We start from the raw sequence: 72,089 nt of genomic DNA, 5'->3' as shown, positions 1-72,089 counted from the left end.
TCAACACTCATATTGGATATACCCTTCCCCTCTTTTATTTAGCTGTTTCTCAACACTAGGCCCAGACCTGTCAGTCACCTGTCACTAAATTAACAATCATTACTTATTTGCTGAGATAGTATGGCTGGACCACAGAATTAGCACAAAAGATTTATATGGTTGAAATTTGGACAGGTGGCGGGACCACACAATTAGCATAAAATATTGATATGCTGAATTGTTGACTGGTGGCTGGACTACAGAATCAGCATCACTATGGATTTACAGTTAGGGCCATATATATTTGGACAGAGACAACATTTTTCTAATTTTGGTTCTAGACATTACCGCAATGAATTTTAAACAAAACAATTCAGATGCAGTTGAAGTTCAGACTTTCATCTTTTATTTGAGGGTATCCACATTAAAATTGGATGAAAGGTTTAGTAGTTTCAGCTCCTTAACATGTGCCACCCTGTTTTTAAAGGGACCAAAAGTAATTGGACAATTGACTCCAAGGCTATTTCATGGAGAGGTGTGGGCAATCCCTTCGTTATGTCATTCTCAATTAAGCAGATAAAAGGCCTGGAGTTGATTTGAGGTGTGGTGCTTGCATTTGGAAGGTTTTGCTGTGAAGGAAACATGCGGTGAAAGGAGCTCTCCATGCAGGTGAAACAAGCCATCCTTAAGCTGCAAAAACAGAAAAAACCCATCCGAGAAATTGCTACAACATTAGGAGTGGCAAAATCTACAATTTGGTACATCCTGAGAAAGAAAGAAAGAAAGAAAGAAAGCACTGGTGAACTCATCAATGCAAAAAGACCTGGGCGCCCACGGAAGACAACAGTGGTGGATGATCACAGAATAATCTCCATGGTGAAGCCTACCAAGTGAACAACACTCTCCAGGAGGTAGGCGTATCAATATTCAAATCTACCATAAATAGAAGACTGCATGAAAGTAAATACAGAGGGTTCACTGAACGGTGCAAGCCACTCATAAGACTAGACTGGACTTTGCTAAAAAAAAATCTAAAAAAGCAAGCACAGTTCTGGAAGTACATTCTTTGGACAGATGAAACCAAGATCAACCTCTACCAGAATGATGGAAAGAGAAAAGTATGGCGAAGGCGTGGTACAGCTCATGATCCAAAGCATACCACATCATCTGTAAAACACGGCGGAGGCAGTGTGATGGCTTGGGCATGCATGGCTGCCAGTGGCACTGGGTCACTAGTGTTTATTGATGATGTGACACAGGACAGAAGCAGCAGAATGAATTCTGAGGTATTCAGAGCCATACTGTGTGCTCAGATCCAGCCAAATGCAGCCAAACTGATTGGTCGCTTCATACTACAGATGGACAATGACCCAAAACATAAAGCCAAAGCAACCCAGGAGTTTATTAAAGCAAAGAAGTGGAATTTTCTTGAATGGCCAAGTCAGTCACCTGATCTCAACCCAATTGAGCATGCATTTCACTTGTTAAAGACTAAACTTCAGACAGACAGGTCCACAAGCAAACAGCAACTGAAAACCACCGCAGTGAAGTCCTGGCAGAGCATCAAAAAGGAGGAAAAAGCGTCTGGTGATGTTCATGAGTTCAAGACTTCAGGCAGTCATTGCCAAAAAAGGGTTTTCAACCAAGTACTAGAAATCAACATTTTAATTACAATTATTTAATCTGTCCAATTACTTTTGGTCCCTTTAAAAACAAGGTGGCACATGTTAAGGAGCTGAAACTCCTAAACCCTTCATCCAGTTTTAATGTGGATACCCTCAAATGAAAGCTGAAAGTCTGAACTTCAACTGCATCTGAATTGTTTTGTTTAAAATTCATTGTGGTAATGTCTAGAACCAAAATTAGAAAAATGTTGTCTCTGTCCAAATATATATGGACCTAACTGTATATGCGGAAGTGGCGACTTGTGGCTGCACCACAGAAATGGCATCCCAGATTTATTTGCTGCAAGTTCGATTTCACACAGAATCCTATCTATCTGAACTAGCTGAGAATAAACCGCCTAGCTAACTATCTGACTACTTGCAGCAGCAGCCTCACTACGCTGTTACACTCACAAAATGACGCCGAAGCCACATGTCAGCTTTTTATATGAAGAGAGACATGTGACTTCAGGAGACAATAGTACAAGCCCTTGAGTCTGGACGTTGTGTATGGTATCTGCACACTGATTGGATGCTGGAATCTCCACACATTAAGATAATAAAAAAACTTTTATTTTATTCCTTATTTTCTGCATGGATTTGTTGTGGAAAATGTGCTACATTTTATAGTATAAGCAAAGTGAATGGGATTTTATAATTCTCATGCACACATTGCTTATTTTTTCCTTGCAGATTTGAAACACATTAAAATCTTCACAATATCAGTTCTTGCAGCATTTTTGCAGACTATTTCACCTATTCCAATGAGTATGCAAAAATACACAACAAAAATGCATGTCAAAACACAGAAAAAAACACATATTTTACTCAGCATTTTTCCTGCCATCACATCAGGATTTGCAACAAAATTTTCTGCTGTAAATCCTGACAATGTGCACATAGCTTAAAGCTGGAGTCACACATAGCGACTCACCAGTGATCCCGACAACTATATCAACGTGTCAGGATCACTGGTGAGTTGCTATGTGATCGCTGCTGAGCTGTCAAACAGGCAGCTTTACCAGCGATTAGCACAGTAACGCCGAGTGTGCGGCGTCGCTGTGTTTGTTAGTTACCAGCGCTCTGATGCAGGGAGCTGGTAACTAACGTACACATGGGGTATCCAAGGGACGTGCGTCCCTTAGATACCCGATGTGTACATTAGTTACCAGCTCCCTGCATCAGCACGCTGGTAACTAACGTACACATTGGGTATCCAAGGGATGCACGTCCCTTGGATACCCGATGTGTACGGTAGTTACCAGCAGATAGCTGGTCTCCCGCCTGTCACACGCAGCGATGCATGCTGGCCAGCGGGAGACCAGCGACAAAAGAAATGTCCAGTGGTTTCCTACAGCGATCAGTTATACCGGCAGGGGGGCCGGTTGCTGATTACTGTCACACACAGCGATCTGACTGGTGAGATCGTTGTTGTGTCACAAATAGTGTTGAGCGATACGGTCCGATACTTAAAAGTATCGGATCGGATGGTATCGGCCGATCTAAAAAAAATATCGGGTATCGCCGATTCCAATACCGGAAGTCCCATTCAAGTCTATGGGACTTCCGGTATCGGAATAAGAAAAACCCTATTTTTGCCTTGTACAGCCTCTCTGGGGTCTGTACGGGCCTTTCGGGGGGCTGTGCCGGCCTGCCGGGGGGTCTGTGCCGGCCTTCCGGGGGGCTGTGCCGGCCTGCCGGGGGGCTGTGCCGGCCTGCCGGGGGGTCTGTGCAGGCTCCGGTGGTCTGTGCCGGCCTGCCGGTGGTCTGTGCAGGCTCCGGTGGTCTGTGCCGGCCTGCCGGGGGGCTGTGCCGGCCTGCCGGTGGCCTGTGCAGGCTCCGGTAGTCTGTGCAGGCATCGTCCGATGGGACTACAAGTCCCATCGGGCGATGCCTGCTACCATGACAGTGATTGACACATTAGCCAATGATGGGACAGTAGTAGTCCCATCATCCGGCTAATGTGTTGAATGTAAAAAATTTTTTTACATGCTACATACATGCTACATACATGCTACATACATACAACATGCATACTACATATATACTACATGTAACATACATACTACCTACATGCTACATACTACATGCATGCTACATACATGCTATATACATACTACATACATAATACATATATACTACATGCATGCAACATACATACAACATATATACTACATGCATGCAACATGCATACTACATATATACTATATATACTACATGTAACATACATACTACATATATACTACATGCAACATGCATACTACATACATACTACATATATACCACATGCATGCAACATACATAATACATATATACTACATGCATGCAACATACATACTACATATATACCACATGCATGCAACATGCATACTACATATATACTGCATATATGCTACATGCATGCAACATACATATATACTACATACAATACATACATATAGACATACAGTACATATAACATAGAGTACATACTCACCGTCACTTGTCACTTTGATCCCCGAAGCCATTGTCGCCTGAGGAATAAATATCAAAATAAAAAAACACCAATATACTTACCCCGATCCGCAGAAGTCCACGAGGGTCCCACGTCCATCTTGCGTGGAGAACAGCAGCATCAGCTGATGCTACCGTTCTCTACCAGCTCCAGGAATACAATGACGGAAGGTAGGTATCCTTCCGCACTGTATTCCTCCACCACTGTAAAAAAAAGTCCCTAGTCTCACTTTATGTGGAAATTCCCACGCAGCAATGGCATAAAGTGAGACTAGGGACTTTTTTTTTTTAAGTGGCGGAGGAATACAGTGCGGAAGGATACCTACCTTCCGTCATTGGATTCCTGCAGCCCATAGAGAACGGCAGCAACAGCTGATGCTGCAGTTCTCTACCCAAGATCGTCGTGGGACACACTCGTGGACTGCTTCGGATCGTGGGTGAGTATTTTTGTGGTTTGTTATGTTAATATTTATTCCGTAAAAGACAATGGCTTCGGGGAACAATGTGACAAGTATTGGTAAGTATGTTACTCTATGTTATATGTACTGTATGTCTATGTATGTATTGTATGAATGTATTGTATGTAGTATGTATGTAGTATATATGTGGTATGTATGTAGCATGTAGTATGTATGTAGTATGTATGTAGCATGCATGTAGCATGCAGTATGTATGTAGCATGCATGTAGTATATATGTAGTATGTATGTAGCATGTAGTATGTATGTAGCATGCATGTAGTATATATGTAGTATGTATGTAGCATGTAGTATGTATGTAGTATGTATGTAGTATATATGTAGTATGTAGTATGTATGTAGCATGCATGTAGTATATATGTAGTATGTATGTAGCATGTAGTATGTATGTAGCATGCATGTAGTATGTATGTAGTATGTATGTAGTATATATGTAGTATGTATGTAGCATGTAGTATGTATGTAGCATGCATGTAGTATATATGTAGTATGTATGTAGCATGTAGTATGTATGTAGCATGCATGTAGTATGTATGTAGTATGTATGTAGTATATATGTATTATGTATGTAGCATGTAGTATGTATGTAGCATGCATGTAGTATATATGTAGTATGTATGTAGCATGTAGTATGTATGTAGCATGCATGTAGTATATATGTAGTATGTATGTAGCATGTAGTATGTATGTAGCATGCATGTAGTATGTATGTAGTATGTATGTAGTATATATGTAGTATGTATGTAGCATGTAGTATGTATGTAGCATGCATGTAGTATATATGTAGTATGTATGTAGCATGTAGTATGTATGTAGCATGCATGTAGTATGTATGTAGTATGTATGTAGTATATATGTATTATGTATGTAGCATGTAGTATGTATGTAGCATGCATGTAGTATATATGTAGTATGTATGTAGCATGTAGTATGTATGTAGCATGCATGTAGCATGCATGTAGTATGTATGTAGTATGTATGTAGTATGTATGTAGCATGTAGTATGTATGTAGCATGCATGTAGTATATATGTAGTATGTATGTAGCATGTAGTATGTATGTAGCATGCATGTAGTATGTATGTGGTATGTATGTAGTATATATGTAGTATGTATGTAGCATGTAGTATGTATGTAGCATGCATGTAGTATATATGTAGTATGTATGTAGCATGTAGTATGTATGTAGCATGCATGTAGTATGTATGTAGTATGTATGTAGTATATATGTAGTATGTATGTAGCATGTAGTATGTATGTAGCATGCATGTAGTATATATGTAGTATGTATGTAGCATGTAGTATGTATGTAGCATGCATGTAGTATGTATGTAGTATGTATGTAGCATGTAGTATGTATGTAGCATGCATGTAGTATATATGTAGTATGTATGTAGTATGTATGTAGTATGTATGTAGTATATATGTGTTATGTATGTAGTATGTATGTAGTATATATGTGGTATGTATGTAGTATGTATGTAGTATGTATGTAGCATGTAGTATGTATGTAGCATGCATATAGTATGTATGTAGTATTTTTTTTTTTTTTTTTTTTTTTTTAACATTTAACACATTAGCCGGATGATGGGACTACTACTGTCCCATCATTGGCTAATGTGTCAATCACTGTCATGGTAGCAGGCATCGCCAGATGGGACTTGTAGTCCCATCGGACGATGCTTGCACAGACCCCCGGACATCAGCACAGCCCCCCGGCAGGCCGGTACAGACCCCCACAGGGTGCACAGACCACCGGCAGGCCGGCACAGCCCCCCGGCAGGCCGGTACAGACCCCCACAGGGTGCACAGACCACCGGCAGGCCGGCACAGCCCCCCGGCAGGCCGGTACAGACCCCGGGCAGTCCACACAGCCCCCCGGCAGGCCGGCACAGCCCCCCGGCAGGCCGGCAGAGACCCCCGGAAGGCCCGAAATGACGGCGCATCATGATGCGCACACACCGCGCATCATGATGACGTCAGGCTGTCAATCAACTTTGAACTTCCGATTCCGATGCCGACTTCCGATATTGAAAAAATATCGGAAGTCGGTATCGGAATTCCGATACAGCAAGTATCGGCCGATACCCGATACTTGCGGTATCGGAATGCTCAACACTATTCAACACATTAGCCGGATGATGGAACTACTACTGTCCCATCATTGGCTAATGTGTCAATCACTGTCATTGTAGCAGCCATCGCCCGATGGGACTTGTAGTCCCATCGGACGATGCCTGCACAGACCCCCGGAGCCTGCACAGACCACCGGCAGGCCGGCACAGCCCCCTGGCAGGCCGGCACAGACCACCGGAGCCTGCACAGACCACCGGCAGGCCGGCACAGACCCCTGGACAGTCGGCACAGCCCCCCCGAAGGCCCGAACTGACGGCGCATCATGATGCGCACAGACAGCGCATCATGATGACTTCATTTCGGCAGCCAATCAGAGCCACAAAAGTGGCTCATTGCATTTTGGACTTCCGATTCTGGTATCCGATACAAAAAAAGTATCGGTACTCGGTATCGGAATTCCGATACGGCAAAAAAAGGCCGATAACCGATACTTGTGGTATCGGAAAGCTCAAAACTAGTCACAAATCTTGTGACTCAGCAGCGATCTCGCTAGCGAGATCGCTATGTGTGACGGGGCCCTAAGTCTCTGTCCTGTCATTATAATCAATTTGGAGGCATGAGAAGATGTTATCAGGGTTTCATAATTAAATAGGGGGTGGGAGACGATGCTATCAAGTAATTATCAAAATGTGGACCTTGGCCTTACCTGCATGCTAGCAAGATGTATGGGTCGTTGAGGCATTCTAAAGGCCCTTTTACATTTAGCGATGCTCCAGCGATACGACCTGGTCAGGATCGCTGGTGCATCGCTAAATGATCGCTAGTGAGCTTTCACACAGAAAGATCTCACAGCGATGCAGCAGCGACGCAGCGCACGATACTTATCTTTCACACACAGCGATCCTGACTTCCTCCCGCCCGCGTCCAGTGTCACTCGTCTCACACAGCAGGAAGCCCAGTAGGAAGCGCCCGACAAGAAATGGAGCCGCCCGATCTCGCGCGATCAGTGATGGGCAGCGGGGGAGCCGGTCGGAGGTAAGTATCACACATAGCGATATCGCTTGCAATATCGCTATAACGTCACAAAATCAGTGACGTTTTAGCGATATTGCTAGCGATATCGCTATGTGTAAAACCCCCTTTAGTCTTATAAAAAAAAGTATTCACCCACCATATAATGATGTCTTTCATCCTGGTCCAATTACTGGGGATAATGAGACCCATCCTTGTCCCTTTCTTGGGGTTAATCTTCCCCATCCTGGTCACCTTCCTGGGGTTAATGTGCCTCAACCTTGTCTCCTTCTTGGGGATAATATGTTCCATCCTTGTCCCTCTTCATTGGTTTAATGGGCCCCGTCCTGGTCTATGTTCATGGGGTTAATGTGCCCCATCCTAGTACCCTTCTTGGGGATAATATTCCCCATTTTGGTTCCCTTCGTGGAGATAATTTGCCCCATTCTGGTCCCCTTCCTGGAGTTAATGTGCTCCGTCCTTGTCCCCTTCCTGGGGATAATGTATTCCATCCTGGTCCCCTTCCTGGGTTTATGTGCGCCTTCCTTGTCCCCTTCTTGGAGCTGATATGCCCCATCCTGGTCCCCTCCTGGGATCAATGTGCCCCTTTGTTGATCCTTTTTCTTGAGTTAATGTTCTCCATCCTTGTCCACTTCCTGGAGATGATGTGCCACATCCTGGCCTCCTTCCTGGGGTGAATAGTCCCATCCTGGTACTCTTCTCGGAGTTGATACGCCCCATTCTTTGCCCCTTATTGGGGTTAATGTGCCCTATCCTGGTTCCCTTCATGGGATTAATGTGCCCTTTCCTGGAGTTAATATGCCTCATCCTGGTTCCCTTCCTGGGATTGATGTGCCCCCCTTCCCCCCTTCCTGGGGATAATATTTACCATCCTGGTTCTTTTCCTGGGGTTAATGTGCCCATGCCCATGATGCATGATGTCACTGCTATGATCCACCAGTCGTGGGCACACCTACATCAGCTGTGTCCTGGTAGTTCTCAGCCTGGACAGTTGCATCTTGGCACTGTCCAGGTTGAAATCTATTAATCCCCAGACAAGGATTACGTTGTGGGACAGAATACCAGACATGTGAGGGATATTGCTGCTTTTTTTTATTTCTGCTTTATTACAGGAGACGAGGGCTTCAATGGAGTGGGCATTAGGTGAATATAACTGTTTGTTAATTTTAAATGAAAATCAAAAAATGTGTTTTGTTTCAATTTCAAATGAAGGACTTTAACCTTACTGTGTAACAGATAGGTGTCTTATAGACGCCTCTCATTACTAATCCGTGGGCTTGATGTCACCGGACAATACAAACGTGACATCAACCCCACAAATATTACCTCACTTGCCAGGGCAAGTAGGAAGAGCTGTGCATAGCACCAGAATAGGTGCATCTAATAGATGTGCCTTTTCTGGGCTGCTGCGGGTTAGTATTTCTAGGCTGGAGGGGGGTCAGTATCCATGGCCCCTTACCAGCCTGAGAATACAAGTCCCTAGCTGTTTACTTTAGCAAGGCTGGTTGTCAAAAATGGAAGGACCCACACTGTTAATGTATTTATTTATTTATAGCGCAGACAGCGGCTGCTGAATGCTCTCATCATCTGCCGCCTGCTCTCACTGTTATTAGCAGCAGCAGGTGCAGGCTAACGGGAGTAATAGTCCCATCACCTGTCACCTGCTCTTGCTATTCTCACTTGAATATAACTCTCATCATTCTCCCCTGCTCGCGCTGATCGCCGGCAGAGCAAAGGAGCATGATGCGAGCGGTCTTTGGAATCCAGCACTGAGGAAAAGCACTAACTGCACCGCTGCTTCCCTGGCACTGGTACATGTGATGCTGTTGCGGCACACGGGCAGCACGCAGTTGCCACATGTGTGCCGCAAGTATTACACACACACGGATACATATATCTCCGGTACCGGAAATTTCGGGACTTGTGAAACCAGCCTAATGTGTATGGGTACCTATACTATAAATCAGCGCTCTATGTGACTATATCATTATTATTAGAGGTGGAGGTTTGGCAATAAGAGTTGTATAATTGCACATGAAGCCCCTACACCTCCATGTGCTGCTATATAAATGTATATAAATGTCAGAACAATCCTCAGTATGCTTCTGTATGCAACTAAAGAAATACAGAAATTTGTACAGTATTGTGCTATACTCATACATTTGCAATACTAATGCTCAAAATAGCAGTAAGTTTCAATAAGTAGTTGTAAAGATTAAATTTGCAATGGAAAATACATTTTCATCATTTTTATTTCCTTCTCGACCTTGGTTAAATTGGATTAAAAAAACGTGTACAGTATAATTCTATGTTAAAGTAGATACTACAGTGGGGCAAAAAAGTATTTAGTCAGTCAGCAATAGTGCAAGTTCCACCACTTAAAAAGATGAGAGGTGTCTGTAATTTACATCATAGGTAGACCTCAACTATGGGAGACAAACTGATAAAAAAAAATCCAGAAAATCACATTGTCTGTTTTTTTTTCATTTTATTTGCATATTATGGTGGAAAATAAGTATTTGGTCAGAAACAAAATTTCATCTCAATACTTTGTGATATATCCTTTGTTGGCAATGACAGAGGTCAAACGTTTTCGGTAAGTCTTCACAAGGTTGCCACACACTGTTGTTGGTATGTTGGCCCATTCCTCCATGCAGATCTCCTCTAGAGCACTGATGTTTTTGGCTTTTCGCTTGGCAACACGGACTTTCAACTCCCTCCAAAGGTTTTCTATAGGGTTGAGATCTGGAGACTGGCTAAGCCACTCCAGGACCTTGAAATGCTTCTTACGAAGCCACTCCTTTGTTGCCCTGGCGGTGTGCTTTGGATCATTGTCATGTTGAAAGACCCAGCCACGTTTCATCATCAATGCCCTTGCTGATGGAATCATAGAATCATAGAATCATAGAATCGTAGAGTTGGAAGGGACCTCCTGGGCCATCTGGTCCAACCCCCTGCTCAAAGCAGGATTCGCTAAATCATCCCAGTCAGATGTCTGTCCAGCCTCTGTTTGAAGACTTCCATTGAAGGAGAACTCACCACTTCTCGTGGCAGCCTGTTCCACTCATTGATCACTCTAACTGTCAAAAAGTTTTTTCTAATATCTAATCTGTGTCTCCTCCCATTCAGTTTCATCCCATTGCTTCTAGTCTTTCCTTGTGCAAATGAGAATAAAGTTGATCCTTCTACAATGTGACAGCCCTTTAGATATTTGTAGACAGCTATTAAGTCTCCTCTCAGTCTTCTCTTTTGCAAACTAAACATTCCCAAATCCTGCAACCTTTCCTCATAAGACAGGGTTTGCAGACCGGTCACCATTCTGGTCGCTCTTTTCTGAACTTGCTCCAGTTTGTTGATGTCTTTTTTAAAATGTGGTGCCCAAAACTGGACACAATATTCCAGATGAGGTCTGACCAAAGAGGAGTAGAGGGAAATAATCACTTCACGTGATCTAGACTGTATGCTTCTGTTAATACATCCTAGAATTGCATTTGCCTTTTTTGCTGCTGCATCACACTGTTGACTCATATTCAGTCTGTGATCTATTAGTATACCCAAGTCTTTTTCACATGTGCTGTCACTTAGCCCTATTCCTCCCATTCTATATATGCTTTTTCCATTTTTATTGCCCAGATGTAGTACTTTGCATTTCTCCCTGTTAAAAACCATTCTGTTTGTTGCTGCCCACTTCTCCAGTTTATTTAAATCTTTTTGAATCCTCTCTCTCTCTTCTCTAGTATTAGCTATCCCTCCTAGCTTTGTGTCATCAGCAAATTTAATCAGTTTACCCTCAATGCCTTCATCTAAATCGTTGATAAAGATGTTGAACAATACAGGGCCCAGGACAGAGCCCTGTGGTACCCCACTTGAGACATTCTTCCAACTGGATGTGCAGCCATTTACGACCACTCTTTGGGTCCGATCACTAAGCCAGTTATGAATCCACCTAACAGTTACCTTGTCCATTCCATACTTAATCATTTTTTCAATAAGGATTGTATGAGAGACTTTGTCAAATGCTTTGCTGAAGTCAAGATATACTATATCTACAGCATTTCCTTGATCCACCCAATCAGTGATACCGTCATAGAAGGAAATTAAGTTAGTCTGACATGACTTATTAGTTACAAACCCATGCTGACTCTGTTTAATCACTTCATTCTTATCCAGGTATTGACATACATGTTGTTTAATAATTTGTTCAAAGATCTTTCCTGGTATAGAAGTCAGACTCACCGGCCTATAGTTACCTGGGTCCACCTTCTTCCCCTTTTTGAAGATAGGAACAACATTTGCTCTTCTCCAGTCTTCTGGCACTTCTCCTGTTCTCCAAGAATTTTCAAAGATTATAGAGAGGGGTTCAAAAATTTCTTCTGCTATCTCCTTCAGTACTCTGGGGTGTAATTCATCTGGACCTGGAGACTTGAATTCATTTAGGCTAGCTAAGTGTTTCCTCACTATCTTTCTGTTTATAGATATCCTGGATTCTTCTATTCCCTTAATAGGACAGTGAATAACAGTTGATGTTACATTTCCTTTCTGAGAGAAAACAGATGCAAAATAGGAATTTAAAAGTTCAGCCTTCTCAACATCCTGTCTTACCATTGCATCATTTTCATCCTGTAAAAATCCTATAGCATCTTTGACTTTTCTTTTACTTTTGACATATCCCCAAAATCCTTTATTATTGCTTTTGACGTCTCTTGCAAGCCTCAATTCATTTTCAGCTTTAGCTAATCTGATTTGTGCCCTGCAGGTTCTGCAGACAGCATTATATTCTTCTTTAGATATGCCTCCCTCTTTCCATTTTATAAACATTTTTTTCTTCCTTTTTAGCATGTGCTTAAGTTCTGTGTTCATCCATCCTGGTTTCCTTAACTGCTTCCTATTCTTCCCTCTTTTCGGAATTGTTAACAACTGTGCTTTGAGAATTTCATTTTTCAAGATTTCCCATCCTTCCTGGACATTTTTGTCTTTAAGGATATCCAGCCATTGGATCCCTCCAATTCTCTTTCTGAATCCCTTAAAATCTGCCTTTCTGAAATCTAACCTTGACGTCTGAGTCTTCACAGGTCTTCCGCCTCTAGTTATCCAAAATTCTAAAATAGCATGGTCGCTACCTCCTAGGGTCCCAGCCACTTTTACCTCCTCAACCATTTCCTCCCTGTTTATAAGGATTAGATCCAAGGTAGCAGTTCCCCTTGTTTTCTCCCTTACCTTTTGGAAGATAAAGTTGTCAGCAAGAGAGGATAAGAATTTCCTTGACCTGTTAGTTTTGCCTGAGAGAGATTCCCAACAAATGTCTGGATAGTTGAAATCTCCCATGACAACTATGTCATATTTTTTGGAGAACTTGGCCATTTGATGCATAAAGAGTTCATCCATAGCTTCAGCTTGCACAGGCGGCCTGTAGTAAATGCCTACAATGGTGTCCTTTCCATTGTTCTGTCCTTGTATTCTTACCCAAACAGTTTCCACAGAACTCCCAGTCTCTGAAGCTTCAATCTCTGTGCAGATATACGCGTTTCTAACATACAATGCGACACCTCCTCCTCGTTTATCAAGTCTGTTTCTTGCAAATAAGTTGTATCCTTCTAGTCTTGTATTCCAATCATGTGTATTGTCCCACCAAGTTTCAGTGATTCCAATGACATCATACTTCTTTTCCTGTGTTAGTAGTTCCAATTCTCCTTGTTTGTTGCCCATGCTTTGTGCATTAGTATAGAAACATTTTAGTTTGTGATCGGTTTCTCTTTCTCCAATATTTTTATTAATTAGATTCTTTCGTCTTTGTTCTTCCTTTCCACTTCTAATAGCAGAGTTCTCAATAGCATTTGTCAGGTGTATGGCTTTTTCTGGTCTTTTGCTTCCCTTCCCATGTTGTTCTAGTTTAAAGCTCTCCTTACAAGTGTAGCAAGGCGACTTCCAAATACATGCTTACCAGTCTTCGTAAGGTGCACCCCATCTCTAGCAAGTAGTCCATCGTATAAGTAGTTCACTCCGTGATCCAGAAATCCAAATCGTTGCTGACGGCACCATCGACGTAGCCAGTTGTTCACCTGCAGAATCTTATTCCACCTCCTTGTTCCATGGCCATCCACTGGGAGGATGGAAGAGAAGACCACCTGCGCTCCCAGTTCTTTCACTTTCTTACCTAAGTCTTCAAAGTCTCTGCAGATGGTTTCCAGGTCGTTTCTTGCAGTGTCATTTGTCCCCACATGTAGTAGCAGGAATGGGTAGTCATCTGTAGGTCTGAAGAGTCCTGATATCCTGTCAGACACATCTTTAATTTTTGCACCTGGAAGACAACACATTTCTCTTGAAGTTATATCCGGTCTGCAGATAGCAAGGAGGTTTGCACTCAAAATCTCACGATACATGGCCCCATTCATTCTTTCATGTACCCAGATCAGTCATCCTGGCCCCTTTGCAGAGAAACAGCCCCAAGGCATGATGTTTCCACCACCATGCTTTACAGTAGGTATGGTGTTTGATGGATGCAACTCAGTATTCTTTTTCCTCCAAACACGACAAGTTGTGTTTCTACCAAACAGTTCCAGTTTGGTTTCATCAGACCATAGGACATTCTCCCAAAACTCCTCTGGATCATCCAAATGCTCTCTAGCAAACTTCAGACGGGCCCGGACATGTACAGGCTTAAGCAGTGGGACACGTTTGGCACTGCAGGATCTGAGTCCATGGTGGCGCAGTGTGTTACTTATGGTAGGCCTTGTTACATTGGTCCCAGCTCTCTGCAGTTCATTCACTAGGTCCCCCCGCGTGGTTCTGGGATTTTTTCTCACCGTTCTTGTGATCATTCTGACCCCATGGGGTGGGATTTTGCGTGGAGCACCAGATCGAGGGAGATTATCAGTGGTCTTGTATGTCTTGCATTTTCTAATTATTGCTCCCACAGTTGATTTCCTCACTCCAAGCTGGTTGGCTATTGCAGATTCAGTCTTCCCAGCCTGGTGCAGGGCTACAATTTTGTTTCTGGTGTCCTTTGACAGCTCTTTGGTCTTCACCATAGTGGAGTTTGGAGTCAGACTGTTTGAGGGTGTGCACAGGTGTCTTTTTATACTGATAACAAGTTTAAACAGGTGCCATTACTACAGGTAATGAGTGGAGGAAAGAGGAGACTCTTAAAGAAGAAGTTACAGGTCTGTGAGACCTACAGATGACTACCCATTCCTGCTACTACATGTGGGGACAAATGACACCGCAAGAAACAACCTGGAAACCATCTGCAGAGACTTTGAAGACTTAGGCAAGAAAGTGAAAGAACTGGGAGCGCAGGTGGTCTTCTCTTCCATCCTCCCAGTGGATGGCCATGGAACAAGGAGGTGGAATAAGATTCTGCAGGTGAATAACTGGCTACGTCGATGGTGCCGTCAGCAACGATTTGGATTTCTGGATCACGGAGTGAACTACTTATACGATGGACTACTTGCTAGAGATGGGGTGCACCTTACGAAGACTGGAAAACATGTATTTGGAAGTCGCCTTGCTACACTTGTAAGGAGAGCTTTAAACTAGAACAACATGGGAAGGGAAGCAAAAGAGCAGAAAAAGCCATACACCTGACAAATGCTATTGAGAACTCTGCTATTAGAAGTGGAAAGGAAGAACAAAGACAAAAGAATCTAATTAATAAAAATATTGGAGAAAGAGAAACCAATCACAAACTAAAATGTTTCTATACTAATGCACAAAGCATGGGCAACAAACAAGGAGAATTGGAACTACTAACACAGGAAAAGAAATATGATGTCATTGGAATCACTGAAACTTGGTGGGACAATACACATGATTGGAATACAAGACTAGAAGGATACAACTTATTTGCAAGAAACAGACTTGATAAACGAGGAGGGGGTGTCGCATTGTATGTTCGAAACGCGTATATCTGCACAGAGATTGAAGCTTCAGAGACTGGGAGTTCTGTGGAAACTGTTTGGGTAAGAATACAAGGACAGAACAATGGAAAGGACACCATTGTAGGCATTTACTACAGGCCGCCTGTGCAAGCTGAGATATGGATGAACTCTTTATGCATCAAATGGCCAAGTTCTCCAAAAAATATGACATAGTTGTCATGGGAGATTTCAACTATCCAGACATTTGTTGGGAATCTCTCTCAGGCAAAACTAACAGGTCAAGGAAATTCTTATCCTCTCTTGCTGACAACTTTATCTTCCAAAAGGTAAGGGAGAAAACAAGGGGAACTGCTACCTTGGATCTAATCCTTATAAACAGGGAGGAAATGGTTGAGGAGGTAAAAGTGGCTGGGACCCTAGGAGGTAGCCGACCATGCTATTTTAGAATTTTGGATAACTAGAGGCGGAAGACCTGTGAAGACTCAGACATCAAGGTTAGATTTCAGAAAGGCAGATTTTAAGGGATTCAGAAAGAGAATTGGAGGGATCCAATGGCTGGATATCCTTAAAGACAAAAATGTCCAGGAAGGATGGGAAATCTTGAAAAATGAAATTCTCAAAGCACAGTTGTTAACAATTCCGAAAAGAGGGAAGAATAGGAAGCAGTTAAGGAAACCAGGATGGATGAACACAGAACTTAAGCACATGCTAAAAAGGAAGAAAAAAATGTTTATAAAATGGAAAGAGGGAGGCATATCTAAAGAAGAATATAATGCTGTCTGCAGAACCTGCAGGGCACAAATCAGATTATCTAAAGCTGAAAATGAATTGAGGCTTGCAAGAGATGTCAAAAGCAATAATAAAGGATTTTGGGGATATGTCAAAAGTAAAAGAAAAGTCAAAGATGCTATAGGATTTTTACAGGATGAAAATGATGAAATGGTAAGACAGGATGTTGAGAAGGCTGAACTTTTAAATTCCTATTTTGCATCTGTTTTCTCTCAGAAAGGAAATGTAACATCAACTGTTATTCACTGTCCTATTAAGGGAATAGAAGAATCCAGGATATCTATAAACAGAAAGATAGTGAGGAAACACTTAGCTAGCCTAAATGAATTCAAGTCTCCAGGTCCAGATGAATTACACCCCAGAGTACTGAAGGAGATAGCAGAAGAAATTTTTGAACCCCTCTCTATAATCTTTGAAAATTCTTGGAGAACAGGAGAAGTGCCAGAAGACTGGAGAAGAGCAAATGTTGTTCCTATCTTCAAAAAGGGGAAGAAGGTGGACCCAGGTAACTATAGGCCGGTGAGTCTGACTTCTATACCAGGAAAGATCTTTGAACAAATTATTAAACAACATGTATGTCAATACCTGGATAAGAATGAAGTGATTAAACAGAGTCAGCATGGGTTTGTAACTAATAAGTCATGTCAGACTAACTTAATTTCCTTCTATGACGGTATCACTGATTGGGTGGATCAAGGAAATGCTGTAGATATAGTATATCTTGACTTCAGCAAAGCATTTGACAAAGTCTCTCATACAATCCTTATTGAAAAAATGATTAAGTATGGAATGGACAAGGCAACTGTTAGGTGGATTCATAACTGGCTTAGTGATCGGACCCAAAGAGTGGTCGTAAATGGCTGCACATCCAGTTGGAAGAATGTCTCAAGTGGGGTACCACAGGGCTCTGTCCTGGGCCCTGTATTGTTCAACATCTTTATCAACGATTTAGATGAAGGAATTGAGGGTAAACTGATTAAATTTGCTGATGACACAAAGCTAGGAGGGATAGCTAATACTAGAGAAGAGAGAGAGAGGATTCAAAAAGATTTAAATAAACTGGAGAAGTGGGCAGCAACTAACAGAATGGTTTTTAACAGGGAGAAATGCAAAGTACTACATCTGGGCAATAAAAATGGAAAAAACATATATAGAATGGGAGGAATAGGGCTAAGTGACAGCACATGTGAAAAAGACTTGGGTATACTAATAGATCACAGACTGAATATGAGTCAACAGTGTGATGCAGCAGCAAAAAAGGCAAATGCAATTCTAGGATGTATTAACAGAAGCATACAGTCTAGATCACGTGAAGTCATTATTTCCCTCTACTCCTCTTTGGTCAGACCTCATCTGGAATATTGTGTCCAGTTTTGGGCACCACATTTTAAAAAAGACATCAACAAACTGGAGCAAGTTCAGAAAAGAGCGACCAGAATGGTGACCGGTCTGCAAACCCTGTCTTATGAGGAAAGGTTGCAGGATTTGGGAATGTTTAGTTTGCAAAAGAGAAGACTGAGAGGAGACTTAATAGCTGTCTACAAATATCTAAAGGGCTGTCACATTGTAGAAGGATCAACTTTATTCTCATTTGCACAAGGAAAGACTAGAAGCAATGGGATGAAACTGAATGGGAGGAGACACAGATTAGCCCTCTGTCAGGCGCAATAGATCTGACAGGCACACAGTAATTAGTTTCACTTCTCTCTCCTTGCCCACTTATCAGAAAACCCCACCCCTCCTAGTTATCTCCTGACTCTACAGGCTCTGTGAAACCTGATATCACAGTGACTCAGCAGACCTTCTAGTGAGCAGATATCAACACTTTGGCTTCTCAGGCACATTGCGCCTGATTTCAACACAAATTGAAAGGTTAGTATTTTCTTTTTTTATTCATCACGATTGTGTATTTAGCTTGTTTTATGAAGGATTAATGCTAAGTTAGTGTACATAAGTACTGTTTTCTTAGACAAAAGGAGGGTGGCTTCTAAGGCACATTGCGCCCTAACACATACTCTTTCTCTCTTGCTTCAGATTTTCTGCTGCAATGGCCAGAAAACAGTATGATTCATCTAAACCCCTTCATTTAGAAGAAATGAAGATTTTTTTGTTAGAAGATGATGAGGAAGAACCAGCAGTAACTGAGGATTTAGAGGAATCTAGTGACATTTCATCTGAAGATGAGGTAGCAGAATGTAACACTGATTCTGGAACAGAGCAGGATGGTGATGACACTGATACAGAGGAAACAGACACAGATCTAGCTTATTATTTGGGCAAAGATAAAAATACAAAGGACGTCCCAAGGACGTTCCAGAACAAACACCGACTCTACCACCTTCTAAAAGACGCAGTTGTACTACCTGCTCATTTGTATCTGGTTTCAGAAGGCTTTCTAAATATGACTGCAAAATATGTAAAGAATCAATCTACCTTTCCCATGCAACTTTCGTCTGCCAGCCTTGCTTTTCAAAGTGTACCTGTGCTGCTTCTGCTGCAATTGAAACCACTGAAGATGAGTAGAAAATAATTAAGTAACATCTAAGTGCAAAATCTTTTAAGTTTTTTTCCATAATTTTATATTTAAGCAATAGTTAAGTAAAGATAACTGGAGCCTATTTGGCGGTACTACCGAAAAGTGGTACTTTTAGTTTTAATAAGTTTATGGTTAATAAATGTTTTTTTTTGCATCTGATTTGGTGTAATCTCTTTTAATACATTCCTATGAAGGTCACTGACTACTTCTATAGTCCTGAAATTGAAATATGTAGCTACTATAGGTGGTTTTCTGACCTGTGCTTGTCAGGCACATTGCGCATGAACTGAGGAGAATCTATATTGCGCCTGACGGAGGGTTAAATATTAGAAAAAACTTTTTGACAGTTAGAGTGATCAATGAGTGGAACAGGCTGCCACGAGAAGTGGTGAGTTCTCCTTCAATGGAAGTCTTCAAACAGAGGCTGGACAGACATCTGACTGGGATGATTTAGCGAATCCTGCTTTGAGCAGGGGGTTGGACCAGATGGCCCAGGAGGTCCCTTCCAACTCTACGATTCTATGATTCTATGATTCTATGAAATCTTGATTGCTTGTTTCTGACCAAATACTTATTTTCCACCATAATATGCAAATAAAATGAAAAAAAAAACAGACAATGTGATTTTCTGGATTTTTTTTTCTCAGTTTGTCTCCCATAGTTGAGGTCTACCTATGATGTAAATTACAGACGCCTCTCATCTTTTTAAGTGGTGGAACTTGCACTATTGCTGACTGACTAAATACTTTTTTGCCCCACTGTATATACCTGAAACATTTACTGTAAATATTTGCAAAACAATGCTGACAACCTGCCAAAGACTCCACATTGATAATAGATGCAATAGGGATAATATAAGCATATAGTCAGTTGTCTGTACATTCTCAGCCTGATAATGAAGCATGAGGAAAACCAATTAATACTATTCACAAATCGTTCATTCCAGACTGGCATTAACCGACAGGAAGGTGCTTTACTTACTGTGAATTAAACCCATTCCTGGGGGAGTTTGTCAAGAGACAATGCAGCCAAGTATTTAATTTCTTGTTGTGTTAGTTCAGATTGGATGGGGTATTGATAAAGCGCTGTCAATAGCCTCGTTGAGAAGCTGTATTTGCACATAAATAGATTGACTGTTGTTTAATAGACATATAATTGTTGACAGATACTATTCAGAGCAGCATGCACAGATCCACAGGAGACATAAAGAGAGAATGCAGAAGTCACACAAGTTTCTCGGACAAAATATAAGTCTTCTGAATGAAGTTACTACCTTCCCTATATTAGCAAATGAGAACAGATACCCCATTATTTAATCTAGTCTCTGTCATCTTTCCAATATCTTCTCAAAGCTGATTAGCACCTGCTCCCCATGAGCATAAAATAGTTGTTCACCTCAAGGCCACCAATGGTAAGTAGAAATTCTACAGCAGGGGTACAGTTAACAGCTATAGACTCTATGTGCCACTTCTACCAAAGATTAAAACAAAGGAATAAGACAATAATAATAATGATATGAATAAATGATAAGATTCCTATCTCCAAAATGAACATAGAAGAGGGACTTGTAGCCTATATACCGGTATATGTATGACTATGGGTATTGGACCAATGGACTATGACCACCATTCTGCATACAAATACACTCACAAACGTAAATGTATTTTATTGGGATTTTATGTGATCAATACAAAGTAGCAAATATTTCTGAAGTGTAAGGGTAAGTGCACATGTTGCGGATTGTGCTGCGGATTTTTCCACACGGATTTGGCAAAACCCACAGGTAAATCCGCAGGTCAAAAGACCTGCGGTTTATCTGCGGATTAGCCTGTGGTTTTGCCCTGCAGTTTGATACCTGTACAATGGAGCAGGTGTAAAACCGCTGCGGATTCCGCACAAAGAATTGACATGCTGTGGATTTGAAACCGCAGCAAATCTGCGCGGAAAAATCCGCAGCATGTGCACTGCGTTTTTTGTTTTTCATTGATTTTAATGGTACTGTACAACGCAGCAGAACTGCTGCAGATCCGCAGGACCAAAACCGCTGCGAATCCGCAGCAGAATCCGTAGCGTGTGCACATACCCTAAAGGAAATGTTACATACTAAATCTTGTCAAAATATAAATCTGAAAATTGAGATGAGCATTTGTATTCAACACCCTCTAGTATGATACACCTAAAAATCCCAAGTAACTATTTGCTCTCATAAGTCACATTATTAGAAAATTGAGTCCACCTGTGTGTAATTTATTCTCAGTATAACTACAGATGTTTTGTGAAGGCCTCAGAGGTTTGTTTGTGAACTTTAGGTATTAAACAGCAGTGTGAAAACCAAGGAACACAGTAGTAGATCAATCTGTCCCCATACAGTATCATGTTATCAGCAGCACATCTGCAGTTTTCCACCAGGTGATGTGAGAACAATTATTTTCTGTCCAGGCATAAACAATTCACTCTCCCGATGAATAAGCAGCATTTTACTCGTTCGTTCGCGATTTTTGACATTTTTACACCTTTAAACTCTCGTCTGCACTAATGGTATTTATAAATATGGATGATACATACTGTACATTCAGTATGTTACACAAACATTGTATGTTACATACACACATGTATATACTGTACACATAGCACACACACATGTGCACACACAAAAAGTGCACTATTTTTACGGGTTGCAACCTTGGCTACTAAAAAACCTCATTATACACCTCAGCTTCTGTAGAACCTCATAGTACACCTCAGCTGCTGCAAAACCTTATAATACACCATAGCTGCTGCAGAATCTCATAATATACCTCAGCTGCTGCAGAATCTCATAATATACCTCAGCTGCTGCTGAACATCACAATACACCTCAGCTGCTATCGTAGCTTTAAATTGATAAAATGGCTTTTATTCCCACATTGAATCATAACATGGTGCAGAAAGCAGTGACACCATGAAACGTATGAGGCTTCCAGTGTTTTTTGGACAAAATTAGGAACCTGACAGTTGGTTTCTACTGCACGGCCCCAAGCCATAAATCAGACATGAAATACTCAGAGTGAGACAGATATATGGAGCGCCAGGCTGACAGGTCTCAGGGGGCTGGTAATAGTAATCTGATGCTGCTTCTGTCAGGTGCCTCTAGAGAGGATATAAACATGGGAAGCTGGGTAACCAGATCGCAGGGGAGCGCAAAGGAAAGGGAGAAGCTTGAATGGTTTTCTTCTTTATTAAGTTCCACTACGCGTTTCAACGGATAACCTCCGTCTTCATCAGGTGGCAGCCCCCTGAGGAAGGAATAACGAAATGTGCATTGGGGTGAGAGAAAAGCTACCAGCACTGCAGCACTTTATTGGACCCCTTTGTACCACTGAGAATCTGATCTTAATATAGGTTATGTGCAGCACACTTTATTTTCATAATTTATATATATCTAATAGATAGTCATAGGGGATTTATGATTAAGGCACTGATATCTCCTTCCCTGTGTATATGTCATATTAGAATAGAAGTTTTTTCCTATATATATATGCCAAAATGATTGTTGCAGCAGGCACATTGCAATCCTATCAGTGGTCTAAATTGGGATATTTCCTTTAATGTTTATTTCTGTGCTTTGGTGGCCATTTTCTTTTTTGTGAGGCACCTTATATATAATTGTGTATGAAATTGGTTCATTAATTTTAAAATATATTAATAAATATGATTTTTTAACAAACTTAATTGTAGTTTTGGTTCTTATGTTGTGCACTGGACAATGTCTACATGTCCATTTTCACACTTGTTGATTTGACTCATCAGGAACATGCCCAGGCGTTGTAGGGAGGTCATACAGGCACGTGGAGGCCACACACAATACTGAGCATCATTTTGACTTGCTCCCACTTTAATTTTGTCTTGTTTTCATTTTCATTTTGACTTGTTTCCACTTTCATTTTGGGGGTCTCTCCAAATTCAGGCCTCCATTGTTTCAAAAATTTGATTTCCATTGATGATTTTTGTGTGATTATGTTGACAGCAAATTCAACTTTGTACAGAACAAAGTATTCAATGAGAATATTTCCTTCATTTAGAGCTAGGATGTGTTATTTGAGTGTTCCCTTTATTTTTTGAGCGGTGTAAAATATATATATGCACAGTATATATACTGTATATGGAACGCCCCTCATGGCCGGAGGTTACTTGCTACCGGGCCTTTCAGGCTCTTTTAAGGGGGGAAATGTCACGGTGGTGATGGTGACCCGGTCCGTGGCCCTGAGTGTCCAATAAATAAGATGGACGTTCAAATGAGGGGGAAGATGCTGGGATAAATAATTGGGAAAAGGGGAATCGTGACGCCACCCATGTTATTCGGCTAGGGTAGCCGACGCTGCTATACAGATCTTCTGGAATGGTGGTGCGGCAGCAGCCAAGATGGTGAAGCTCTCCACAGGCAAAGCTGTGTCCCAGGGCAGTTAAGATGGTACTTGTGAGCCGGTGACGGTGATGGTGAATGCAGTGTATGGCAGGCGAGTTGTAAATGACACCAAGGACACAGTTGGGTGCAGTTTCTGGGTTTTTACTCACAAGTCTTGTGCACAAGATAACCCGCTTGGTACTATGTCCTCCGAGGGAGGGGTCCGGCAAACACCCAGGTTGATCAGGAACACCTGTTCAAGACTCCTCCTTGTGTCTCCTCTCTAGGCCATGTCTCTGCGCTGATCTCTCCCTTCCTTCCTGCTCTGCGCCTTCACAAGCAGTGTCCCAAGCCGGCAGCCACGGATCACACCGGGCGACGTGGGTCAGACCCCGGGGCCCTTTATCCCTACTGCTGCCTTTTTGCGGAATGTTTGTGGTTGTGGCTGAGGCACTTAAAGTTACCTCAGCCTCTGGTTTTCTAGTTGAGCCTTGCAGTTCTCCACTAGCTTCAGGGGCCGGCTCCCTCACTCTGGCCTGGTCCTTCCTTTCCAGGATACGGGCCCCACGGTTGGCTTTCGCACTATCCATGCCCCTAGAATCCCTTCCTTCTATTAGGAGATTGGTCAAGATGTTTCTCTCTTTTCTGACCCTCAGTCCCCTCACGGCAATCCTGCTCTTACGCTGTCCCATCACAGACTGACTACTCTCTGGAAAGATCTATTTACCTCAGACCAGCTCCACCCACCAACTGTCACCTTTCTCTCTGTGATTGGATGCCCACAATCACTCCACTACATATGCTCCTCTCACTCTACCTACCTTCCATACTAACTCACCAACACCCTTTCCTAGCCAGTCTGGGATGAGGCCATCCTCCCGAAGGGTACACCCAGCTGCCCTGACTAAACTAGTGTGTGTTGGGTGCGAGTGTTAGGAGTCCTGGGTGTTGATCCCTCCTTACCTGAAGGTGGGATACCACACCTCTGGATGAGGTGCAGTACCTCTCTGGCGACCAGACCCTCAGGAGCGCCACATTTATTGTAATGTTCCACACTGTCTGTGGACGGGGATTACTAACGTTGCCGTACTTGGAGGTAAACACTGGCACACTCAGGGTTAAAACCAGTCCATTCGGTTTATTTTCTCCATAAACCATGGAAGCATGAACAAAAGGCAAACAGTCTTACAGCAACACAAAAACAGTCGGTAGCTGGGCTTTGTTCCCTCAGGCCCTGTGCACACACAGGCCAGGGCAATGTCCAGCCCAGAGGCTCCGTCTTGAGCCGTACACACAGGAGGGCTTCTCCTTCTCTGCACAGAGACCACTCTGTAATGTCCCACCTGGACACATGGAAGTCTGTGCACACTGCTAGACACCAAAACACTCACACATATGTGCTAAATGCCACAATTACATAATAATAATAATAATCTTTATTTATATAGCGCCAACATATTCCGCAGCGCTTTACAGTTTAACAGTTTCAAAACACAAGTCATAATAAGTAACAACATTAACAATACAATAAAGCAAAATAAGATGACCCTGCTCATGAGAGCTTACAATCTACAATGAGGTGGGGGAGATACAGAGTGCAGGGGTGTATTTACAATGGTGCATTTACAATGAAGGTCCAGCCATCTTGAGGGAGTGAAGGATGGATGGAGATAGTGAATGGGCTACACACGCACAAGCCCTGTAACCACACCCATAGGTGAGGTATGGATCACCTGGGCTGGTCACATGGTCATGATCTCACCACAGGTCCTTAACATACACAACTACACAGGCTTCATTAGGTATTAAGAAACATACCCCTTGGGTGGGTATGTAGGTGACTGGACCCACCCATCTCTCCAAGTCACCTGGAAGCCTTCCAACATATATAGCAAAACCCTCAGCAGTACACCTGCAGAAAGAAACACGTCCAGGCTTCCATCACAGGGCCACCCACCCACCAGTCGCCATGCCACAATATATATATATAACCAACCAAGCACAGTGATACTGTTGTTTTTAAACCAGGTATTGGTACTTTTCATAGTGTGGTCAGGTGCCAGTCCTGCTGGAGAATTAAATTTCCATTTCAAAAAAGCTTGTCGGCAGAGGGAAGCATGAAGTGCTCTAAAATTTCCTGGTAGACGGCTGCGCTGACTTTGGTCTTGATATAACATAGTGGACCTACACCAGCAGACTACATAGCTCCCCAAACCATCACTGATTGTGGAAACTTCACACTAGACCTCAATCAGCTTGGATTGTGTGCCTCTCCACTCTTCTTCCAAACTCTGGGACCTTGATTTCCAAACGAAATGCAAAATTTACCTTCATCTGAAAACAACACCTTGGACCACTGAGCAACAGTCCATTTTGTTTTTTTCCTAGGCCCAAGTAAGAGGTTTCTGCCATTGCCTATTGGTCATGAGTGGCTTGACACAAGGAATGTGACACTTGTAGCCCATGTCCTGTATACATCTGTGTGGTGGCTCTTGAAGCAATGACTCCAACAGCAGTCCACTCCATGTGAATCTACTCCAAATTTTTGAATGGCCGTTTCTTAACAATCCTTTCAAAGCTGTGGTTATCCCGGATGGTTGTGCACCTTTTTCTACCATACTTTTTCCTTCCACTCAACTTTACATTAATATGCTTGGATACAGCACTCTGTGAACAGACAGCTTCTTTAGCAATGACCTTTTGTGGCTTACCCTCCTTGTGAAGGGTGTCAATAACTGCATTTTGGACCTATGTCAAGTCAGCAGTCTTCCCCATTATTTTGGAGCCTACTGAAACAGACTAAGGGATCTTTTATATGCCTATAAAACCTTTGCAGGTGTTTTTTGTTAATTATTCTAATTTACTGAGATAATGACCATTGGGTTTTCATTGGCTGTAAGCCATAATCATCAACATAAACAGAAATAAACACTTGAAATAGATTAATATGTTTGTAATGACTCTATATAATATTTGAGTTTCACTTTTTGTATTGAACAACTGACATAAATTAACTTTTTGATGATATTCTAATTTGTGAGAAGCACCTGTATATATTTAAAACTCTGACTGTGGTGTAAGAACTACTTTGGGCCCTGTCAACTATGAGATACTTTACCTGTGCGTACAATGAAGTCTCATATATGTGCATTGTAATTTTTACTTTGCGGCCATCTACTAGTCAATGTATGCGTATAAAAGTTAAGTGATTATTGTCGTCACAACAAGCCGCCATAAAAATGGCTGTGAGGAGCCTCCCAGCTCTGTGCACACATATCCTGTGAGCTAATATAATCCATTCTAGGCCTGTCTAGTCCAGTAGAGAAAGAGGAAGGAAGCTCATCTTCTCCTTGAGTACATCCCAGTCCATGCTTAGGGGACATCATAATCCATACAGTCACCTCCATAATGGAAGCCTCAGTCAGGAAAGATAAGGCTGAACAAGTGAGTTTCTTCATACTAGTTTTCGTATGTACTTCTAGCTGCAACCAGATCATCATTTCTGCCACACCGCAAAGTTTGTCTGAGCTAACCTCTGCAATAGGGAATGATAAAGCCAAAATCATGAGTACTTCCACATTACTAGTGTGTTACCATGAGGAGTAAACTTGTACAGGTCTCTTCATCACGGTAGCATTACGTGGACAGTGCATAATATTTCCTCCAAAAACAAGTAAAAAAAAATCTGCGCTCCAGCTGCCCAGAGAGGCCCTAAGCTTCCTTGCTTCATAGGGAGAAGATACCTTTTTTCAAACACACAATATGCAGTGTAACCTATACTGTGAACTACCGCCACTTTGCATCGTAGGCTACCATCACACGTTTATTATTTGGTCAGTATTTTACATCAGTATCTGTAAGCAAAAAGCAGAAATGGAGATATCAATGGAAAAGTTTCATAGAAACACGTCACCTCACCGCTAGAGATGGGCGAACCAGAACAGTAAAGTTCGGCATCCCTACCGAATACCTACTGTTCGGGCACGGACACCGAACACGAACTTCACCAGGAAGTCTATGTTACTGTTCAGGTTCAGCTGCCTGAGCACCTGGTGTTTGTTGAGGCAAACACTGCTTCTGCTTGACGGTGAAATCATCAGCATCAGATCCGCCGGTCAGAGAGCAGCGGATCAGACGCTGTCAAAAGACTACTTGAGCACTCAGCTGTGATTGGAGGTATAAAGTTTAACTCCGGTCACTGGTATCAGCTGATGGGACTACAGCTCCCATCATCAGACACCTGCGGCCACTAATAACAGCGAGTGCAGGAGCGGATGATGGGTATATTCATTAGCCGGCTCCTGTGCTGTAAATAAATTATTTTTTTAAAAAGCGGTGTTGGTTCCCCTGTATTTTTGATAACCAGACAGTCAAAACTCATAGCAGAAGTCTGCAACCCTCAGCTGTCTGCTTCAACATGGCTGGTAATCAAGAATACAGGGGTCCCCATACTGTTTTTTTAAATTATTTAAATAATTTTAAAAAATGGCGTGAGGTCCCCCACATTTTTGACAACCAGCGTTGCTAAAACAGACAGCTGAGGGCTGGTATTCTCAGGCTGGTAAGGGGCCATGGATATTGGCCCCCCAGCCTAAAAATAGCAGCCTGTAGCTGCCCAGAAGAAGCATATCTATTAGATGCACCAGTTCTGGCACTTTGCCCAGCTTTTCCCACTTGCCCTGTAGCGGTGGCAAGTGGGGTTAATATTTGTGGGGTTGATGTCACTTTTGTATTGTCCGGTGACATCTAGCCCACGGATTAGTAATGGAGAGTCATCTATAAGACATTTATCCATTACTAATTCTATAGTGGTATGGTAAATAAAGACACAGACAGAATAAAGTCGTTTATTAGAAATAAAAAAACACATTTTTACTTTTTTATTTAAAAATAACAAATACAGTTATACTCACCTAACGCCTAATTCCACCTAAGCCCTTTTTCTCCTGTAATGGACCAAAAAAAAAAACAGATAACAATATCCCTCACCTATTCGTCATTCTGTCCCATGCCGTAATCCATGTCTGGGGGAAAAACAGTTTTCAACCTGGATGGTACCAAGATGCGACCATCCAGTCTGAGAACCACTGGTGACTGAACTGCTGCGAGCACAACCTCAGTGACCGCGGTGACGTCATCGAGGTTACTGCCGGTCATTGAGGCTGCATTCCCTGCCAGGCCGAACTGCCGTGACCTCGGTGAGATCCCCACTTTTCCGGAAAAATAATTATTTCTTCAACAACATTATTGCTATTGCACATTTTTTGTAACGCACAGGCTAATTTCCTTTGATATACACCTTTGGAACACCTTTGATATACACCTTTGGAACACCACATAAAACAGAGAAAAAAAGACAAATTGAACATCATTTCACACAAAGCCCAAAAAATGGGCAGGACAAAATTGTTGCCACCTTTCCAAAATTGTGAGTAAACAGCTTTTTTTTCAAGGATGTGGTGCTCGTTCAAACTCACCTGTGGCAAGTAATTTTTATGCAGATTTTTCAACTCTAAGCCGTATAAACTTGAATGCTGCAGCTTATTTTCCTCAGGCAAAATGAGCCAAAAAGGAAATTTAACTTTCTCTGGAAGGTCAAAAATTATTACAAGTCTTACAGAAGGAAGCAGCACTCCTGAAAATACTTAGGTATTGGGGTGATCATCGAACCCTCAAAAGTTTTATTACAAAAGTTAACAGGGTCGCAAAAAACGTATTGAGAAAAAGCCGCAACATTAACTGCCAATGGTTTGAGAAGAATCAGACTTGAAGCAATCAGGAAACCATTACCCTGCAATGCTTTCATATTCTAGAACGGCAACCTACCTGGAGTGCCCAGAAGTACAAGATGCTCAGAGACATGACCAAGGTAAGGAAGGCTGAAACCAGACCACCACTGAGTAAGACACAGACTTTGGGATGTCAAAATTGGGCTAACAAATATCTGAAGATAGATTTTTCAAAGGTTTTATGGACCGATGAGATGAGATTGACTCTTGATGGATCAGTTGAAAGGGTCTGTAGCTGGATCAGTAACAGTCACAGACCTCTACTTTCATTCAGACTCCAGCAAGACAGAGGTGGGGTATGCTGTGGGCTGGTATTATTAACAATGAGCTAGTTGAACCTTTTTGGTTTAATCATGGATTTAAAGTCAAATCTCAAACTTACTGTCAGCATTTTCCTGTACACTTTCTTCACGCAATAGTATAGGATGAAGTCTGCATCTTTCAAGAAAACCATAATTTATGCAAGACAATGATTCATCGCAGCATTGAAGTTTCCACTGCTTGGTTGCCATTAAAAGTCTTTAAAATGAAAGAATAATGACACAGCCTCTTCCTCACCTGACCAAAACCTTCTTGAAAATTTGGCAGCAGCTGTAGCCCTGACTTCCTGTTGATGTTCAGTACATCTGAAGGCAGCACTGATTGGGTGGAGGGCTCAGATGATATAACGACCTCAAATGAGCCCTGGGAACGTGAGTGCCGACACCGCTGTAACGGCGCTGGCAAAAGTACTGATTATAGATGGATTTATCTTAATGGGGCCAAACATGAGGAGTAAGAAAGGGTTGTACTATTAATGGAGGAGCCACAAGACTATTAACCTCTTCTTTTTCTATCATTAACGTCCATCATCTATTATTTTCTTTTTCTTTGTGTAGATGTAATACAAATTAGTCTAAATAATGGTCCTACTGATGAAGTCTAGTCTGCTAATGGATGACTGAGGTGTTCATGCAGATCAGATACGCACCGATGAGTATTGTCATAACTTTCTTTCCTGACTGGTGATGCCATAAGACCGAAGTAACTGAAAAACCCTGTTTGATTGTATTTGCATTTCTGTGGATCTTTCATCTGTGAGAAGTAGGCAAACATATCTAGTGAGATGGCCTGCACAGTAAATAAGAGAATCTGCACAGAGATCCCACAGTGCTCGCACACAAACAAGCATCACATCACCTTCTCTACTATAAGCCATATCTTCCTACATGAAAAAGAAGCAGGAAGAATGCAAAATATATGATGCTTTCAAGTGCCTTCCAGGGCAGTAGAAACGTGTGACCTTCGATCACTGGCACCTGTCGCATGGGACTGCAAGCTACAAAGCAATACTTAGAACTGGTGTTTGTCATGTACTAGGGTGTATGCAATGTGCTGAAAATTATTACTTGTTAAAACTTTTATTTTCAATATTTGATACTTTGGTTGTCACTAATATTGTGGTAAAACTTTTTTTTTATCATATGCAATTATAATAAGTTTTTATTTCTATAGCAGCAACATATTCCACATTATCAGACCTTGTACAATGGTGGTCAGTGCCTGGGCCATCACAGGTCAGGGGTTCCCAGTGGAGCACAGTTTTTATGGCAAAGTCATTTTCCATCTCCTGAGTCATTGGGTAAGACTGTCTTTTTTGTAAAGTACAAGCTTTTATGGTCATAAGGGTCCTTTCTCTTTCTCTCACCTATATAGTGTAAGCTCTTATGATCAGTGGGATTTTCCTTTCTACCTCTCTCCTATAGCGTGTAAGTTCTTCTGATCAGCAGGGTCTTCCATCTCACTCTCTTTACTGTAGAGTGTAAGTTCTTATGATCACCAGGGTCTTCCCTCTCACTCTCTTTACTGTAGAGTGTAAGTTCTTATGATCAGCAGGGTCTTCCCCCTCACTCTCTTTACTGTAGAGTGTAAGTTCTTATGATTAGTAGGGTCTTCCCTCTCCTGTAGAATATAAGCTCTTATGGTCAGCGGGGTCCTATTTCTTTTTTTCTCTCTTCTCGAGAGTGTAAGCTCTTATGGTCAGCAGATACACTCCTGTCTAGCCAAATGTTGTGTTACTTTACAGGGCATTGAAATAGCAGCAATGGTGAATATATTAAAACTTAACTTTTAATAATAGAGACATTTGTATCACATGCCAAAATTAAAAAAACCCTCTGTTCCCAGTAATCGAGTACCAACTCTAGGACCACAATGGTGGACACCGAGTTAAATGAAGTCTTAATCACTTAGGGCCAGACCCAATATTCAAACATAGCCCCTATGATAGAGGTCATCAAGATCACTTGTATATCGCATATAGAAAAAGCTAGACAGCTATTGTATAATACCAGATATACATGTGGGTGAGCAAATCTTTAATGAGTGTAAAATAAATGGAACTCTCTCGCCCATTTGTTTCCTTCCTCCACATGGATTGTATGAGGTCCTTCCCTTGTAATGTTGCTTACAAGATCCTCATCTGTTCAAAAGAAAGCCCGTATCTTATTATCCATGGGTAGTGGTGTCCACCTGTCTTGCAGTTTGACCAAGTTAAGCATGTAGGAGATTGTTTTCGCATTTAGGGCCCAATGCCCTTTGTAGATGTTTTTTCTTTGCCGTATTACTTTATAGGGCTAATGAAAAAAAAATCTATATTTTTTGCACAATGCATGCACCCAATTACTAGCCCTGCTTCATTTTTTTTTCAAATGAAAAAAACTTCTTTCTTTATTCCATAGATTATAAAAAAATAAAACAGAAGCAACATATTTGTGTTAAATTGAACAAAGATGAGTACAGTTGTGGGGAAGTGCAAGTACAATATATGCCTCTATCTGCTCAGTAATGGTAGATGAAAGCAAATGGAGGCACTGTCACTGACACTTATGGGAGGATGGTGTTGGCCAGTCGTATGTTAAAGGTGTGAACATCTATAGTTTTTGGTGGCATTGCAAGCCACACCACCAAAATATAACAGGGTGGCAAAGAGTGACTCTGTGGCAACTAGTACTACATATGGACACTGTAATATCATACTGTTAAGGAGGCAGTGTGGTGCAATGGTTGGCAGCCAGAGGTTGTTTCTTGGTATTCTGCTATAGGCACAGTTATATTACTTTTCTCTTGCATTGTTGATATGTAGATAGCTCTATTAGAGGAAAAAGTCACTATCACTGTAAGGGGCACTTTAGCGGGCAGGTTACTAGATACTTACAAAATACATCATGATAAAATCACTACAACTCTTGGCAGCATACGGCAAGTATTTTGATCAGGCACATTTGTGTATATAGAAAAAGATGATCCAGCTTCCAAAGGCAAAGATTTATTGATTACAAAAATTCCATCATGGGTGTAGACACAGCTACGCGTTTCGAACATCCATTGCCTTCTTTTGAGTTTGTTAAAGAACATAATGGATGTTCGAAACGCGTAGCTGCTTCTTCACCCGTGATGGAAATTTTTTAATCGATAAATCTTTGCCTTTGGAAGCTGGATCATCTTTTTCTATTTTAGCTCCACAACTGGTCCCTTGCAGTTCCATGCTTCCTAGGACGCCTAGTTGGGGTGAGCTGGTTTACCGTACCCACGTTTGTGTATATTGTGTGTTCATATCTCAATGTTTGAATATGTCTATTGCGACTTTGAACTTCCTTCCCTGTACACTTTAGAGTTGGAATCAGGAAATTGGAAATTTTTGTTTAAATTCTGGATTAATTTGATCAAACTAAAGTATTTGCTTCCATAAAAGATTGTTGAGGCAAGCATCTTTAATCAAATGCTTCTACAACCCTGTTCCGAACTTGTATTTCTTATTGAATTAGCACTGACTCTCTCCAGCGGTGTGGGGCTTAACTATTTTAAGCTTATGATGAGGTTTTCTTGTTGAACGGCTCATGGCAATCGGTAACAGAATCTTTCCATTTAATGAATAGTCACCTATGGTTTCATACAGCCATATCGATGGCTCGTTCCGTATTGTGTTTTCTGTTATGAGAAGTGCATTATTTTAGGATGATTTATTTCCCTCATTTCTTCTTTTGGCTTCTCGCTCATTCCAAAACATGTCGCTGATTGAAAATAGGGATATTTTAACCCCAGCGTGGCCAGACTAATTTAGAATTACTCTCTTTATGAGCTTTTGATGGTTGGACCCCTTTCCATCACCCCAAAGGACAGAGAACCCTCTGATTCACCAATCATATCATTGTCTGTTCTGCCTGTAACAGATGCAAGCAATTTACTCCTTTATTCCTGCATATTCAGTGTGAGCGGGGCTGCCAGTGACCTCTAACCCCAAAGCCTGCAGGATTCTAACCCTATGAAATTAAAGCTCTTTGCTCACTTATCCCCAAACGCACTGCTGGTGCTAAGCAGGCATCCCGCTGCATAGCAACGCTGACTATCCGTGCTCACTCATACCCCAGCGTAATCAAAGATTATTAAGGAAAATATACAGTGCTTTAATTTGATGAGATTGGTTATAGGTAGTACAGTTAAAGGTCAGTCTCTTCGTGTATCTCCCTCAGTCTCTGTAATATTTCCCTCTCGGTCTGATATTCTAGGCCCTAAACAACAGGCCACGAAGAACACGCTTATTTTTGACATGCTGGGATGATGAGCTCAATAGGGATAGAAATGAATTATTTAAAGATTGGATAAACAAAACATCCTGTGCCAGCTCTTACCTTTTATTTCTTTTTTTTTCCCACTTATCTTTCTACGTGTTGAAAATTTGCATTCCTGGCGCAGCAGGTACGATGAAAGGAGCTGGGCAGAGGGGGGGCAGGTACAAGAACTAAACTTAATAGACCACTTATGGGCATGTCAAGGAGTGAATGATGACCTGCAACTTCCCTAGCAGGGGCAAGCTGATTTTTTTTTCTACAAGGTACGCAGTCTTTCAGCTAATACAGAGAAGCAGGCACGCTTTTACATATAATAACGGCATGGCAAAATCTTGTAGCACAGCATTTTCTTTGTATTAACAATCCCGGTGATATAAAACTCAGACATTTGAAGCATTTATTTTCATTCATGTGTAAAGAATTTCAAAGATTCTTGTGGAACAATTTAGTTGCTAGCAGGAAACTTTACCCAGAGCCCATGTGAAGCAAATACATACTGTTCCCTTATACTTAATGCACTTTAATAAGTATGCTATAATATGCTGTCCTGTGATGAACCCTAGACAAGCATGTCCTATAACCACTATGTCCTGATCAGGAGCGTTCAGAATAAAATGCTTCACTGGGGACTTTGATATCTAGCATTTGAAGTAGCATGGTATAAGTCTATGTTCACATTGGTGTTTGGGGTTTATTTGGGGCATCTTTTGTCAGTTTTAATTGCAAGAACAACAGTTGATGCAGCACCATTTTGCCATCAAAATGATTGAAACCTTAAAAGAACCTCAACAATAAAATCAATGAGGTTCACTAGGTACCCTTTTAATCGGACAGACTTAGAATGATAGAATCATAGAATCGTAGAGTTGGAAGGGACCTCTTGGGCCATCTGGTCCAACCCCCTGCTCAAAAGCAGGATTCGCTAAATCATCCCAGACACACAATGTTGTTGCTTCCATTAGGAACAGGGCTTATAGCGGTTGTCCCACAGTAACAAATTATCAAATTATTATCTTGCTATAATATAGAGGGAATCACAAGAAGGAGATGGGGGTCATGTGTCCCACATTTCAGTGGAGTGCTTATCCCAAACAATTTACTTTGTTATCTTTGATCTCGCAGGACCAAAACTGCTTACAAACTCTCTTTAAAGTCACGTTCCCACGTTCAGTATTTGGTCACTATTTTAGCCTAGTATTTGTAAGCCAAAACCAGGACTGGAACAATCAGCGAAAACGTATAATAGAAACACGTCACCACTTCTGTATTTATCACCCACTCCTGGTTTTGTGTTACAAATACTGATGTAAATTACTGACACAATACTGAACGTGTGAATGTGGCCTAAATGTTAGGATTTTACTTCACAAGGGCTGCCCTACGGCAAACAGGAAAAATGGTTTCAGCTTCATAAAATTCGTTTTATTTTAACATGGTAAAATTTATCAGGCTACAAAGTCACATCATCATCCATAGTAGCAACTCGTTTCAAAGGCCAACAAGCATCCTTTATCAAGCTTCGAAAGCTATATTTCCTAAAATATTTAAACATTATCATGACCAATGAGCTTGAGCTCTCACATCACATGATCAATTAGAAACATATGCACATTTAATCAAACAAAAACACACAGGTGGATTTAAAAACACATCAGATGTATAAAGAATATATGAGAAAAAGAATAAAATACAGCGCACAATATATGCCATAAGATATTAAAGGTCCCAGGTTTGGAGATCAATAATGGAACATAACCTCTCTACGTGCATTCAATCCATGAAGGTGACAGGTTCCAAGCTAGAACATCCAGAAAGCCTCTCTGTTCACTATGCGTCTCTTGTGATCTCCTCCCCTTGGTTATTTTTTTTATCTGTTCAATGCCTAGAACTCTCAAAGAAGATGTGCGTCTTTGGTGATTGACTATAAAATGCTTGGATACATGGGTTATTGCCCTATTAGAGCTAGAAGATGAAATGATATAGGTCAAATGTTCAGAAATTCTAACTTTTAAATTTCTAGTGGTACACTCAATGTAACACAAATTGCATTCCATGCACCTGATCATGTACACTACATACTGAGAATTGCAACGAATATATTGCCTTATTTTGTGATGTTCTCTATTGCTTTGCCCAGTAAATGTGCGGGAAACCACCAAATGACTACATGTTTTGCATCTCATGCTCACACATTAAAAACAAATCTTGGGTGATTTAACCAGGTGTCATGTCTGGTTTGGATACCGAAAAAACTGGGGGAGATGATATTGCCCAATGTAGCTGCTTTTTTAGCTACAATGTGAGACTCTGGCTCAGGTATGTCGGACAATGTCTCATCCTCACATAATATGGGCATATGTTTTATTTTATAGAACTGAGGGCTCTATGGAGCAGACAATACAGTGCAATTATTTCTCAATGTTCTAGATTCATTCTTATGTGTGATCCATTTCTGTCAGTCCTTGCCCTGCGCAATTACCCTTGTCTTATTCAGTGACCACCCAGTATATCCCCCTCTTTTTCAATCTGTCCTGGCATTGTTTCAATTCCACATTAAGTTTGACTCTATCACTGCAATTCCTCGTCATCCTGGTCATTTTGAATACTGGTAATGATTTTATAGTATGCTTGACTGGTCCTGGCATGCAAGATGGTATTACCATATAATGGCTTGGGTACATGTGGTAATGCCTTCACCACTAAAACTCTCCAAAAATAATTCTAGAAGAGATATGGAAAGGGGATTAGTCACATGATAAAATGGTAAATTGCAATGGTTCAAATTCATATATTGAACAAATTTTGGTATGGCAGACACATCACCCCACCTGATGAAGAGCATATCATCTATGTATCTGCCATGCCAGAACACATTTGCTGTAAAAGGATTATCATCAACATATAAATAACATTCTTCCCAATAGAACATGACTAGATATGCCAATGATGGCGAGTGCTATCCTCCCATGGCCAACCCCTCGCATTGGGAATAATATCAACCATCAAAGGAAACGTAGTTATTAGTCATCACAAATTGAGTCACCTGAACCATATAGGAACAGAGATCCATGGTGTGATCGCTGTATCTGTGCAAGTGAAATTCTAGTGCAGTGATGGCAATGTCCTGAGGTATCAATGTATACAATGCCACTGCATCACAACTTAGCCAAGAACATTCATCTGTCCAAACAAATTTGGATAATTGATCGAAAGCATCCCTATGGCAGGTGGACTTTGACACCTTTAATAAATGTATGATCACATGGGTCCCACCACTGGGAAATCCACTGATCATAAGATTGGGTAGTCTATGAAATTACCACAATCAACTTTTTCTTATTACATACACTTTAAAAAGGGTTGCCCTATTGTGGCAGGTACAGTTTGACTCCTGTGATCAATTTTATATCAAAGGGTCTCACTCCTGGGACCCCTACCAATAACGAAAAAGGGCAACCTCATTCATTGTCTGTAGGACTGACAGACTTTGCATGACTGCTGCTTCATTTTAATTGAAGACTTGGGACCCCCATTCTGGTGATCAAGATGGGATCTCGGCGATCATACATTTATCACCTATCAGGTGAATAGATGGCAAATCTTGTTTGAATACAACCCTTTAACATTAAACATGTAAATCAGAAGACTCTGTATGGCACAATTTAGTTTCTGTCCCACAACATTGTTAATTCTCATCACAACCACATTCCAGGTATAATATATTAATGTTTCAAGATGTAGGTGCTAAAGTGGACCTATATCATGACTGTGTTTTAATGAGCACTACACAATGGAATAGAATGATTTCTTGAACCACTTCTAGTGCTAATTTAGGGAAATGAATACGGTTTGATGGATTTAATTTCTTAAGACAAGTATAGTCCCTAATTTGCACACATGCTTGTGTTACAGCACATTCATTGTTGTAATATTTCCATTACAGAACCAAATGTTGATATACATGTTTGTATGTATATGAAGATTTCCCAATTTTTCCTTTACAACCATATACATACAGGCAGGACTGGAGGCTGCTTACATCAGGCAATGTGCCAGATTTTTGCTCTATTTGTATGTATTTATGCTTTATATGCTTCATGCCCTTTTAATCCTTTCCTTGTGCTACCTTGCTGTTGATATCGTGCTGTATTATAAATAAACCAAACCACTACAAAGTGTCATTGCACTGTGCAGGTCAAACCCGACACAATATTAATATTCTGAATGCTTCCTTCTGGCTTGTGTACTAAAGCTATCCAGGTATAAGTAAAAAGAATGTGCAGGTGTATGATAACAAAACCTCAAACGGCAACAAAATATACAGTACATGTATACAGAGGCTACAGAAGTAAGTATACATGTATGTAACATAATCCATAATGGTGGGTGCCATATAGATAGGAAGTGATGATGGACAAGATAGAAAATAAAAGAATTATCTTTATTAACTATCAATAAAATATAGAACAAGCTTAAAAAGACAGGGAAAGAAAGTCTCCAAATAAAGGGGACGATCAATAGCAGTAAATAAATGACATGCACAATTGAATTATAAACAAATCCTTATAGCCTTGTCCTGGTGCAAATGTGAATCCCACCTCCGTACTGAATAAGGTCAGCCTGCCAAAGGATAACTTGGTGAGCACCATTTGGTTGTTTGCAATCACCGAGTTTTGCAAAAAGCAATATTAAGTGCTGCCTAAGGAGGGAGAAGAGAAAGTAAGGCACCAAAAAATATAGGTGCGCAAAGAGTTGGAAACGGAGTAAAACATTGATAGCATCAGTTAAGCTCCATGAAGCGAGCGTATGAGTGTGAAGGTATGTTGGAATTAATCAAATGAAATGTTACCTACTACAGAATGGGTGCTGCGATGCGATGCAATGAGGCATAGCTGCTGCTGAGTTGTCCCCTCGCTCGATTACGACCACCATTTTGCAAGGTTGCTTTTTCTGGGGACATGTATAAGTAAGTATACAGTTAAAATAATTGAATCAGGTGTGCATATGTTTCTTGAATATACTATACCTAATCTTTGATAACTTCCCAAAAAAAGAAGGACATCTAGGTACAGTCTGGTAACCACTGTGGCCATTCAACCAGGCCTTGTCTACGTTTAGACTAAAATTAATAAAAAAAATAGTATGAATAGACACTATGACTACATTTAGACCCCCCCTATATTTATGTTGCTATAGTAAAGTTTATCAATTACTAAGATGCATAGTGAGTGAACAATAGAGAAATTTAAATCAAATCAGTATATTGTGTGTCTGCCTCTCTGTCTTCAAAGCAGCATCAATTCTTCTGTTCACACTTGCACACTTTTTAAGGAAATTGGCAGGGAGATTCTTCCAAACATCTTGGTGAACTAATCACAGATCTTCTCTGCATGTAGCCTTAAGGTACTGTCACACTTAGCGATGTACCAGCGATCCCGACCAGCGATATGACGCGGTCAGGATCGCTGGTACATCGCTAAGTGGTCGCTAGTGAGCTGCCACACAGGCAGATCTCACCAGCGACATGCTGGGGACGGGGGTCGCTACTTACCTGTCACACTAGGCGATCCTGCATCCTCCCCCCCCGGCTCCACTCTCGTCGCTCGTCTCTCCACAGGAAGCGCCGCAGGAAGCTGACGACGAGAAACAGTCCTGGACGTTCTCGCGCGATCAGCGATTACCAGCAGGGGAGCGGGTCGTAGGTAAGTATCAGACATAGCGATATCGCTAGCAATATCGCTATAACGTCACAAGTTATAGCGATATTGCTAGCGATATCGCTTAGTGTGACAGGCCCTTTAAGAAAATTCGACTATCTCTTCATATAAATGAAGGCAATTGCTTTGGTGGTATTTAAGGAAATGGGAATAAAGTTTATGGTTGGTTAAATACGTGACGCCACCTGTGGTATTCTGGTCAGAGGTGACCAGCACTGCGGTGTTGTTCCTCTGGGATGGATGTTGGGCGCAGCTATGATTTGTAGCCCTCCACAGGTAGGGCTGTAGTCCCAGGGCAGAATAGATGAAGTTGTTGGTAGGGTTGTGGTGTGGAGTGGAGGAGTGGGGCAGGAATAAAATGGAGGATACAATTGCATGAAGTTCAATGGGCTTTACTCACAGTCTGTCTGCAGTACAGATGCCCGCTTCAGTGCTGAGTCCTCCAGGTCAGGGGTCCAGTAAACTTACAGGTAGATGAGTACACCCCTCCAACACTCCCTTTCAGTATGTTCCTTCCTAGGCCATCTCACTGTACTGGTTTCCTCTCCTTTCTCCCTTTCCAGCACCTTCACAGTCAGTGTCCCAGGCTAGCTGCCGCGGATCCTGTCAGAATTCATCACTCAGGCGGTTCCTTGATCCTATGTGGCTGCCTTTCTGGGAAGATAACTGTGGGATTTGCTGTAGCTCATACAGCAACCACAACTGTCAGCTTGCTAGTTAAGTTCGTTGTTTAGTAGGAGCTGAGACCCTTCTGCGACCTGATTTCTTCTCCCACCTGATAGCAATCAGCTTGGGACTCTAGAAATTCCACTCTTTCCTCCCTAGAGCTTTCCTCCAAGCCATTCTATCCGGCAGCTCCTCCTGACAGGAGCTGCTCCAAGCGCATCCTTACACCTGCTCTTCCCCTGAGGGAACTCTCTCAACTATCTTCAAATCTCCCACTCTTTCTCTAAGCTCTGCCCACTCGCTGTTCCCATTGGCTTCTCTACATCACTCCACTTTCTAAGCTCCTCCCCATTACCTACCTTCCCCACTAGCTCCCAACACCCTTTCCTAGCCAGTCTGGGATGAGGCCCTCCTCCCGTAGGGTACACCCAGGTGCCCTGACTAGCTAGTGTGTGTGTGTTGAATGCAGTGTTAAGAGTGTGGTGAGGTGCCCCCATCTTACCTGGTCGTGAGATACCACACCTCTGGATGAGATGCAGTACCTCTGTGGCGACTGGACCCACAGGCGCGCCACATTCCCCCCTGTTAAACCTAGCATGTACGCGGGCTGAAAGTAAAGCAAAAGATGTTACAGAAGAACAAACAGCAATTCAGATTTTTTTTTCAAACAATTCTGCCAGCAGTTAACAATTTATATTCTTTCATTAAACTTCTCCAGGGAGAGGCACTTTTTCTTTAAACGTTACCTAAATAATTTTGTTTATACTACTTGTATCTCAAAGTGCTAATTGGTGACAACCGCTAGCTATGGTTCGCCACCTGGTACCAGTTTTTATTTAAAAACTTCTAATTTTTATTAAAACATTACCAACGCAGCCTAATCTGCAGTAAAGTGCTATCACTATCTGGGCAATATATTCTATTCTAAGATGTTTCTAATTTTATCTTTAATAAATAATATTGTTAATATTAAAATACTATCAATTTATGAATACTAGCAACATTTTATCATAAATCCAACTGAATTCTTGGTAATTCCAGCTGGAGAATCTTGAAGTGTCCTTTTGCTGGTGGAGGACCCGCTCTAAACCTCCAACGGTGGTCCTGGGTGGGCTGCAGGACATTGACGGTCTTCTACTTCCAGACCCAGTTCTTGGCCACACCCACGGGTTTTTGTTCAGGTCTGAGGTAGTTCTTTTATCAAAGGTTGTAGTAAAACCAAGAAGGAGCACCCTAAGAGGCGCAACTATTTACAAAAAGTTTGAGACCACTTCCAGTTCGAGATCTCTCAGTTTCTGAGTGCAACTGAACTGATGCCCAACTGGGGCAAAACAGTAAACTGGCTAAATCATCAAGGCACAATGGTGTTTATACCCTCCTGGGTGACTGTTCAGTATTTTCAGAGAACTTTTCAATTGTAATTACCCCCTGGGGTGATGGAAGCCTTATAACCCTTCTGCTTCCAGGGTAAGTGATCTGGATGGCCACTTATAGGAGGCCTGACATGTTGAGCCCCTCCTGATGAGGCTGGTTTGATGCTTGCTGTGATGGGGGCAATAGCAGCCTGGGGTGTAGCTGCTCCAGATGCAGGGGCCACGGCCATACCTTCTTTCTCCTGATCATCAGGGTCCGGTGCAGGCGACAGGTGGAGGCCGGTAGCAGCAGCAGTCTTCCCAGCTGCCTGGTCAGCAACCATGGCAGGTGACAGCGGTGGTGAAGCCTGTGTAGGGACAGTACCCGGTGGAGCCATCGGTGGGACCTGTGCAGTCGCATCAGGTTCAGGCAGGAGCACAGCCTCCGCATCCATGTTGGCTCCCGGTCCCATGGATAACACCTCCTGGCAGGCAGCGGCCGGCAGCAGTGTCAGGGTGGAGCCAGCAGCAACCGCTGGTGGCAATGTCGCAGAGGCCGCGCGGTTAGCGGAGGGTGCCAGGGACGGAGTTGGTGCAGTGGTGACAGGTACCGATGGTGCAGGTACCACAAGTGAGAATTCATCTTCTGTAGGCCCCTCCCGGGTGCACTGCTGTTTCAGCTCTTGCAGGGCCTCCTGCCTCAGCCGCAGGCTGCCGTTCAGCAGGGCGATCTCTTCCTCCCCTTGGGGCATTGGCCATGACGCAGTCATATAATAATACAGGCAGGGGACTTAACGGTTTTTCTTGCTCTTCCTTGAGTGTCACCTGTGATGACACGCCTTTCTTCACCGCTCTGGCGGCCATTTTTAGAGTCCATATCACAGTTCAATAAATCCTTTCTTTTACACATTTTAGTCATTTTATCGCTCAAATCCATCAAAATCTTCGGCACACAGGACCAGGTGATACAGGGCTATCCTGTTCGTGATGCCAAAACTGACGCGCCCCGCGGGCCGCGGGGTACTCGGTACCTGGCCCATCGACTTCAATGGGATACGGTGTCACGGTGGCTGGGACCCAGTCCGTGGCCCCAGGCAGTCAAAGGCAGTTGCTTTGGTGGTATTTAAGGAGATGGGAATAAAGTTTATGGTTGGTTAAATAAGTGACGCCACCTGTGGCATTCTGGTCAGAGGTGACCAGCGCTGCAGTGATGCTTCTCTGGGATGGATGCTGGGCGCAGCTATGATGTTGTAGCCCTCCACAGGTAGGGCTGTACTCCCAGGGCAGAATAGAGGAAATTGTTGGTAGCGTTGTGGTGTGAAGTGGAGGAGTGGTGCAGGAATAAAATGGAGGACACAATCGTATGTAGTTCAATGAGCTTACTCAACACTCCCTTTCAGTATGTTCCTTCCTAGGCCATCTCACTGTACTGGTTCCCTCTCTTTTCTCCCTTTCCAGCACCTTCACAGTCAGTGTCCCAGGCTAGCTGCCGCGGATCCTGTCAGAATTCGACACTCAGGCGGTTCCTTGATCCTATGTGGCTGCCTTTCTGGGAAGATAACTGTGGGATTCGCTGTAGCCCATACAGCAACCACAACTGTCAGCTTGCTAGTTAAGTTCATTGTTTACCTCGCTAGGCTAGAGTGTTATGAATGAGTCACCGTAGGAGGCAGACACAAAAATAGAAGCTACTTCCAGAAAACCAGAGGAGTTGGCAACTATCAGATTGCAGACCCCTGAACCTATCAACACAACTAGCAGTAGCCGTGGGGGGTTCCTACGGTGCCCTAGACCCCTCGATCACAGCCGGAGAGCTAAATAGCCTAAAGACAGAAAAGGAAATCTAAACTGCCCCAGAGCAGACCCCAAAGCAAAAGGCAGCCCCCAACATATAATGACGGTGAAGCAAGATGAAAAAACACTCACACAGACAGAAAGATAGGCTGAGCAAACGATGGGGCCCAAAACTAACTAAACAGGACAGGAAAGGAAGGTTGCTGTCTGCAATCTGCAAAAACCCTATCAAAGACATAAGCCAACAAGCTGATATGGAAAAAGACCCTGAAGCAGCTAGGCTTCAAAAGCTATATCAGCACTCAGGTACTTTCTGAAGACAGAGCTAAAGGAATTCAGCTCACCCCAGCAGGGAATGGCATAAATCCAGAAAAACAAAGCAAAACAAAGGCAAAGCAAAAATGCAAAAGGCAGAGCAGAAAACTTAGCTTTAGATGAGCTGGAATTCAGACTGGTCTCCAAGGATCCCACAGAGAAATCACCCGCAGGGCAGAAGGGCGTCGGCGGCCTTATATCCAGTCAGTAACTCCACTCAGCCAGTCATCATCATTAGGCTCAGATGTTTGATAATCAGACTCACTACCTTTCTTTACCAGAAGAGGGAGTTCATCGGGCCTCAGTAGTGAAGGGGAAAATGAACTCACAACACTAGGGGCTGAGACGCTTCTGCGACCTGATTTCTTCCACCTGATAGCAATCAGCGTGGGACTCTAGAAATTCCACTCTTTCCTCCCTAGAGCATTCCACCAAGCCATTCTATCCGGCAGCTCCTCCTGACAGGAGCTGCTCCCAGCGCATCCTTACACCTGCTCTTCCCCTGAGGGAACTCTCTCAACTATCTTCAAATCTCACACTCTTTCTTTAAGCTCCGCCCATTCGCTGTTCCCACTGACTACTCTACATCACTCCACTTTCTAACCTCCTCCCCATTACCTACCTTCCCCACTAGCTCCCAACACCCTTTCCTAGCCAGTCTGGGATGAGGCCCTCCTCCCATAGGGTACGCCCAGGTGCCCTGACTAGCTAGTGTGTGTGTTGAATGCAGTGTTAAGAGTGTGGTGAGGTGTCCCCATCTTACCTGGTCATGAGATACCACACCTTTGGATGAGATGCAGTACCTCTGTAGTGACTGGACCTGCAGGGGCACCACATAATCCCACATAGACTTGATGATGTTGAGATCAGGGCTCTATGGGAGCCAAATCACAGGAAGCAGGATCCCTTCTTCAGGACACCGGCAGAAGCAGTGCAATGTTGCGGTCCCCGTGTCAGCAGTGAGGCAGAGTGGAGTGCATTCCTTTCCCAGTGGCTATTTCCTGAAGCCGAGTGCCACCGGAGACTGGGATCTCAACCCGGCCGAGATCTCAATCTGTGCAAGCGACACCTCTGGTCAGCATTTCCCTGATGCCTATAGCTTATTATCCGAAAAATACTGTATATTCCATCAGCCTCATCTCTACCAAGCAAAGATTTCTAAGAAGACTGATGTGTCAAGATATGGCGTTTAAGCTCTTTTGAAGACGCACCAAGAAATGAGCAACTTTGAGAGCTGTAGTTGCATTGATTGGCCAAGTTAGTGCAGCAGGTGGAAGACACATTATGCTTACTTCCCTTCAAAATTGTAATATGTCCATCATTGCCAGAAGCTCAGAATTGGCAGCAAATAATGGGAACCAGCTACAGCTATCTACTGTTCAGATAAGTCTTGGTCTTCATGAGAGTTGTGGACAAAAATACACATACCTTCCACATGGAGACAAGGCAAGCCCAAGCGACTCAACTGTGCATGAAAACATAGGAAGTGGAGTAGCGAAAAATGTCAATAGGTGCTCTAGACTGATAAGTCAAAATGTAAAATATTTGTCTTAAACAGTAGGCATTTTGTTCACAAAAGAACTGGAAAATGGTACAATAATGAGTGTCTTCTGGTGACAGTGAAGCATAGCACTACTTCTAGGTTTGGGGATACATTTCAGCAAATGGTGTTGGAGATAAGTCAGGACTAGTGTTGAGCATTCCGATACCGCAAGTATCGGGTATCGGCCGATATTAGCGGTATCGGAATTCCGATACTTAATTCCGATACTTTTGTCATATCGGATTCCGGAATCGGAATCGGAATAGGAAGTTCCCATCATGCTATGAGCCTGCTTGCTTTGATTAAGCCAATGGGAATCCTCCGAAGTGTGGGCACATCCTGTTAGGCATGTAGGCATGTTAACTATTGGCATGGCTGTGATTGGCTGCCGAAATGATGTCATGATGCACTATAAAAGCCACCGCAGCCGCCATTTCTGGTCACTCTGCTGTGAATTCAGTTAGGGACAGGCTGCTGTAGAAGACTGTGTGGGACAGTTAGAAATAGCGATTCCACCAAACATCTAGTGCTTTACCCAGGCTACATAAACCACCACTGTAGCCTTCTTTGCCCTAGCAGCAGTGTTCACAGCTGTCTGCAAGGACTGTGTGAGTGCAGCTCACGCTGTGGAGTGGGTCCTGCAGCCACATCAGGCTGTAGGCCACCCAGTGTGATCACTGCTGCCTCATACATCTTTTATTTTTTGAGCTGCATTTTTTACATAATTTCAATCTAGTGTGCTTCCATCCGTATCCATATACGTTGGTTGCAAACACTAGTAGTAGACAGCGGAGCCTTTCTGCAGCCTTTCAGTGCTAGTGTCCACTTTGCTGCACTGTTCACGGCTGTCTGAGAGGTCTCTGACTGTGTGTGAGTGCAGCTCACGCTGAGTAGTGTGTCCTGCAGCTACGTCTGGCTGTAGGACGCTCAGCGTGCGTCAGTGCCTCACACATATTTTTATTTGAGTGCAGCTCATTTTTTCTTCTATTAGTGTGCATCCATCCGTCTCCATCTACGGTGGTTGCAAACACTATAAAGGAGTACACAGCGGAGCCTTTCTGCAGCCTGTCAGTGCCAGTGCCCACTTAGCTGCACTGTTGACGGCTGTCTGAGAGGCCTCTGACTGTGTGTGAGTGCAGCTCACGCTGAGTAGAGTGTCCTGCAGCTACGTCTGGTTGTAGGACGCTCAACGTGCGTCACTGCCTCACACATATTTGTCTTTGAGTGCAGCTCATTTTTTCTTCTCCTATTAGTGTGCATCCATCCGTATCCATCAACATTGGTTGGTTGCAAACACTATATAGGAGTAGATAGAGGAGCCTTTTTTTCTGGCTTGTGCCCTGCCGGCGCAGCCAGATTAGTACTACCCAATTTTTTTGGAGCCTCATCTTTTGCATTGTAGGTTACCTGCCTGCATTGTAATAGCTCCAAAAAGTTGGTGATACTATCAGTTTCAATTCTTTGTTCACATACTTTGAGTTTGTTTCCAACAAAGAAACCACAAAAAAAGTTCACCAAACACTACATTTTGAACTTGTGTAGGCCACATCAGCTCCTATTAAAGTCTAGTCCACACACACACACACTTCATAAAATTAGTGTTTCTTGTACCTGTAACCAGCTGTTCAGGAATAAGCACACTAAGGCCCCCCTTTGTACTTTTTTGCCTATCTTAAGCAGTCTTGCAAGATGAAGAAGGCAGGGAGTAAGGCGCGTGGGCGTGGGCGTGGGCGTGGAGTTTCAGCAGGGAGAGGACGTGGGGATTCTGCAGGGAGAGGACGTGGGGATTCTACAGGTAGAGGACGTGGGGATTCTGGGCCTGCTGCGGGCACCAGTGGATCAGCATCCCCCAGTTTTAGCAGGCAACAGTCCTTTATGCGCAGCTTTGTAGGACCTCAACGTACCCCACTGCTGCGGGAGGAACAAATTGAAGCCGTTGTCGGATGGATGGCAGCTAACGCATCGACTTCAATTACTTCCGCATCCTCTCAGGGTCAGAGCACCGAAGAGCAACCATCTGTCTCTTCACCACCTGCCAAAGTGCCCAGGCAGTCAGAGAGACATGGACAGGAGCCATCACAGTCTCTACTTCTGTTCTCAGAATCTGTTGGCTTGGAAAGAGGGGGCCAGCCAAGCAGCATTCCTGAATGTGAAGAAGAGGGAGTATGCAGTGATGCGCAACTTCTGAATCTGAAGAGGCGAGTGGGCCAGTGCCTATGGTCAGCACACCTCAGTACGCATCAGATGATGACGAGACTCAGTTGCCACTTTCTGGTGCGTACGGTGCTGGCGAGACAACCCCGGAGAAGCAGCTGTTTGAAGAGGGGAGGGAAGATGATGAGGTCCTTGACCCATCATGGCGTGAGCAACAGGAAGGTGGTGGGAGCAGCTCGGAGGAAGAGATTCCCCTACCGGCCAAAACAGGAGGCAGAGGGAGGGGGAAGACTTGGTTGCCTGTACCCTCCACTTCGGCACCCGTTAGGAGCATTCCTCCTTCCAAAGGCAAACCGGGCGCTCACAAGAGTTGCAGTGCGTGGTCCTTTTTTGACACAGTTGCAGATGACATTTGCTTTGTCAAATGCAAGCTGTGTCATCAGAGAGTCAAAAGAGGGAGAAATGTCAGCAACCTCAATACCACAAATATGTGGAAACATGTGCGCACCAAGCACGAGTTGGAGTTGCAGAGACACCCTGAAGACGTAGGCCAACGTACAGCACCACCTACCACCTCTTCAGTTCGTGTTGGGCCCTCTTCCTCCAGCTCACACACTGCTGGTTCGGCTTCCTCACAGGATCGCCAAGGAAGAACCTCTGCCACTGTTGTCCGGAGACCCTGTCAGATTACACCCATAGCAGCACGTTCCCATCCATCACAGCCATCGGTAGCACAGGCATGGGATAAAAGGCGCCCTTACTCGGCAAACCATCCCCGAGCACAGTCTCTGAATGCTGGCATTGCCAAACTTCTGGCAGTTGAAATGCTGTCATTCAGGCTGGTGGACACTGACACCTTCCGGGACTTAATGGCATTGGCAGTCCCCCAATACAACGTGCCCAGCCGCTTTTATTTCAGCAGGCGAGCCGTCCCTGCCCTGCAGAAACATGTTGAGGGCAAAATAAAACATGCGCTACTAAACGCCGTTAGTAGCAAGGTCCACCTGACCACCGATGCGTGGACCAGTAACCATGGACAGGGACGATACCTTTCCCTCACTGCCCACTGGGTCAATGTTGTGGAGCCGGGTACAGATCTGGAGAGTGGAGCTGTACGTGTTCTTCCAACGCCACGGATTGCAGGACTCCAGTCTGTACACATAGACTCCTCCTCCTACTCAAGTTCCTCAGAAACAGCAGAGCAGGAGCCTGTTACGACCGATATGAGCACAGCCGTGGCCAAACGTCAACAGGCTGTACTCAAATTAATTTCTTTGGGGAATCGAAGCCACACAGCGCAGGAGCTCTGGAATGCTATCAAGCTGGAGAGCGATGTGTGGTTTGGGCCAGCGAATCTCCAGCCGGGCTTGGTAGTGTGTGACAATGGCCGAAATCTGGTGGCAGCTCTTGGCCTAGGCAACCTCACACACATCCCATGTCTGGCACATGTTCTTAACTTGGTCGTGCAGAGCTTTCTGAGGGACTATCCGGATCTTGCTGCACTGTTGCACAAGGTCCGCATAGAGTGCGCTCACTTGCGACGTTCCAGCACGGCAAGATCGCGCCTCGCTGCTCTGCAGCGACGATTTGGCCTTCCGGAACATCGCATCATATGTGACCTACCCACCCGGTGGAATTCAACGTTACATATGTTGGAGCGGTTGTGTGAGCAGCAGGCAGCAGTCATGGAGTACCAGCTGCATTAGGCGCAAACAAGTCGCACTGTGCGCCGTTCACACTTCAGCACCATTGAGTGGGCCTCTATGAAGGACATCTGCCTCGTTTTGCGTGCCTTCGATGAATCCACGTGGATGGCGAGTGCAGATGATGCACTAGTCAGCATGACTGTCCCCCTTATCTGCCTGCTTCAACAAACACTGCAAGCACTAAGGGATGAGGTTTCAGAAGAGGTGGAGGATGAGGAGTCCCAAATGCCATCTGCTTCTGGACAGTCTGCGCTACGTGTTTCCTCACAAAGGCCTAGGCAGGGGACACTTTGTGAGGAGGATGAGGAGGAGTCGATGGAGGAGGAAGACATCTCTCCAGAGGAGGGAGGTACACAAACCTCTACTCAGTATGTACAGCGAGGGTGGGGTGATGCAGAGCAGGCCGAGGTCACGCCTCAAACAGGGGACAGCGGTTCTTTGGCAGTTGGGAGTCTGCAGCACATGGTTGATTTCATGCTGCAGTGCCTGAGAAACGACCGCCGCATCGCCCACATTCTCGTCTCGGCTGATTATTGGGTGTACACCCTCCTAGATCCTCGCTACCGGGACAGCGTACAAAGGCTCATACCAACGTTGAACCGGGAGCGTAAAATGCGGGAGTACGAAGAGTCACTGGTGCAGTCCATAATGTTTTCCATTCCACCCGACAGCATTGTTGCTAGTGCTTTACAAAGCAGCTCTGTGCGTCGAGGCAGTGGAGGAAACTCTGCACAAAGAGGGAGCAGAGGCAGCGCCGCAGCACAAGGCAAGACCACTATGGCCCAAATGTGGCAAAGTTTTGTGTGTCCACCACAATTGTCTACACCATCAGCGACGCCTCGAGTCAGCAGGAGGCAACGCTTCCGTCAGATGGTGTCAGACTACATGTCTTGCCCTGTCGCTGTACTCCCAGATGGCTCTTCCCCCTTCAAGTTTTGGGTCTCTAAGCTGGATACATGGCCAGAGCTTAGCCAGTATGCATTGGAGGTGCTGGCTTGCCCTGCTGCCAGTGTATTATCGGAACGTGTCTTTAGTGCCGCAGGTGGTGTACTAACAGACCGTCGCACGCGACTATCTTCCGATAATGTTGACCGGCTGACTTTTCTGAAAATGAACAAGGCCTGGATCTCCAAAGACTTTGCCATTCCTCTTACAGACTAAATTAGTGGTTGGCAACTGTATCCAGGTCTGCTGGTGTGTTCATTTTTCTACCACCTGAACTATAATCCCTTTGCTTCAACACAGCCAGTTGTCGCTCAGATGTGTCATCTGCACAGAGAAACACACTAGCTCCTGTGTTAGTGGGGTTCAGTAATGCCAGCTGATCCCCTGCTGTGTGGACGGCAAAGTCACCAGCTCCATCAACATTCAAACCACTACTGATTTTTAACCGTGCCCAACTTAGGTCTCTGGCTCCACTGTCTCTACTATTTCCCCTGACCTCCAACCCCGCCATCTACATCTCTGAAGTGGCGTCAGCACAATCTACACTTGTTCCTGTGTTCCTGTGGCTCAGTCCCATCAGTTTATCCCCTGATGTGTGTCCGGCAAGGTCTCCTGCTCTGTCCACATTCCCATAACCAGTAGTGGGAATGAGGACAGAGCTGGCGAACTTGCCGGACAAACATCAGGGGATCAACTGACGGGACTGAGCACCAGTAACACAGGAACAAGTGTAGATTGTGCTGATGCCACTTCAGAGATGTAGCTGGCGGGGTTGGAGGCCAGGGTAAATAGTAGAGACAGTGGAGCCAGAGGCCTAAGTGGAGCATGGTTAGAATCAGTAGTAGTCCACAACCTCCATAAAAACCGCTGCCCATTGGCCTCTGCATGCGGCATGCGTAATCCTGGGCTCCAACAGCGTCAGTTGGTGTTCAGAAGTGTCGTCTCCACAGAGCCAAACACCTTCGTTAGAGTGTTAGTGGGGTTTAGCACTGCCAGCTGTTCCCCTGCTGTGGAGATGGCAAGTCTCCTGCTGCCTTCACCTACCAAAATCCAGTAGGCCCCAGCCTGCTCCTCGCCTAATCCTGGGCTCCAACAGCGTCAGTTGGTGTTCAGAAGTGTCGTCTCCACAGAGCCAAACACCTTCGTTAGAGTGTTAGTGGGGTTCAGCACTGCCAGCTGTTCCCCTGCTGTGGAGATGGCAAGTCTCCTGCTGCCTTCACGTGCCAAAATCCAGTAGGCCCCAGCCTGCTCCTCGCCTAATCCTGGGCTCCAACAGCGTCAGTTGGTGTTCAGAAGTGTCGTCTCCACAGAGCCAAACACCTTCGTTACAGTGTTAGTGGGGTTCAGCACTGCCAGCTGTTCCCCTGCTGTGGAGATGGCAAGTCTCCTGCTGCCTTCACCTGCCAAAATCCAGTAGGCCCCAGCCTGCTCCTCGCCTAATCCTGGGCTCCAACAGCGTCAGTTGGTGTTCAGAAGTGTCGTCTCCACAGAGCCAAACACATTCATTAGAGTGTTAGTGGGGTTCAGCACTGCCAGCTGTTCCCCTGCTGTGGAGATGGCAAGTCTCCTGCTGCCTTCACCTGCCAAAATCCAGTAGGCCCCAGCCTGCTCCTCGCCTAATCCTGGGCTCCAACAGCGTCAGTTGGTGTTCAGAAGTGTCGTCTCCACAGAGCCAAACACCTTCGTTACAGTGTTAGTGGGGTTCAGCACTGCCAGCTGTTCCCCTGCTGTGGAGATGGCAAGTCTCCTGCTGCCTTCACCTGCCAAAATCCAGTAGGCCCCAGCCTGCTCCTCGCCTAATCCTGGGCTCCAACAGCGTCAGTTGGTGTTCAGAAGTGTCGTCTCCACAGAGCCAAACACATTCGTTAGAGTGTTAGTGGGGTTCAGCACTGCCAGCTGTTCCCCTGCTGTGGAGATGGCAAGTCTCCTGCTGCCTTCACCTGCCAAAATCCAGTAGGCCCCAGCCTGCTCCTCGCCTAATCCTGGGCTCCAACAGCGTCAGTTGGTGTTCAGAAGTGTCGTCTCCACAGAGCCAAACACCTTCGTTAGAGTGTTAGTGGGGTTCAGCACTGCCAGCTGTTCCCCTGCTGTGGAGATGGCAAGTCTCCTGCTGCCTTCACCTGCCAAAATCCAGTAGGCCCCAGCCTGCTCCTCGCCTAATCCTGGGCTCCAACAGCGTCAGTTGGTGTTCAGAAGTGTCGTCTCCACAGAGCCAAACACCTTCGTTAGAGTGTTAGTGGGGTTCAGCACTGCCAGCTGTTCCCCTGCTGTGGAGATGGCAAGTCTCCTGCTGCCTTCACGTGCCAAAATCCAGTAGGCCACAGCCTGATCCTCGCCTAATCCTGGGCTCCAACAGCGTCAGTTGGTGTTCAGAAGTGTCGTCTCCACAGAGCCAAACACATTCGTTCAAGTGTTAGTGGGGTTCATCATTGCCAGCTGATCCCCTGCTGTGGAGATGGCAGTCTCTCCTGCTGTCTCCGCATTACAAAGACAGTAGGCCTCTGCCTACACCCTCCTATTTCCTGGGCTTCAACACAGCCAGTTGTAGTTCGGAAGTGCCGTCCACACGGAAAGAGATACTTGCTCCCGTGTCTCAGTGGGGTTCAGTAACGTCAGCTGATCCCCTGCTGTGTGGATGGCAGTCTCTCCTGCTGTAAACTCATTCAAAATACAGTAGGCCACTGCCTACACCCTCCTATTTCCTGGGCTTCAACACAGCCAGTTGTAGTTCGGAAGTGCCGTCCACACGGAAAGAGATACTTGCTCCCGTGTCTCAGTGGGGTTCAGTAACGTCAGCTGATCCCCTGCTGTGTGGATGGCAGTCTCTCCTGCTGTAACCTCATTCGAAATACAGTAGGCCTCTGCCTACACCCTCCTATTTCCTGGGCTTCAACACAGCCAGTTGTAGTTCGGAAGTGCCGTCCACACGGAAAGAGATACTTGCTCCCGTGTCTCAGTGGGGTTCAGTAATGTCAGCTGATCCCCTGCTGTGTGGATGGCAGTCTCTCCTGCTGTCACCTCATTCAAAATACAGTAGGCCTCTGCCTACACCCTCCTATTTCCTGGGCTTCAACACAGCCAGTTGTAGTTCGGAAGTGCCGTCCACACGGAAAGAGATACTTGCTCCCGTGTCTCAGTGGGGTTCAGTAACGTCAGCTGATCCCCTGCTGTGTGGATGGCAGTCTCTCCTGCTGTCACCTCAATCAAAATACAGTAGGCCTCTGCCTACACCCTCCTATTTCCTGGGCTTCAACACAGCCAGTTGTAGTTCGGAAGTGCCGTCCACACGGAAAGAGATACTTGCTCCCGTGTCTCAGTGGGGTTCAGTAATGTCAGCTGATCCCCTGCTGTGTGGATGGCAGTCTCTCCTGCTGTCACCTCATTCAAAATACAGTAGGCCTCTGCCTACACCCTCCTATTTCCTGGGCTTCAACACAGCCAGTTGTAGTTCGGAAGTGCCATCCACACGGAAAGAGATACTTGCTCCCGTGTCTCAGTGGGGTTCAGTAAAGTCAGCTGATCCCCTGCTGTGTGGATGGCAGTCTCTCCTGCTGTCACCTCAATCAAAATACAGTAGGCCTCTGCCTACACCCTCCTATTTCCTGGGCTTCAACACAGCCAGTTGTAGTTCGGAAGTGCCGTCCACACGGAAAGAGATACTTGCTCCCGTGTCTCAGTGGGGTTCAGTAACGTCAGCTGATCCCCTGCTGTGGAGATGGCAAGTCTCCTGCTGCCTTCACCTGCCAAAATCCAGTAGGCCCCAGCCTGCTCCTCGCCTAATCCTGGGCTCCAACAGCGTCAGTTGGTGTTCAGAAGTGTCGTCTCCACAGAGCCAAACACCTTCGTTAGAGTGTTAGTGGGGTTCAGCACTGCCAGCTGTTCCCCTGCTGTGGAGATGGCAAGTCTCCTGCTGCCTTCACGTGCCAAAATCCAGTAGGCCACAGCCTGCTCCTCGCCTAATCCTGGGCTCCAACAGCGTCAGTTGGTGTTCAGAAGTGTCGTCTCCACAGAGCCAAACACATTCGTTCAAGTGTTAGTGGGGTTCATCATTGCCAGCTGATCCCCTGCTGTGGAGATGGCAGTCTCTCCTGCTGTCTCCGCATTACAAAGACAGTAGGCCTCTGCCTACACCCTCCTATTTCCTGGGCTTCAACACAGCCAGTTGTAGTTCGGAAGTGCCGTCCACACGGAAAGAGATACTTGCTCCCGTGTCTCAGTGGGGTTCAGTAACGTCAGCTGATCCCCTGCTGTGTGGATGGCAGTCTCTCCTGCTGTAAACTCATTCAAAATACAGTAGGCCACTGCCTACACCCTCCTATTTCCTGGGCTTCAACACAGCCAGTTGTAGTTCGGAAGTGCCGTCCACACGGAAAGAGATACTTGCTCCCGTGTCTCAGTGGGGTTCAGTAATGTCAGCTGATCCCCTGCTGTGTGGATGGCAGTCTCTCCTGCTGTCACCTCATTCAAAATACAGTAGGCCTCTGCCTACACCCTCCTATTTCCTGGGCTTCAACACAGCCAGTTGTAGTTCGGAAGTGCCGTCCACACGGAAAGAGATACTTGCTCCCGTGTCTCAGTGGGGTTCAGTAACGTCAGCTGATCCCCTGCTGTGTGGATGGCAGTCTCTCCTGCTGTCACCTCAATCAAAATACAGTAGGCCTCTGCCTACACCCTCCTATTTCCTGGGCTTCAACACAGCCAGTTGTAGTTCGGAAGTGCCGTCCACACGGAAAGAGATACTTGCTCCCGTGTCTCAGTGGGGTTCAGTAATGTCAGCTGATCCCCTGCTGTGTGGATGGCAGTCTCTCCTGCTGTCACCTCATTCAAAATACAGTAGGCCTCTGCCTACACCCTCCTATTTCCTGGGCTTCAACACAGCCAGTTGTAGTTCGGAAGTGCCGTCCACACGGAAAGAGATACTTGCTCCCGTGTCTCAGTGGGGTTCAGTAACGTCAGCTGATCCCCTGCTGTGTGGATGGCAGTCTCTCCTGCTGTCACCTCAATCAAAATACAGTAGGCCTCTGCCTACACCCTCCTATTTCCTGGGCTTCAACACAGCCAGTTGTAGTTCGGAAGTGCCGTCCACACGGAAAGAGATACTTGCTCCCGTGTCTCAGTGGGGTTCAGTAACGTCAGCTGATCCCCTGCTGTGTGGATGGCAGTCTCTCCTGCTGTCACCTCAATCAAAATACAGTAGGCCTCTGCCTACACCCTCCTATTTCCTGGGCTTCAACACAGCCAGTTGTAGTTCGGAAGTGCCGTCCACACGGAAAGAGATACTTGCTCCCGTGTCTCAGTGGGGTTCAGTAATGTCAGCTGATCCCCTGCTGTGTGGATGGCAAAGTCTCCTGCTGCCTACACAGTCGTACCACTACTGATTTTTAACCGTGCTCCAATTAGGCCTGTGGCTCCACTGTCTCTCGTATTTCCCCTGTCCTCCAACCCTGCCAGTTACAGCTCCGAAGTGGCGTCTGCACAATCCACACTTGTTCCTGTGTTACAGGTGTTCAGTCCGGTCAGTTAATCCCCTGATGTGTGTCCGGCAATGTCGCCTGCTCTGTCCACATTCCCATTATGGGAATGTGGACAGAGCAGGCGACATTGCCGGACACACATCAGGGGATTAACTGACCGGACTGAACACCTGTAACACAGGAACAAGTGTGGATTGTGCAGACGCCACTTCGGAGCTGTAACTGGTGGGGTTGGAGGACAGGGGAAATACGAAAATCAGTGAAGCCACAGGCCTAAGTGGAGCTTGGTTCAAATTAGTAGTCTACAACCGATCTTAAAATTTCTTCAATGCAGCCTAAGCCTGCTCCGTGCTTGTCCCTGGGCTTCAACACAGCCAGTTGTTGCTCGGAAGTGCCGTCTTCACAGAGTAAAACACTAGCTCCTGTGTTTGTGGGGTTCAGTAACGTCAGCTGTTCCCCTGCTGTTTTGATGGCAATCTGTCCTGCTGCCTCCCAATTGACAGCACATCAGGCCTCAGCCTGCTAAGTGCTTGTCCTGGGCTCCAACATCGCCAGTTGCTGCTCATAACTGACTTTGGCACGGGTACTCCCTCCTGCCCAGCTTGGTTCCAGCCCTGCCTGCTGTTTCCGGGAAGTGTCAATGTCAGTTTGCCACCCCAAGTTGCCATGTCGTGTTGCGGTTGGGTTAGCCGAGGCAAGGGTGCCAGCAGTTTAGGTGCTTCCTATGTGGACTGCGGGTTCTGGTAAGAAAGGTTTGTTCCATAGTGCCAGTAGGACAAGCACCCCCTGTAGGACTGTGTGATTCGGTAACTGCGGCCAGCTTGCGGCATGCCAACTTTGCTTTTCAGGGGTAACTTCTGATACCCCTCCGGGTTCCAGCACCGTCAGCTGGTTCTCATCAGAGCCTTTGGCCTAGGTGCCTCCATCTCGGTATCCGAGTTCCGGCAACGTCTGCTGGTCCTTGGTAGTGCTTTGTAGCACAGGTACCTCCTGCTTAGTAACCGGGTTCCAGCACCGTCAGCTGGTCCTCGGTTGTGCCATTGGCTCTTATTCCTTCTGCTGCCCCTCCGGGTGCCAGCACTGTCAGCTGGTCCTCGCTATTTCCATTTGCTCTTGCAGCTTATGCTACCCCTCCGGGTTCCAGCACCGTCAGCTGGTTCTCGTCAGAGCCTTTGGCCTAGGTGCCTCCATCTCGGTATCCAAGTTCCGGCAACGTCTGCTGGTCCTTGGTAGTGCTTTGTAGCACAGGTACCTCCTGCTTAGTAACCGGGTTCCAGCACCGTCAGCTGGTCCTCGGTTGTGCCATTGGCTCTTATTCCTTCTGCTGCCCCTCCGGGTGCCAGCACTGTCAGCTGGTCCTCGCTATTTCCATTTGCTCTTGCAGCTTATGCTACCCCTCTGGGTTCCAGCACCGTCAGCTGGTTCTCGTCAGAGCCTTTGGCCTAGGTGCCTCCATCTCGGTATCCGAGTTCCGGCAACGTCTGCTGGTCCTTGGTAGTGCTTTGTAGCACACGTACCTCCTGCTTAGTAACCGGGTTCCAGCACCGTCAGCTGGTCCTCGGTAGTGCCATTGGCTCTTGTTCCTTCTGCTGCCCCTCCGGGTGCCAGTACCGTCAGCTGGTTCAAGAGGACAAAGAACAGGAAGACAACCACCAAGATGCAGAACAACAAGAGAGAGAAGACAAAGAAGCATAAAAAAAACAAAGCAGAAGAACATTAAGCATAAGACTAATACTCTGAGCAAATGATATTATCTTATTTATAAGCAGAAGAAGACTAAGCAGTGTATGGGGGTGAGTCCGTTCCTCCTCGTGGTGCCCCTGGAAAAGGCCTGCTGCTGCAGGCCAAACTGAACGCGGACAAATCCTGTTGTAAATCTTTTGTGACAGGCAGAACGGAAGGTGTAAACTTCTAACTTTTCTAGATAACAACTACAGGAATGCCTGACACAAACAAGAATATGATGATGAAGAAGAAGAAGAAGAAGAAGAAGAAGAATGTAAAAAAAGGAAGAAGAAGAAGAAGAAGAATGTAAAAAAAGGAAGAAGAAGAAGAAGAAGAAGAAGAATGTAAAAAAAGGAAGTAGAAGAAGAAGAAGAAGAAGAAGAAGAAGAAGAAGAATGTAAAAAAAGGAAGTAGAAGAAGAAGAAGAAGAAGAATGTAAAAAAAGGAAGTAGAAGAAGAAGAAGAAGAAGAAGAAGAATGTAAAAAAAGGAAGTAGAAGAAGAAGAAGAAGAAGAAGAAGAATGTAAAAAAAGGAAGAAGAAGAAGAAGAAGAAGAAGAAGAAGAATGTAAAAAAAGGAAGTAGAAGAAGAAGAAGAAGAAGAATGTAAAAAAAGGAAGTAGAAGAAGAAGAAGAAGAAGAAGAAGAAGAATGTAACAAAAGGAAGAAGAAGAAGAAGAAGAAGAAGAATGTAACAAAAGGAAGAAGAAGAAGAAGAAGAAGAAGAAGAAGAATGTAAAAAAAGGAAGTAGAAGAAGAAGAAGAAGAAGAAGAATGTAAAAAAAGGAAGAAGAAGAAGAAGAAGAAGAAGAAGAATGTAAAAAAAGGAAGTAGAAGAAGAAGAAGAAGAAGAAGAAGAATGTAAAAAAAGGAAGTAGAAGAAGAAGAAGAAGAAGAAGAAGAATGTAAAAAAAGGAAGAAGAAGAAGAAGAAGAATGTAAAAAAAGGAAGTAGAAGAAGAAGAAGAATGTAAAAAAAGGAAGAAGAAGAAGAAGAAGAAGAAGAAGAAGAAGAAGAATGTAAAAAAAGGAAGTAGAAGAAGAAGAAGAAGAAGAAGAATGTAAAAAAAGGAAGTAGAAGAAGAAGAAGAAGAAGAAGAAGAATGTAAAAAAAGGAAGTAGAAGAAGAAGAAGAAGAAGAAGAAGAATGTAAAAAAGGAAGAAGAAGAAGAAGAAGAAGAATGTAAAAAAAGGAAGTAGAAGAAGAAGAAGAAGAAGAAGAAGAAGAAGAATGTAAAAAAGGAAGTAGAAGAAGAAGAAGAAGAAGAAGAAGAAGAAGAAGAAGAATGTAAAAAAAGGAAGAAGAAGAAGAAGAAGAAGAAGAAGAAGAAGAATGTAAAAAAAGGAAGAAGAAGAAGAAGAAGAAGAAGAAGAAGAAGAATGTAAAAAAAGGAAGAAGAAGAAGAAGAAGAAGAATGTAAAAAAAGGAAGAAGAAGAAGAAGAAGAAGAAGAAGAATGTAAAAAAAGGAAGAAGAAGAAGAAGAAGAAGAATGTAAAAAAAGGAAGAAGAAGAAGAAGAAGAAGAAGAAGAATGTAGAAGAAGAAGAAGAAGAAGAAGAAGAAGAAGAATGTAAAAAAAGGAAGTAGAAGAAGAAGAAGAAGAAGAAGAAGAAGAAGAAGAATGTAAAAAAAGGAAGTAGAAGAAGAAGAAGAAGACATACATGTCTGGCAAAATATAAATGAGGCTAACATAGTCAATATCTTTGTAACTCCTAACATCTTTAAAAAAAAAGTTTAATTCCTGCTATTCCATTTGATTGGGCTAAACCTCTATGGCTTTAATGTCTCCTCCACCTCCCACAATACATTCTACATTATTCTTAGTTGTTTTTCTTCATGTAGAATTAACCTACAAGGAAAGAAAGGGTTTTTTTTAATTCCGATATTTTGGCCCCATTGACTTGCATTGGTTCCCGGTATCGGAATCGGCGATACCGATACTTTTTTTAAAGATCGGCCGATCCATTCCGATCCGATATTTTCAAGTATCGGCTGGTATCGCTCAACTCTAGTCAGGACTAATAATGTCCTCACTGCTGTGAAATACAGCCAGATAATTATGCAATACCATCAGGGAGGCCTCTTACTAGCTCCAAATTTATACTCCAGCAGGACAACAACAGTAAGCATAAAGCCAATGTCATTAAGAACCAGAGTCCGCATAACAAAGAACATGGAGGCCTAGAAATAATGATATGGCCACACGGAACCCTGATCTTAATATCATCAAGGGTGTGTGTGATTACATGAAGAGACAAAAGGATTTGTGCAAGCATGCATTCAATATGTTTGGAACAACTTTCCTGCTAAATTCCTTCAGAAACTGTGTGCAAGTGAATACAGAAGAATTGATACTTTTTTGAAGGCAAAGAGAGGTCACACCAGATATTGATTTGGTTTATATTTTTCTTTTGTTCATTCACTTTGCATTTTGATAACTGCTTAAAATAATCTTTTATCCCTTCTATTTTGAAAGCATACTCTTTGCTGCCAGAAGAATATCCTCGATTCCGATTGGGTAAACCTTGTCGCGGTGGGATGAACTTTACACTGCTTTGATCACAATAGTGTTAACTAAAGGCCCCGTCTCACTAAGCAATCTCGGTAGCGAGATCACTGCTGAGTCACAACTTTTGTGACGTAACAGCGATCTCACCAGCGAGATCGCTGTGTGTGACAGCGATCAGCGAGCGGCCCCCCTGCCGGTATCGCTGATCGCTGCAAGAAACCTCTGGACATTTCTTTGGTCGCTGGTCTCCCGCTGGCCAGCACACATCGCTGTGTGTGACAGGCGGGAGACCAGCGATCAGGTGTAAAAAATAATAAAAAAAATAAAAAATATAGTTATTCTCACCTTCCGATGTCACGTTCAGCCATCCTGCCTCTCTCCACGCTCCGGTCCCAGTAAGCCTTTGCACGAATGACCGCGAGACTTTGTTATCCCGCGAGACCGTGACATCTCGCGGTCATTCATGCAAAGGATTACTGGGACCGGAGCGTGGAGAGAGGCAGGATGGCTAAACGGGACGTCGGAAGGTGAGAATAACTATATTTTTTATTTTGATTCTATTTTCTACAGCGATAGCCAGCGATGCCGGGCGCTCGGCATCGCTGTGCTGATTGCTGGTGAAGCTGTCTGTGTGACAGCTCACCAGCGATCACATAGCGACTTACTAGCGATCCTGACACCTTCATATCGGTGTCGGGATCGCTGGTAAGTCGCTTAGTGTGACGGGGCCTTAAGGTCCCTATGTTACTTACATGCACTATTATTATTTATTTATTTTACCTAATGAAGGGTATTGGTTTATTGTGTTTTTATCTTTGGCTCTGTTATATGGCCACAGTGTGAATGTGCACCTACAGTTTTCACTTATATCAACATGTGTGCAGGCCCATTTCTTCAGGTTTAGGCTGGAGTCACACACAATGTAGAAAAATACAGACCGTATTGTATGGCCGTAATGCGCATAAATGGTCCCTAAATAGTGCTCCGTATGTCATCCATTGTCAGGGTGTGGCCGCATATTTTTTTCATGCAAGCATCCGTATGTAATCCGCATGGCATCCGTATACCGATTTTTTTCTCGCAGGCTTGCAAAACGGACATATAATGGAGCCCAATGACAGGTTTTCAAATCCAAATGAAAGAATAGATCTAGACACATAGAATACATATATATATATATATATATATATATACACGTCATTGAGACACACATATGTATATATATTTATATTTCACAGAGTTCTTCATAGCAGAATAGCCGCTAATTCAATTGCTGGCTTCTGTCAAATCATTCCCCAACCCGACATGAAATGACACATGGTTTACATACAGTAAACCATTTCATTTCATGTTTTTTTATATATCCCTGACTAATAATTAGATGAGGTTTTGTGTGCAAAATTTGGGAGGTGTACGTGTTAATTTAAGGGGTTAATTTGTTGTAAAAAAATGCGTGGGCTCCAGCTGTAATTTGTCAACCAGAGAGGTAAAGCAGGTGAGTGAGGGCAAATTTTAATAGCCATGAGAGGGACCATTGTTTTTGCCCCCCTGGCTACAAAAATCTGCCCCCAAACACCCCAGAAATGGCGCATCTATAAGATGTGCCAATTCTGTCACTTATCCTCTCTATTCCCATTGCCCTGTAGCGGTGGCGAATGGGTTAATATAACAAAGGGTTAATGTCACCATTCGATTGTAAGGTGACATTAAGGCCGATAAATAACGGAGAGGTGTCAATAAGACACCGATCCATTATTAACCCTATACTAAGAAAGGGTTAAAAATCACACACAGACATTAATTAAAAAGTCTTTTAATGAAATAAATACACCAAGTTTTTGACAATTTTTTATTAGTCTGGTAATCCCAAAAAAAACATGACCTGCAAAAAAATAACAAAAAATCAACAATATCCTAACCTCTCCGCCATTCTGTCATGTCCCTGCAGCGTCAGTGACATCAGCGGGAGTCCCCGGCTGATCTGTGAATGAACTAATGACCGTGGGAAAAAATCAGAAACTTTCCCACGGTAATTAGATCATCTACAGGCAGCCATTGAGGCTGCGCAGAGCTGAAACAATTCATTTTGTAGTAAATTACAGTGAGGCTGGTCACATTAGCACCGGTCCTCATTGTAAACAATTTAACCCCTTCTGATGGATTGCAGCGTGGGACATGACAGAACAATCGAATGGTGACATTAACCCTTTCTTATAGTTTTCAAATAATTTTATTGGTTTTTTAGAAATAAACAGGGTAGGGAAAGGAAGGTAGGAAGGGAGGGAAGGGAGTGGGGAATAAACAACCTTGTACAGGTACGGAAAAAAAATTTAAAAACTAGAGAACCCACAAATAGGCATAGAGTAACATATATCGAATAACAACATAAAAGAAAAAAAAAGCGACAATCCTTATTATTGGGTAACATTCTTGGAAGGAGATACAGCATCCCAGTACTAAAGTGCCCAGATTTAAACTTCAAAATATAGTGCCTCTTGTTAAGTCTATTTGATATGAAATTTGTTGTTCCAGGTCTTCCATTTTTTTGAGTATTTGTGAATGTGATTGTTGTTAATGGCAAATCTGCGTTCTAAATCGCTGTGTTGGCCTATCTTGTCAAGTATGTCTGAAAACTTGGGAACCTCTGCTTTCTTCCACCATTGTGCTAACATGGTCTTGGTCACTAAGAGGATGTGTATGATAATGTGTCTTACCGAATCATCAAATTATTCCATGTCTAATGAAAGAAGTGCTCTTTCAGGTGTAATTGTGAAGTCCTTAGCAATGAGGTTAATGTGCTGTGTGACTTGAAGCCAGAGGTTTTTGATTTTTGAACAACCCCAGAAAATATGGTAGAGGTTCCCTTGGTGTCCACAATCTCTCCAGCACAAGGAAGATAGCTCTGTGATAAAAAGCGATAACCTCGTCGGGGTATAGTACCACCTATTTAACAATTTGAAATAACTCTCATGAAGACGCATTGATATATAGGAATTGTAAGTGTTTTTGATGGCATCGTTACAGTTCTCGAGACGGATATCAGCACCAAAATCGGACTCCCATCTCTTCATGTATATGTTTTTGTGGCTCGTTAGGTCTTTGACGACAGATCTATACAAATTACGCAGACTCCAGAGGTTTTTTTTTTAAGGTTGCACAACAGTGAAGTTAGCATTTCATAATTCAAAGTCTTCCCTTTTATGAATTTCCAAATTCTGTCTTTCAGCATGGTGTAAAAGACTAGCTCAGATGACGGTAAATTATATTTAACCCTGATCTCACCGAATTTCAGGAACTCCACTCCACTAAAAACATCCCCCACCCTTTTAATTCCAGATTTCCCCCAAACCTCCGGTATCGGGAGATCATCCATCAGTGCCAATGAAGAAAGAGGCAACTTTAAGATTTGCTCTGCTTTTTTGAAATTTTTGTCAGCTTAATGAGATCCCTCCAGGCTGAGATTATCGGCCTGAATATAGGATGAGATGAGTTCACGCTGGGCTTTTGCAGAAGGATGTTAAAGAAAAGCTTTTGCAATGAACCTCTATCACTAGCATCTCTCTCCAAGCCATACCAAGCTGGATGGGTCATGTTTTCAGTAAACCAGTGCCAGCTCTGTTTAATGAGCGAGGCCTGATAATAAGCGTATATGTTGGGCAGTCCTGCGCCCCCATGTTTTTTATTTTTGTACATCAAGTCTGCAGATATTCTTGCTTTTTTACCTTTCCAAATAAATAGTCGGATGAGCTCTTGAGCTCTATCAATGGTTTGGCGTGGAAAGCTAACTGGTAAAGTCCTAAATATGTATAAAATTTTGGGAAGGATAAAAGTTTTGACTGCCAGAATCTTCCCAAAGATGGAAGTCTCTAGCTGAGCCAAAAAGGATAGATCACCTGTAATAGTCTTTACAATGCTGTCTAAATTGGCCCTAACTCTGGCTTGGATTGATCCAGCTATTCTAATCCCTAGATAGACAATCTCTTTCTCCTCCCAAATGAACTGGGTTTGGGCCTTTATTTTGTTAATTTCAGATTGTTTCATGTTTAGAGTTATACATTTTGATTTGTTTGGGTTTATCTTAAAATAAGATGCTCTAGAGAATTTTTCTAGTTCAACTGAAAGGGCTTTAATGTAGTTTGCAGGATCCAGTAGCGTGAGGAATAGATCATCTGCGAATAATCCAATTTTAAAATTTCGTGATGGCAGTTCAAAGCCTTTAATATCATTGATTATTCTTATTTTTTTGGCTAGGGGCTCTATGGCAAGCACAAATAGAAGGGGGGACAGGGGGCACCCCTGTCTCGTGCCATTGGTAATGTCGAACGGGTCGGAGAGGAAATTGTTTGCATAAATCCTGGCACTAGGACCCGAGTACAAGGCGAAGACTGTTGATAGAAACTTCTCGTCAAAGCCAAATCTAGCGAGAGTTGCTTTTAAGTAAAGCCAGTTTAGCCTATCAAATGCCTTCTCGGCGTCCAGTGCCAGAAAAGCAGTTTGGGTTCTCAGGTTGTTCGCTAAATTTATCAGACCTAGTTTATCAGATCCAGTTCCGTCTGAGGCCTTGTGGCCCTCTGTAAAGCCTATTTGATCATCCGCCAACAGACGTGGAAGGATGTTTTTTAATCGGTTTGCAATGATCTTTGAGTAGATTTTAATATCGCTATTTATGAGCGATATTGGCCTATAGCTCTGTATCATCTCGGGGTCCCCCCCTCCTTTGGAATCATGATAATTGTTGCCTCTAACATCTCCTTTGGGAAGGAACCCCGAGAGGACGCCAGATCCAAGACGGAAGCCAGCTGTGGAGCCAGAACTTTTGAAAAGGATTTATAGTAGTCTCCAGAGAAGCCATCCGGCCCTGGTGATTTTTGGGACTGCAGTTTCTTGATAACGTCAACAATTTCTCTCTATGTAAAGGGGCTATTGACATAACTCAAGTCCAGCTCATCGACTCTTGGTAGATCGATACTCTGTAGAAAAGAATCTACAAAATTCGAATTAACCACCAGTGTTTGGGGGTCATCTTTCAGGTTATAGAGATTTTTAAAGAATTCTGCAAACGAGTTGACAATGTCCCTAGGGTGAGTTTTGGGGTCACCAGAGGGAGATACTATCTTATTTATTCTCCTTTTAATTCTTTCTCTTTTTAATTTCCTCATCATAAACCTGGTAGGCTTGTTAAGAGACGCATACGATTTGTACCTAGATGCTTTGATGACTGCATCATATTCCTGGTAGATTTCAGATCTCAAACTCTGTCTAAGTCTCAAAATCTCAGCCTGGACGGTCTGGGAAGGAACTTTTAAGTTTGTTTGTTTTTTCTCTAGATCATTAATTTGGGCCTGTAGGTTTGTAATATTTTCCCTATTTCTCTTCTTATGTTTAGAAAGAATTTGCATAAGACACCCCCTCAGGACCGCTTTATGGGCGTTCCAGACCGTGAACTGATCTACTTCACCAGGTACGTTTTCCTTGAAGTAGTTTAAGAGAGCGTTTTCTATCTCTTGTTTGTACTCTGGTATATATAGCAAAGATGAGTTAAGCTTCCAGGGGAATGGTTTGTCAGGGGGAGGACCCACAAGGAAGTCAATGAGAACCGGGGTATGATCCGAGATGGACTTCTGCATGAAGCGAATGTCCTTAATTTTGGACAGAGTGAATATGTTAGTAAGTAGAAGATCTATCCTGGAAGCTGTCTTATGTACATCTGAAAAGTGGGAATACTCATGTGACGATGTATTCAAGCAGCGGAAAGCATCATAAAGCTCATTTTGAATTAACCAGTTTTTTAAAGCTGGGACCTTGTGGCGAACTAAAGAGGATGAATCAATGCTGCTATCTGGGACAATATTAAAGTCGCCCAATAAGATGAGTTCGCCTGTTTTAACTTTGTCGATTTTTTTGATAAGCTTGTTCAAGAAACGAATGTGTCCCTTGTTGGGTGCGTATACATTCACTATTGTGCATGGCATTTCATGGAGTAAGCATTTGAGTTTATGAAACCTGCCCAAGGAGTCTGGTATTTCTTTGATGAGCTGAAAAGGAACGGTGCCACCTACCAATGTGATGACCCCAGCCTTTTTCTTTGTGGAGAGTGACTTGTACATGTGTGGGAAGTTCTTGTGCTGGAAGACCGAGTGTCGATCGGAAGCCAGATTAACCTCCTGAAGGCATACCAATTCGGTCCGGGTTTGGTTGATCTCCTTCCATACCGCATACCTCTTATTCGGACTGTTGAGCTCCCTAACATTGTACGATAAAATTTTCATCGTTAGAATGCAATATCAAAACAAGAAAGAGAAACAAATAGAACAATGAAATACAGAAAAAAAAATTAAGAACTTGAGAGTTCTCCTGGAGGACTCCAAACTGGTTGGTGTCTCACCTTAGATCGGGGGAAAAACGAGAAAAAAAATTAAGTGGCAAGTTCCCACAGTGACAACGATAAACTGTAATTACGGGTACTAATATTCATGTTCAGGAAAAGGAAATAATAGTGACCCCTCAAATAAATTCAAACATATGACAAAGATCAATCCTAATCCCTATCTCTAAAGGATGGCTCATCCATCAGGAATTTAAGAAACCTCTGACCCTCGTGTGGAGTATAGATGGGGTAGTGTTTATCTTTATACCAGACTAAAGGCTTGGTAGGGAAACCCCATCTATATGACACTCTAAGTTCCCTAAGTTTAGAGGTCAGATCTCTGAAGGAGCTTCTTGCGTCCGTAGTCTCTTTGGAAAAGTCTTGGAAAATCTTAAGATCCTTATAAGGCTCAGGGGGTGAACCTCTCTCTCGCAAAGATTTTAAAACCTTCTCCTTGGTTTCAAAGAAATGGACTCTGAGGATAGTGTCCCTGGGCTTTTCCTGTGGGACCCCTTTGGGACGTGGGAGGCGGTGTATACAATCGATATTGACTTCTAATTCTGTCAATTTTGGCGATAATTTTTTAAACAAATTTTTGGTGTAATCAGAGAGATCTGCCTGGGAGACCGACTCAGGGATACCTCGTATCTTTAAGTTATTTCTCCTGCTTCGGTCTTCCAGATCCGTCAATTTGTTTTTAAGGGAAATAACCTCCTTTTTGAGGAGTGAATTCTCCTTTGAGAGGTAAACTATATCCCTCTCTCCGCCTGTACCATCTTTACCTCATATTTCTCAACCTTTTGGCTAAGATTTCTGCAAGTTTCCTGTAGGGCCTTGGCCTGAGTCTCAAACCCTATTTTTAGGGCATCACTGAAGGACTGGAAGAGATCCGCCATGAATCCTTCAGTGGCTTGTTTGTTGGACCCCTTGTATTCCCCCAGGTTAATGGATGGAGGAGGAACCTCAAACGAAGGGAATGGACCTCCATTATCCCTCCTAGGCTTCTGCCTTTCAGGGCTTGTGTTTGGAGTATAGTCAGCTGAAACACTGTCGGAGTCATCAGATGAGAGACTCCCAGTTTTTCCCTGATCGCCTGGTCCCTTCCTTTTGTTTGATTTGGAAGTGTCCATTTCCTCCGTAAGAGTCTCAATTGGAGGGGGGGGTTTAATGTTGCCCCCTAAATTTTTATTTTTTTGAGGCGTTTCAGGTTGTGTTTTAGATAGGGTTTTGGTCAATGAGCTATTAGTACCTGATCCCCCTTTTGCAACTTTGACAGATGCAGGGTTCTGAGATTTTTTTTAGATAAGGCATTTTTGGCTCGTCTCCTTTCAGGGGTGACCTAGATTTTATTGGGCTTAACAAATTAGAGATATCGTTGTATGATTTAGAGTGTGCCCCAAAATTGTGCCTCGTGACCCTGTGTGGGCTATTTAACCCTTTCTTATAGTAACCCATTCGCCACCGCTACAGGGCAATGGGAATAGAGAGGATAAGTGCCAGAATTGGCACATCTTATAGATGCGCCATTTCTGGGGTGTCTGGGGGCAGATTTTTGTAGCTGGGGGGGGGGCCAAAAACAATTGTCCCTCTCATGGCTATTAAAATCTGCCCTCACTCACCTGCTTTACCTCTCTGGTTGACAAATTACAGCGGGAGCCCACGCATTTTTTTTACAACGAATTGACCCCTTAAATTAACATCTACACCTCCCAAATTTTGCACACAAAACCTCATCTAATTATTAGTCAGGGACATATAAAAAAAACATGAAATGAAATGGTTTACTGTATGTAAACCATGTGTGATTTCATGTCGGGTTGGGGAATGATTTGACAGAAGCCGGCAATTGAATTAGCGGCTATTCTGCTATGAAGAACTCTGTGAAATATAAATTTATATATATATGTGTCTCAATGAGATGTATATATATTTATGTATTCTATGTGTATATATTTATTCTTTCATTTCATTATTAAACCTGTCAGTGTGAGTTTACTGTATAGCGCACTGAATTGCCGGCTTTCCTAAAAGACACCGGGTGTGTATTTCTCGCAAGTCACACGTGTGGTCCGTGTGTAATGCGTATTTTTAGTGCACCCATAGACTTGCATTGGCGTACTACGGTCATAGTACGCTGACAATCGCAGCATGCTGCGATTGGCACGGACCGTAGAATACAGGCAAGAAATATACGGCTGTTGGGAGCTGCCCCATAGAGAATCATTTGTCCGTGTGTAATGCGTGCTTTTAACGCCTCTCACTCGTCCGTATTCCACTCTAGTGTGACCCCGGCCTTATTGTTTTCAAACTTGCCTAGAACTTTTATATCTATAGAAGTTTAACATATGTACAGTATATACGCATACGCATATATATATATATATATATATAATAGTGCTCAAAAAAATAAAGGGAACACTAAGATAACACATCGTAGATATCACTGAATGAAATATCACAGCTGCAAATATTTATTCATTACATAATGGCATGCGTTGAGAACAAGAAAACATAAAAATGATCAATGTAAATCAAAATTAACATCCCATGGAGGTCTGGATTTGGAAGGATACTCAAAATCAAAGTGGAAAATCAAATTACAGGCTGATCCAACTTCAGTGGAAATACCTCAAGACAAGGAAATGATGCTCAGTAGTGTGTGTGGCCTCCATATACCTGTTTGACCTCCCTACAACAGCTGGGCATGCTCCTGATGAGTCGGCGGAAGTTGTCATGAGGGATCTCCTCCCAGACCTGGACTAAAGTATTCGCCAGCTCCTGGACAGTCTGTGGTGCAACGTTACGTTGGTAGATGGAGTGAGACATGATGTCCCAGATGTGCTCAATTTTATTCAGGTCTGGGGAACGGGCGGGCCAGTCCATAGCTTCAATGCCTTCATCTTGCAGGAACTGCTGACACACTCCAACCACATGAGGTCTGGCATCGTCCTGCATTAGGAGGAACCCAGGGCCAACCGCACAAGCATATGGTCTCACAAGGGGTCTGAGGATCTCATCTCGGTACCTAATGGCAGTCAGGCTACCTCTGGCGAGCACATGGAGGGATGTGCGGCCCTCCAAAGAAATGCCACCCAACACCATTACTGACCCACTGACAAACCGGTCATGATGAATGATGTTGCAGGCAGCAGATTGCTCTCCACAGTGTCTCCAGACTATGTCACGTCTGTCACATGTGCTCAATGTGAACCTGCTTTCATCTGTGAAGAGCACAGGGCGCCAGTGGTGAATTTGTCAATACTGGTGTTCTGTGGCATATGCCAAGCATCCTGCACGGTGTTGAGCTGTGAGCAGATCCCCCATCTGTCGACATCGGGCAATCAGACCATCCTCATGGAGTCGGTTTCAAACCGTTTGTGCAGACACGTGCACATTTGTGGCCTGCTGGAGGTCATTTTGCAGGGCTCTGGCAGTGCTCCTCCTGTTCCTCCTTGCACAAAGGCTGAAGTAGCGGTCCTGCTGCTGGGTTGTTGTCCTCCTACCGCCCCCTCCACGTCTCCTGGAGCACTGGCCTGTCTCTTGGTAGCGCCTCCAGCCTCTGGACACTACGCTAACAGACACAGCAAACCTTCTTGTCACAGCTTGCATTGATGTGCCATCCTGGATGAGCTGCACTACCTGAGCCACTTGTATGGGTTGTAGAGTCCGTCTCATAGAATCATAGAATTGTAGGGTTGGAAGGGACCTCCTGGGCCATCTGGTCCAACCCCCTGCTCAAAGCAGGATTCGCTAAATCAACCCAGACAGATGTCTGTCCAGCCTCTGTTTGAAGACTTCTATTGAAGGAGAACTCACCACTTCACGTGGCAATCTGTTCCACTCATTGATCACTCTAACTGTCAAAAAGTTTTTTCTAATATCTAATCTGTGTCTCCTCCCATTCAGTTTCATCCCATTGCTTCTAGTCTTTCCTTGTGCAAATGAGAATAAAGATGATCCTTCTACAATGTGACAGCCCTTGAGATATTTGTAGACAGCTAGAGTTGAGCGACTTTTGGTTTTTTAGGGTCGAGTTTCGTTTCATGAAACCCGACTTTTCCAAAAGTCGGGTCGAGCAAGATCGGCCGACTATAGGGAAAAGTCGGGGTCGTCCCGAAACACGAAACCCAATGTAAGTCAATGGGGAATAAAAGTCGGCAGTGAGAGGAGGACAGGAAACACACCTACAGTGCCCATTTGAATGCCAAAAGCATCAATTCTTATTACTTAAGCTTGTCAACCTTAATTTACTTCATATTACTAGTTACGCACTGAAAAATGGGGGTTATTTGGCTACAGTTGTGGGGGGGAGGGCTGGCTCCAGGTTTTCGTGGGCCCAGGGCCACCATCCGGGTCACCGCTGCTGTGGCACATCCCACTGACACCGGCCCGGTACCGAGTACCCCACAGCCCTGGGAGGGCGACCCATATGCCGACTGCTGATCGGGCGGCGTTATTCCCACGAACCTCCAAACAGCGTCCATGAAGGCAAAGTTTTTGGTTTCCGGGGGCAGTATGATTGCAAAGCTGAACCTTAAAGGAATGTCCAAAAGGGCACCACCAGGAGTGGAGCCTGTGGCTTAATTGGACTGCACCCGGGAAACCACTACCATACAAGCTACAGAGAAGATGGACAGATTGCAAGCTTTGTCGATTCTGTGTGTGGTGTTGTATGTCCGTTTGTAGTTGATAGGGCATCATCTCTAATGAGATTAGTTTGGCAATGTGGGCGTTCAAACCCAGTGTACGCGGATGAGAGACTGAGTACTTTCTTGACCTACTCATAGTGTCTGGGAGGGTGAGCTGGACTTGAGAGCTGCATATGGTGGAAGTAGCGGTGGACAGGGTGGACTGAGAGAGGGTTGATGATGGTGATGGAGTTGGTGTTCTTTCTGATGGCCTAGATTCAGTCTTTCGTTGATATAACAGTGGGATTCCCTGACTGCTGTGGCCTTGCATCGACACCTCAACATTTGCTGCTGTGCTAACCGGCGGGCTTAAAGTGGGGGAAACAATGTAGCATTGCTGACTACCTTCTTTGTGATCAGTTGCACATGTGGTACTTGAGGTTTGGTGTTGTGTCCACGCTTGCAAGTGCATGGTGGTTAAATGTCTAAGCATGCAACTGGTATTCAAATTTTTCAGATTTTTCCCTCGGCTAAAGGTCTTTGCGCACTTCTTACAGATAACCTTGGCCTGATCATGAGGATTTTGTTCAAAAAAGTGCCACACTGCACTCTTCCTACTTTGGCAGACATTTTGCGGCCTAGCACGCTGTGATATTTTGACCCTCTGGACAAGCTGTCCAGCAACTCTTTTGATTTTTGGAACCTGTCTTTGGAGTGCTCCGTTCCTGCCAGATAACAGCTGTTGCGATGTCGATGTCTGCTGTGGATGCTCCTCATCTGAGCTATTGGAAGCAGCACCCTCTTCCCCCAATGGATGCCAATCTGGGTCAACAACTGGGTCATCCATCACCTCCTCTTCAATGTCATGTGCACCTTCCTCTGTGTCACCGTGTATGGTGGTATAGTGTGCGGGAAGGGGCACCTGAGTCTCATCAGGGTCAGAATCTGGCTCTGTACACTGCGAGGACAATGTAGTGGTCTGAGTGAATGTACCAGCAGAATCATCTATCAGTGGCTGTGCATCAGTGCACTCCATGTCAGATTCATCTTGGCCTGGGTAATTCACCATTTCACTTGATAATCCAGGCATGGTATGTGAAAACAGCTCCATGGAGTAATCAGTAGTATGGCCTGCGTCATCCTTCAATCTTGGTTTGGGTGAAGGACACAAGGAAAGGTGTGGTTCATGAACATGAGCCTCCAATGACGACTCAGTGCTTTTATTTTTTACAACTTCAGAAGAGGAGGCGATAGAGCTGGAGGCTGAGTCAGCAATGTAAGCCAAAACTTTTTCCTGAAGCTCTGGCTTTAAAAGCGGTTTGCCAACTCCTAGAAAAGTAAGCCTTCGAGGCCTTGTGGAGCCAGACGATGACACAGGCTCAACACCTCCTGCATTCGGTCCTATTTTGCTTTTGCCACTACCATCAGATCCACCACCAACACCATCATTACCAGCTGCCAACCCCCGCCCAATTCCACGGCCTCTTCC

The sequence above is a fragment of the Dendrobates tinctorius genome, unplaced genomic scaffold, assembly GCF_039654945.1.
Source record: "Dendrobates tinctorius isolate UK_male_01 unplaced genomic scaffold, ASM3965494v1 ptg000022l, whole genome shotgun sequence".
NCBI classification, from domain to species: Eukaryota; Metazoa; Chordata; class Amphibia; order Anura; family Dendrobatidae; genus Dendrobates; species Dendrobates tinctorius.
Note: the sequence above shows the minus strand (reverse complement) of the source record.